The following is a 72089-nucleotide window of genomic DNA, read 5'->3' as shown; positions in this document are numbered from 1 at the left end:
TCTTCTCTGATCTGCAATGTTTACTTGTTGCTATTGATGCACAATCTTCATGTGAAAATAAAAACACAATTTCATCTCAAGTGTTCATTCTCCCAGAGCATTTTAAAGCAGACACAATTTTATATTCACAATACAAAAACCTGTTCCATTCAGTATCTCACTAGAGCATGTCATTTATTTTCAATCTCCCTCTGAGTAAAGAAAGGTACTACAATAATAAATGAAAACATAAATTTCCTTGAATTGCTCTTCTTCTCTTGCTTTTTATATTGCTGCTGAGATTTTTGCTAGCACTGGTTCCTCTTTCTGAGCACCTTTGGGTCTACTCAGTGAAATTTCTTAGTGTTGGCATTGAGAAGAGGTAAAAAAATCTGTCTAGCGTGCAAGTGGGATTAATGAGGCTCTGTATCAGAATTTTTTTCAACAATGGGTTTTCTTCAGACTCAGGATGGTGTTTCTGGCTAGAGATGTTAAGAGAAAGCAGTCATCTCTGCACTGCTAATTAATAATTCTTGCTCAGAATTCCCAGATGGAAAGATCTGCTGAATATAATGGGAGCAAGAACTTGAATGAAGCTGTATTGCAATTTCACTGGCTGGGTTTCTTCTTGGGGACACCAAATATTTAAATACGGGTATGGAGAAGGTGCCTAATTCAGTAGGTTTTTTGGTGTTCTATAGGACTGCATTCAGCTGCATTTGTTATCCTGAGCATTTTCCTTCTCTGAATCCCACAGTAGTTGCTTCTGGCTGTCTAGAGGAGTGTGTTGAGCTTGCATGTTGTGTCATGATTTTTCAGTGAAAGTTCTTGATACCCTCCTGTTTTATGGAACAGAACTAAATGCCAGAGCCTCAGCAGTTGTGATTAAATACAGTGCTTGTTTTCCACACGAGCCTGCCAGTGACATGGAAATGCTGGCAACACAAAGCAATTGTTGTGACACAGCTTGTCAGGAAAAGAGTTCCAGAACTTGAGCTTTCACTACTCTGGGCTTCTGCTGACAGGTGTCCAAGTAGCTGCTGCCTGACTGTTATGCTCGCTTCCACACACATCACTAATTCACAGAAAGAGGCTAAATATCCAGTGAGTAGGAATAATGAGATTACCACCAAACAAAGGACTTCCAGATATGATCAGGGGCCATTATGTCTCTTGTGGTTTTACCACTGCAGTTTCAGTGAGTAATTCTTTATTCTAGACAATGCAGATTATATTATAACTGTTAATGCTACTTTGAGAAGGAAGAACCAGCCTTAAATATTCTGTGCCTATGTCTCTCAGTGGGTAGTGCACAGTAATACAGAGAAGAGCCTTTGGTGGCCAACAATGGTATACATTGATATAATACACAGTACAGGAAGCAAGTGAGACAAAAGAGGCAGTGTCCATGAGGCAGGATGGAAATGCTGCACTTACTGACTGTTTTTCTTTTCAGGTACCTACGCTAAAAGCCATCAAATAATTCTTTAGAGAAATAACTGTCTTCTTGCCATTTGAACTGTGTAATGGATTGAATGGCCATGGATTGTCCTCATCTTGTAAAACTCAGTCAGTGGAAGAAGTGTGAGTCTTTGCAAGTCTTAGGATATGCATTAGGAATCTTTAGACCAAAAGGTCATGTTCTGAACTACAAGATGGAGCTGCGTGATCTTTATTTCTTGGCTAAAATTTCTGAAGTATTTTTCCCAGTGAATGACAATTTTCAATAGGTGCTGATATCTGGTAGGTTAACATAACTTGAGGAACAGCAAGAGGTCTCTATACCATATGCTATCTTGTGCAGTACTTTTTGTTAAGCGCTTAATTTCAGTTACCATTGATGTGTCTTAATCAAAAAGCTCCTCAAAGTGTTTATCTTTTTTTCTTTTGAAACTTACAGATGCCAGCAAGGTAGCTTTAGAATTTTTCACACCATACAATATTAGTTGAAGAAAAGCACTATCGTAAAAAAGGAGAGAGAGAGAGAGAGCAATGTATACACCAAAGACCAGGTTTAAGAGAGGAAGGTATCTATATGTCTTGTAGGCACATAAATTCTTCTCAAGGTCTGAGCCAAAATCCCTAAGTCTCTGTAAAAGGCACTGACTCCTTTAGGCCAGATTTTTAGCAGTATTTATAAGAGACTGTTGGGGGGACTATGAACTTAAGTGAATTCTGCATTAAGTACTTCAAGATACAGATATCTACCTAGTCAGATTTTCAGAGGATTTTCATAATATTAGATACTTAGGCATTTTTCATAATTATGCTACTGCCTGTATCTGCATCTTTAAGCCCTTTAATACTTCTGTAAGTCCAGACCTAACATCCTGAGGCTGCTTCTGAATGTTAAACTTTAGCATTAAATTTTTCCTGGTGAAACCAAATAAACATGCTACTTTTTGGAAATCAGCAGGAGATGGTCAGAACTTCTGAAGGTCAGGCTTTCATTAGTAATGTGCTTAGCTCTCAGAAGCATGCTGCTTCTAGTTTTTTGTAACTAAGTTTATCTTGAATAAGACTTGCCTGCTTTGACATGAAGAAATGGTAAGGCAGTTAATCCAACAGTTCTGATTTCTCCTTCTGAGTGGGCACTGCATGACATTGTTCAGAGGGCGTGCATTTTCTCAGAGCTGAGCAGGGATGGTGAATCTAGGTACCTACACTAAGGAAGGGATTTCTGCAAGCTTGCTGAGGGTGCACTTGATCCCACTGTCCATGTCACCTACAAAGATGTTAGCACTGGTCCCAGCACTGATCCCTGAGGAACACTGCCCAGTATCTGTCTCCACTTGGACACTGAGTCATTGACTGCAACTCTCTGAGTGTGACCATCCAGCTGGTTCCTTATCCAGAAAGTGGCCCATCCATCAAATCCATTTTTCTCCAGTTTGGCAATCAAGATGACATGCGAAACAGTGTCAGATGCTTTGCCCAAGTCCAGGTAGATGACGTCAGTTGCTCTTCCTTTATCAACTGATGCTGTGACTCCATCATAAAAGGTCACTAAGTTTGTCAGACGTGAGTTGCCCTTGCTGAAGCCATGTTGATTACTACCAATCACCTCATCTTTATTTTCCACGTGCTTTAGTAGGGCCTTCAGGAGAATCTGCTCCATGATGTTGTGTTCCTTTTTTCTTTTTTTTTTTTTTTTTTTTTTTTCCTTCTTTTTCTAAATAATTTATATACTTTTATTTTCTCCTAATTTGCTGTTCTGATCCACCTGAACAGGCACAAGGCCGCACTGCTATGGAGAGAAGAGACAAAGATGAGAATGGGTCCCTGGTGCTTAATAAGGAGATCAGCTTATACTGCTAGGCTTCAGAGATGGCTTCAGTGTGCAGAGTTACTGAATTGTGCTTGGGATATAGCACTGCATTGACTCCTCAGGTTGCTGTTGGGAAGGAAGTGCAGCAGACCGAAATCCCACATTGGGGATTTTGAGGGGAAGAAGACAATGGGGCAATCTGTTTGAGAAGTCTTTAGTCCCTGCTGAGGTGTCAGCTGAGGATGAGCACAAAAGTGAGAGGCATTTAAGTATTAGACTGGTAAGGGGCTGTAAGACTTAAGTGTACGTTAAACTTTTTGAGAAAAATTGTGACTTTTTTTCTTACAGATAGTGTGAGTGTGGTGATAAGCCCCATGGGGTCAGAGCATTTTTTGATAGCTGCATCCAAATTCCTCCTTCTGCTCTAGGGGCATTTCATTTCAGAGAAATATAAGTCCAGTAATAAAAGCTTCCTTCCCACCCTCTTCCCAAAGCAATTCCTCAGCGCATAGCTGCCTATCCAAAGCTACGTCAGTAATGCTCCAGTATTCAGCCCAATAAAAATTTTGTCAAGGAAACATAAAGTTCCTGTCAGATCTTTTCCATTAAAAATCATTTTTATTGCAGTGAGCTGTAACAAGCACACAGCTATGGATTGAAAGTGTGAAATGATGAGAAATTTGGACACTGTTATCATCCAATGGGGACTCAGTGGCAGACCACTTAGAATGCCTCCAGAGTATGGAGCGTGACAACCGAAATATTTTTCACAACAGACTGTAATGTAAGAAATTTATTACAGATCTCAAAGGGGAATAGCCCACACCACTGATTCTAGTCCTGCCTCCCAGATATACTACCCAGATAATATAGAGTCATAACTCTCTGTGAATTATTTATGAGCCTGTCCCACCTTAGATTAAAAAATATTTCTACTAGAGACTTCGGGGGTTAATATCTGTAGCTTTGTGTTTGATTTGCTGAAATGCACAGTTGTTTCTGTAGCCAGCAGGAGGTATGAAGCATTATCTTTTCGTGATACTAAACAGCTGTAGCAGGCTGTGAACTGATCAGAAGCGGGACATGAAACCACAAGTAGAACATGTAGATCTAATTGTACTAAGCTACTACATACAGCTCAAGTGGAATAAATTCTTTCAGTGAAAGAACGTGTGCCATGGTTGCTGACTAAAATAAATCTGATTTCATAGGCTGTTTAGTCCTTTGAGGATCAGTCATTGTAACATGAACTGAAATTGACATCCACCAGATTAATTTTTCATTTTCTATCAAAAAGCAAAGAATATTGGTAATATTCTGTAGTAGATGGTAATGTTTGTGTAATAGACAAAGTACATTAACTAACAGTTCTGATGATGAAAGTCAAGGTATTCAACAAGTTAAGAATAATGGAATCCGATAATCCTATCTGATCTGATCTATTGTTTCTTCTGTAAGCTACTTAAAAACAGTGTATTTCATTTATTAATCATAGATTAGGAGAAGGAAACCAGAATAACAAGGCAGACTGAGATCCGATTTATCAACATCCTTTCTTAGAGCCCTACTTTCTTCCTAATATGAGAGAGGAGCTCTAAAAGTTTGTCCCCTCCATTTTCCATGTAGCTTCATGGTTATACTGACTATGAGTTGTTCCAAACTTGAACTGTTCCTAGGTAGACTTGTTCCAAGAAGCATTGCTTTATATTGCATACCCTCATGTGCAGAAGCAGTGTGACAGTACCAGTGTGGTAGAGCTGAGCAATGGTTACATAACTTCTTACCATTTCTCCTGTGAAAGAATGTAACTGCTGTGAAAGATAGGCTAAAAGCAAAATGAATATATCAGGGCTTTCATCTGTAATTTGTAATATCATCAGTTTGAAAAGCTGATAGAAAATGATAAATTAAAGACCTATCCCAGAGTGAAAGTTCACAGTGAGGAACATCACTACAGTCCTGAATCACTGAATGTGCCTTCCAGGTGATTCAGTAGCTGGTGGGTGGCTAGACTCTTTTCACATCCAGTGGATTTATTTTCCCATGTCATCTCTGAAGCTATCCCTTTTTACGCTCTATCAGCCTATTGTTTGCTGTCATGTTTTGAGTTACAGGGCTTCAGGAGTCCCACTGTTATTGTGGTTCTGAAAGGCCCTCAAACAATACCTGAGCAAGGTGTGTGTTTCTGAGACAGGCACCTGGTGTTTGCTCGCAGGAGGGAACAGCATTCTGTGACCTCATTAGTGATAGATTTTTCCTGGGTTAAAAAGCAGTGCTGCCCAAAATTCTTCCTTTATATGACTTGAGAATATTTGTTATTGGGTTACAATAACAGTGAAATTAAAAGGAAAAGCGACAAAGCAATGTAAAGCAGATGACTGCACAGAATCTTAAGCTGAACAGTTGCAGTTTATTGTCTGGTTGGAGGACTTTAGCTTGTGTTGCAGAATGCTTAGGAGGAAGTGGTTTGAATTGTTCCCTTTGAGGAAGAGAGGGACTGTGTCTTACTAAAATCTGGTGTGACTGTATTGTCAATACTACATTGTGTCAAACAGTCTACATCAATAAACATAAAAGATGCAAAATATAGGCAATATCTGTAATATTTAATGGTGAAATAAGCCAATGAGTCGTGTAAGTAAAAGTTGTATTCTTTTTATTTTTATTTTTCTGATAGTCAAATCATTATTGTTTTTCTAGCAAACTATGGAATGCAGTGACAAGGTTAATTAAAAGGTACTTCTTTACCTGAGGAAAGGAAACCTTGCTCATTTTAAATAGAAAGAATGAACAGAGTATCCCATGATAAGAAAGGGATAAGATGAACGTAGGCTGTATCCCTAAAGCTGTCTTGATTTCTTAGGAAAGAGGAAAGATCAGGTAGGAAGGCTACAGTGCTCCTAGAAAGAGGGGGAAATTAGAGAAAGCTTTTGCTGGTTATTACTCACCATGAAATGTAGACATGTGAGGACGAATGTTTGCTAGGCCAGCTGGCTGGGCAGGACATTTGGCTGTTGAAAGAGAGAGAACTGTTGATCTAATCCTACAGTAAGGAGGTGGAGCGTGGTCATCGCTAATGCCTTCTACAGTTGTCTTGTTGATTTTAGTGCAGATAAACGGAGATACGGTTATCTGTTTGCAAGCACATAGTACTTTCACTTTTCACCTACAAAGGCCAGGTGGAATCAGGTCTGGGATTGAGAGGAGGCAAAAATGTCTCCCTAACATATTCTTAAATGTAGTGCAGTGCTTGCTTAAATATGCATGGCAAGGACATCAGATCATTCTGAACATTCAAGTCATGCTGTAGGACATAAGCATTCATCTGTGCTTTTCCTTAACTGTGTCAGTGCACTTATTGCCAGAAGTTGGGCAGAGGGCTCAGATAGGAATAAATTGCTTCTCTTACCCTCTTCCAAAATAGAGTTTGAACAAAAGATCTTATTTTTACTTTAAGTATTGCTGTTTGTTTTTCATTCTGACATACTGTCAATTTCGTCACTTGAACATTTTGATTTATTGATTTGATCTTAACCATGACCTTAATTTGATCATCACATCTTTAATTAGCTTAGTAAAATTGTAGTGTATTAGCTTAGTGATGTGCTAATTTAAGTGCCTCTTTGCTTGCTCATCCTCTTCAAGAAAATTCATTTTTCATCTATCAAATTTTGCAGCACGGACATTATATTCAGTGGGTGCAAATAACCTTTAGTAAAGTAGATTGCAAGTCAGTAGCTTTTGAGATCAGCTTAATACCCAGATCGCTTGGCCTGACCTATTAAGAGAAGAAACATCTCTGTACCAGAAACTGTATAGGAGAACATGGAAAATAAGCCATTCCTGAAAACAGTTTCACAAACTGAGCACCTGAGAAGTGCTCCCATTGGATGCCTTGTACATGTGCAGGGCCTTTCCTAGAGCCAAGGAAAACAAGAAACAGGACCATTTCAGTGAATAATTTACAAGAGTTCAGAAATCAAGACCTAATTCATTGTGCTCTTCCAGGCAATTTAAGTAGGATCTGACAAGTCCCAGAGGAGAACTTGTGGGGAACATTGCGTGGACCTACAAATTCCTTCTGTCTGAAACTGCTTGAATAAGCTGAGATGTTGCTACCATATCATGGCAGATGGGTCAGCTGTGGGTGGTGGGACAGGGACAGCTCCTCTCATCTTGGTGGTACTTGGGAAGATAGGAGAAAGGAAGGGAAAGAGAATGCTACTTGGCAGTTGGAGACAGAAGATGATGCTATTGAGAGGACAAAAGGTACATTAGGCTAAGATTATCCTCAAAACTGGATGCTTTCAGCTTGGCTGACAAGGTGCCTTTTGTCAGTAGACAGGTGTTTGCTTTGCATATATATGCAGTTAATTACTCAGATGCTGCCCAGATATCACTCTTGTTTTCTGGTACCTAGGATAATTCAGTTGTATCTAGCATAGAGATATGTCCCAAATAATTTTGGGGAGGAACCTTATGAAGCTATAAAATAATCATGTGATTGAATACACAGACTCACAAATACATAAGCAGAGCCATGCAGCTGCTTCACAATTATGCATATATAAACAATTTCAAACATACGAGAGATGTTGTTACAAGTATACCCTCAAAGTTCAGTTAGCAAGTAAGAGGTGAAAAACAGATCTTAGAGGAAATGCAGTTGAATTTGCTTCAAAGCTTGAGGTTCAACCAACAGCTTCTGCCTTGTGATTATGAGTACAGCATTTCATCTTGCAGCACTGCAATAGCAGTTGTGAAAAACACCTGGTTTTTTTGCTCCCTTGTTGAGTTTTCAGACATCCTTCCCTAATATATGCCTTAAAAACGGGGAAATGCAGGTACATAGGTGAAAGTAGTAACTTAGCTAGAAATGGGTACTGAAGTGCAAAACCCTATTTTGAACACTTAGAAGTGGTTTTCTTTGTATTTGCTAGCTCTCGGTATTAGTAGTACTGTCCACTGCAGGGATTTGTAGTTGTGTTCCACTCGTATTTATCTTTTCCTGTAAATTGGACTGAAACATTTGTATTCTTATTTCAGACCTCTTGAGCTGCCCATGGTTTTTGTTTATTTGTTTGTTTCAATTAGCTCATATATTGATATGTAAAAACATCTAAATTTTTGGATAATCACTTCAATTGCTCATAGTCTAGGAAATAAATATCTTTCAGGCTTTTGTACAAATATACAAGTTGAAGAAGTGTTCTCAGAGTGCCTTGCTGCTCCTATTTTCCATGTGAGTTTTCAACACTTGTTTTCTTCACGCCTTCTAGATAATTTATATTGATTACTACTTTCTTGAAGTATGGTACCTAAGAGTATATACAGGGCTAAGACTGGTGTGGAGAAGGGCAGAAGGATCAGGGGTTTTGGTCTTCTTTTTCTGTGTCTTAGACATTTACATTTGTGTGCTATCAATAGCATTTTGCTGTTGACACTTGATCAATATCTGGTCTAATCTGTGCTCTACCAGAAGATATTTGAAACATACATACAAAGCAGACAGAAGGTGGGAGAGCCTTTTGCAGTACTTAATATTTGAAGTTATTTATCCAAAACAGAGTTTGAATTCAGCAGCCGCACTCCAGTCCAGATTTTGAATCCATCACTCCAAACATAAATCGTGTATTCACAGGGGTGGAAAACTCAAATAGGTGCCTGCTGTCTAATGGAAAAAGTTTATCATTCTTGCTCTAAACAGCATTGTTTGTAGCCTTTCAGTGATTGGAGTGAAAAACCTCAAGTTCTATTAAAGCTTTAGCAGAATTTGAGTAACTCCAAGTGGGCTAGTTTTTTTGTTAAATGGCATTTGAATACTTATACATTTTTTTCCCCTGCTATATTAAATAGACCATTTAACTGGAATACAATCTGAAACCTCATTACTTGAAAGCTCTACCGCAATCCAGAAGTGTGTGTTTTCAAACAGTGATGAAGAAAAGAACGTTCTAGCTGGAGGCTGGTCTTCCCAAACTGAAAGATCAATAAATAGCTTCTTTTTCTTAAGACAAACCGGGAACGTCCGCTCTGTGTGCCCCGAGCTGTTTGTGGATAGTTCTCCTTTAAAGGGAAAATCAACTATTGTAGTAGATAGGATGCCAGCTTTCAATCTGCTATTGAAAACCTCATTTTGGGCAGGACAGGAAAATGAAGTTGGTTAATGGGTTAAACAAAAGCCACTCTCATGTGGGAATTGTTACCTCTCTGTCTCCTGCATGACAAGTTTATACTAATGTTGCTAGAGGCACTTGTTATGTCCCATTTTCCAAAACCTTCTTCTATTTTTTATTTATTTTTCTTCTGCCCTACATACTTAATGTGAAATTCAGTTAAAGCATAGTGGAAGTGGAATCAAAGTGAGGGAGGATCATTTTCATAACCAAATGGAGAACTGTGTAACAAGGAAACAAGTGAGCTGTCTGCTATTCAGAGCTGCAGGTGTGCTGCTTTCAGCCATCTTCTTTCTGTTTGAAGGCATCCAGTGGTGCCCATACTCAAGCTCTTAGGAGGAAATAGTGTTAATTAGGATGATGCCAGCAAGTAGATAATAATGCTACAAATCTAGAGTCTCAGTGGCTTAAAACTGCTATGAAGTTGCCCTTCAACAGCATGCAGGTATCTGAGAGAAGTCTTTGTAGAACTGATTGTGTTGAAAAGGATGAGTGCTGCAAAGCTCTTCCTTTTCTTTTACTGAAAAACTTGAGCTTTGTGTCCTGTTTTCAAAAGAATCAGTTACCTGTGTCTCCCTGAGTCTGTGTGACAGGACTGGAAGCTTCATGTAATTTGTGCTGGTGCATAGTTATGGTGAGAAAAAGCCTTGCCAAGGTGCTGCACCTGTGGTGTGTAGAGCATTGGTTTCTACCAAGGAGAGCAAGGGGTCTTCATGCTGCACTGAATTTGACTGACCACCATGTGAAACTAAAAACTTGTGGTACTCTGTTTTGCTTAGTAACAAGTTTCTTCTGAGCTTTCTCATGTTTAGGATAGGGTCATACTGAAAGTTGCAACATTCTGCCTTGAAAAGTAACTGTACAGCTTATGCCTCAGGCCCAACCTTCCATGTCCTCAGTACAGAATGGTTCTGCATCCTCGTTGTGCTGCAGATGAAGATGTGAGGGAGTGGTTGGCTGGTAAAGAGGGCTCTGAGCCTCCCTCTTGTGCCTCTGACTGGGTTGCAAGCAGGCAGAGTATGCAGCCCTGTTGTGCATCAACGTGTACAGCCTAAGGCAGTACAGAGAGGAACTGAGCTATACAGAATCAGAACAGAGCTGGGCATCTTCTGCTGACAGAATTCTGCCTCCTCCACAGAGCAGACTGAATGGTAGGCCTTTATATTTACTACAGAAGTGTGGCTCTAACTTTGTGTAGGTCATTAACAGAGTGCCATCTACCGGCACATGGTGCCTTTGTTGTCTGCATCCATAGGACACACCGAGTGCTGTAGCTCACGTGAAATGGCTTCTAGGTGAGCCTTGAGTGAAAGGTGCCCGTCTAACTGTAACTCTTCAGCAGGTCGGTGCTTCTTTTCCATGACAGTCCCAGCGTATTTTCCATGGCAGAGCTCATGGGCTGCACCTTTCTTCTGCTACTTAAATGGATCTCTGGGTTTCCTGGAGAAACTATGTATGACATTGAAGCAACCTGCTTAAGTGTTGTGGTATCTCACAGAAGGGTGTATATACCAGGCTTCTGCCAAAGGTATGCTGTTACTCTTCTGCATATCCTCAGGTAAGCTCTCTTGGGTCTTTAAATACCTGAGTAGAGAAGACAGGAAATTCAGTTGCAGATCCAAAGAAATGCAAATCAGGAGAGTTGAGGCTTTTTTGTTGTTTGTTTGTTTAATTAATTTTATAAACATATTTGATTAAACCAGAGCCATATCAATGTAATCAGCACCGGGAAGTTCTTCTTTTTTATTATTGTTGTTATTATTATTAAATTCAGCTTACTTCCTACTGCTCAGCTTTGTTTTTCATGCAGAGCAGATTTCTATGCAGTTTGGTAGGACGGGAAGGGTTGCCCTGCTTGTATAAAAGGCAGTCACTAACAGTTCTAGCACTTGGAAAAGGCAAGGTATGATTTCAGGGATTTGTCACCCAGAATTGCAGTATAAGGTGGCTGCATTTCTTTTTGTTCAGAAGGGAAGGGGAGGTAACTTGCATTTACTGTTGTCAAAGTCCTCTGACAGAACCCTGTGAGGAAAATTTCTCCTGCTGGTTTCCTTGATTAGGAGAAAGTAGATTTTCTGCCTTGCAAAAATGTTTGACATTTAAAAGCATGTATGAAAAAGTCCACTGTGCGGTAAGATAAAAACTAGAGCTTTAGCACGTTCTTCACCAAGAATAACAAGCACTGGAATAGACGGGGGGATTTGTCTAGCTGATGAAAGCCCTGGGTTCAAGCTATAATGAGAAGAAGGAGCTTGAACTCAAGCCTGGGCAGATGCCCAAACCACGTGTTGTTCCTAAGGTAGGTTGCCGTCCCTTCTGTCCATCCATGCTTGAATACCATTTTGACAGCAGCTCTCCACACAGAAGAATTTTACATTTTGCTGCTAGGGAGATGTATTTCCTAAAAGACTCACATATGTCTTGAACACACACTTTATTTAAACATACAAAATATTGAAATAAGAAGCTGCTCACAGAACAATTGCGTTATCATAAAACACACCCTGCTAAGAACATGATTTCTGTTTCCATTTTATGTGAGGCAGTGCTCCTCATTATTCTCTCTGCACACCGAGCTTCATCTAAATCAAATTGAACTGAAAAGGACAATAGTGCCATTGATTTCTAGTACTAAAAATAATGCATAATAACCTCACTGTACTGTCAAATCTGTTCAGTGAATGAAATTGCTATCACAGAAGATGTATCATTATTCATCAACTTTATTATCCTTACCAAGCAGGCTGGTATCTTCATCTAGGTCATTTCTATGGAATTTGTCTTGATCAAGAAATGGCAACATGATCTGTATTTCCCAGTTGTCTGTGTGTATCCAAGAGGTGTCCCGACATCTTCATTCACTTGATGAGAGCAGGGACATGCCTCCTGCTGAATGTGTAACTGCGGCTTTTAGGAATGGAAATTTGTAGTTGAGTTGAGAGTAGCACTAGGTGAGGGCATGCACTCGTTTCTTTGAATGTTTTAAATCTATCGGCAACAGTGCCAGGAGCAAAGTTTCCTGATTTAAAAATTACACAAGAAGATGATCTAAACCGCAAGTGATTTGCTATATTCTACCAACTAAGTTATGAGCTTTTTTTCTTCTTTCTGTTGTTTTTTTTAATTAATGCTGCAGAAGTAGTCCTATGGTACAGGGTACCAAGAGATTTATGTCTGGGGAGAGGGGAGTTACAGTTGTATTGGAGGTTCAGCTGCCATCGTCTGTCATGGGTTCACAGATGGCATCCTTCTTTGAAACGTGCTATGACGTGATCTGATGTATGTTGCTAGTGATGATTATTTTTGTATTATAACTAGCTAGTTCTGAAGGGGCTTTAAGGCAGTTTTGGTCGGAGCCCATAAGACTTAAGCAGTTCACAGCAGCAGTAACACAAAAATTGTGACAGTGGTGCAGAAGGGAAGTGCTGGTAGGCTCAGGCTAGGTTCTGGTCAAAGAGAACCACAAGTAAGTACTAACACCAACAGCAGATTTTATTTGATTTCATTTTTACTTCTTGCATGTCTTCTCCTCCCACATATACTCTTGGCTTTTTTTTTTTTTTTTTTTTTTTTTTTTTTTTTTTTTCCCCACTCTCTTTTTCTGAACAACTGAGCTGTTAGAATTTGGAGACATTTTCTCTCTGTGCATGTGTAAAGTGTCAAGCATTCACTATGAAGAGTACCATATCGTAAGTGCCACTACAGGCTGTGTTGCCACTTCCAGCTGAGATCCAATAGCGCTGTCCTCCTGCTTCATTTGATTTGTTGATGTCTGCATATGCAATTCCAGAGACTGGTAGGTACCTACTGCAGAAGAACAGAGGTGCCACGACTGGGACGCGTTTACCTGTTTTCCACATATGACTGCTAATGGGAAATGCTGGCACTCATTTATTCACATGGTCATCTCAAAGTACCTTGTAAATTCATGCTGCAAGATTGAAGGGGAGCATTTAAACAGGAGGGGGAAGGACTGTTAACATAGGTTGATAGTGGTAGAAGGGGGAATGGTTTTAAACTAAGACAGGGGAGATTAAGGTTAGATATTTGGAGGAAGTTTTTCACACTGAGGGTGGTGACACACTGAAACAGGTTGCCCAGAGAGGCTGTGGATGTCCCATCTCTGGAGGCATTGAGGCCAGGCTGAATGTGGCTCTGGGCAGCCTGGTCCAGTGGCTGGCAACCCTGCACATAGCAGGGGGTTGATGATCTTTGGGGTCCTTTTCAACCCAAGCCATTCTGTAATTCAGTGTGTGGGTGTTAGCTGCATCCAGCCTGCAAACTTTAAGCACACTGGAGAAATTTACACCATGTTGAAGCTCTGTTTCTGTGTGTAAGCATCTGAAGATGCAGAATAACGCTATTCCTTTTGTGTGAGTGATGCCCTACGGCTTTCCTGCTATACCTCATATTTCTGCTCTCTACCTCTAAGTATCTGCATGGTCCTGCTGAAATGGGGCTTTTCTAATAACATCACCCATTTCATTTACGCTCTTCTTGTCAGGCCTTCCTTTTCTCCATCCCCCTTGCACTTCATTGGGGAGGAAGAGCTTATTAGTGGGAGGAACTACAATAACCCACAGTGTGTGTGGTAAAGCTTAGCTGGTGACAGTGATGGGACTGGGGACCAGGGACCAAAAGATTTGCCAGTAGAGACAGTGAAAAATCCACCAACTTAGCAAGGCCTTTTGAAGCAGTGAAACTCTCTTGAATAGCACTGCAAAAAGGATAGGAGCTCTTGGGAAGACAGCAGATCTTTAGCTAAATGAAAGGTCTGGTTGGCACACAGCCCATTTAGAGCAGCACTCTCTAACAAAAAAATTTCTTTAGCTCTTGTGGCATGGAGTAATTCAGCACTGAGCTGGCAGTTTGCTTTGCGGGACCTATGTGACACCTGCTGTGGAAACGTGCTTCACACAGCAAGGCTATTAATAACCCAGCTCTTGTGAGCTCTTGGCCACAGTCTGAGGCCATATTTTTCTAATAACCCTAAAATATGTTTTGTTTTAATGTGATTGTGGATATTAGGTTGAACCTTTCCCACTGTCAGGGATTTCTGAAACCTTAATTGCTTTTCCAGCTTAATTGCCCCTGGAATGAGCTCGGGAATTAGCCTTTTGCTAATGGGGAAATATTTGAGAGCTGTTATGGCTCTGGAAGTATTATTTTTAGACCTAAATTAAGGTGGAGAAATGAGATGCAGATAGCAATCAAGGTTTCACTGTATATACTCTAGAATACACTAGGAATTACAGCATTAAATGGAGCCTTGAATGAGTCCAAGAAACTGTTCAAAATAGGTATTCTTGAGGTGAAAAGCCCAGCACATTCTCTGTACTACATGCAGTCTTAATGTTGTTGATGCTCATTTGAATGCAAAGGTCTTACTGATAGGTGTCATTCCACTAATAAATTAATGGGTTTTATAAGTTAAAAGAACTGGCTTTATTAGAATCATATGGGAAGATTTTAAGATTTGCATTTTTCTCCCATCTTAAACAAAAATTAAGAAATTGAATAATGACCTAATTGGTTTTAGCAGCTGCTCTGCCAGCATGTGGAAAATTCATGCAGTATGCCTTGTCACCAGGAGACCTTAACCATTTTTGAGCACTTTCAAGCTCTAGGAAGCAATACAGTAATATCTTGCAGTACTTCTGAGGCATATGCAAAATACAGGTTTCAGCAGACACAGCTTAAAGCACAGCAGTTGTGAGAGTGAAAACTTGCGCGTAGCAAATTAGCAGTTTTATTTTATACCCAAGTCATTACTCAAAGATGGAAAACGATGCTGGAAAAACACAGCATGTGATAAAAATGAACATTATTTTTATTCCTAGGAAGAAACTTTTGTGGAATGGTTATTAGTGTTGCAATTCTTATCACCTACTGGTTTGTTTAAAGGATGCTTCTCATTTCTGCTGGTCTCTTTGACAGGACAAACATTAAAACCACCCAAACAGATCCATCACTCAAAAAGGCTGAGGTTCAATCTAATCATTTCACTTGCTTAGGTCCCTTGATCATCTTTCTACCAAGACTTTTCAATTTGTGGGGCCTGTAAAAGCTAATATTTCAAGAACCTGTAGAAATGTAGCATATGGTTCTTTAATTAAAGGCTGTCAAAATGCATATGTGCAATGTGACCTAACTAAGATTGCGCTGGAGGAAAAAGACATTTTTAAAATGTGAATGTAAACAATTGTTTGCTTTGCTTTGGTGAAACAAATGGAAGAATTCCCACAAATCAGTCTCTAGTTCTTGCCTTGCTTGTCCCTCCACTGAATCCTTTTTTACCCATGAATGGGGCTTTTCCTTCTGGAGAACCCAGAAATCCTCCAAACGGTCTGGAGAAAGTATGAAAATATTCAGTTTAGAAATAGAGATGGGAGCATTAACTGGACAATTCTGGGCAACATGGGTGACCTTGGTGTCCTTCTCTCTGGAGAGAAAATAGGGAAAGGTTTGAAGGGACCCACTGTTTTATGGAGGAGATGCACTCTGAAGATGGTGTACAAGCTCAACAACACCTTGACTTTACCTGGAAATAGAAATATTCTGTCAAACTGGTTTTGCTTGTGAGAAAATCTGAGGGATTAGCCAACAAATGGAGTTGTTCATGCCTGACTGTGGGAAAGGCCATGGTTTGCATCACAACGTCTGTGAAAAAGCATGTTGGTCCAACTGATCCCTTCTTCAGGCATTTTCTCCATTTCAATAGGTAGTTTTGTGGCAGTGGCAGCCATTTGGCTAAGTAGGAACTTCCTGCAGTTATTCAGCCCTGCTTTACATGGGGCTGGGCAGAGCAGTCATGGGTCTGCTTTTCCTGTTCGCTGGGGTCAGCTATTACTGCTCCTTCTGCACAGCCAGTATTAACTGCTTCAGGCTCCATAATGAAATGCTGGTTGTACTGGCAGAGCTCAGCTTCATTCTCTAAAGGATAAGTAACAACATTCCTGGGAATACTGAGTGCTAAAGCATATCGGACTCTGACAGGGACAATCAGATTTGTATAATTTTCTGACAGACAGTGAAGCTTAAAGCTGTACAAACTGAAAATACGCTGTCAAACCAAGTTAATATTTTAGAATCCAAAGGTTTTAACAGGCAAGATGCTCAGACCTCTTCTCACAAAGATGCCTCTTTTTTTCTCCCATGTTTTCAGAAGTCTTTGGAAGTTGTGCTGCCATCAGTCAAGACACACATATTTAAATCTGATTCTTACTAAGAGTAATAAAAAGAGCATTATAATGAGGGACATGTTTGGACTATGCTATGATATTCAGGTTTCAGAATGTATGACAGAAGCAGCGATACTTCTCCTTTATTTGTAGTAGGAACAATAAATATGCTTTAAGCACATTAATGCAGAAGAGATGATATAAAGCACACTAATGCAGGAGAGATGATATAAAATGGCTTAAAAGCTGAAGCTGGGTCATGATTTTCCAGACAGTGCATTGCTGTAAAGGTGTCCAGAACTATTATGGCAGTTCCTTATTACAGTCTTTTTCTGTTCACCCTCAAATAATTTAGTAGTTGGTGTGATGTCTTAATCCTAAGGTTTAGCTAGTGCATGTTACAAGACCAGGAGGGACATGAAAGCCTGACCTCAGCCTGTTGTGAATAATTCTCACCTCCCTGTCTGTTTGCATCTTGTCAGGAGGGTGCATTACTTTTACTCTTGTTGGCTCTGTGTAGCAGGTAGCAAATTGTGATGGTGAAGTACATTTTTCAAAGATAAGACTGCTGAAAGTGAGATGAGGTTTGTGCTTGGGAACCCCTTTCAATATGTGGGTGCTGCTCTGTGTGCCATGATGTCATGCACTGGGTGATCTGACTGTGCCATAGAAATGACTGTGGACAGAAGCTCTAATATACGCCAGCATCTACAGAACTCTGGAATCCAAGCTGAAATGTTTTAAAGAAGTTTGGCTTTAAAATAGTCAGCATTTGACAAAAACAGCTTGTGAGATGATTTTTGTTACATCTCACAAAAGCAAAAGGATCTTTAGATGCAGTCTTAAAACTGCTGGTAACTGCTTCATAATTCGAAGAGTATCTAGATGGCTGAGTTTGTCACACAAGTGTTTGTATGGGAAACTGTTGATCACAGCCTGAACCTCTGATTAATCACTTGAGTCAGCTGGCGGAGCACAGGTGAAGGTAATTCAGCCGTGCTACCGGAGGGGGGGGAGCATGGCTCCACCTCTCTCAGATCTCATTTAAGGCCTGACTACCACTAAGGCAGGGTCTCTTTTTCTGGAGATTGCTCCTGCGTGGAGTTTACTGCAAACCTTCAACATTGGTGAGTACTTTCCATTTATCATAGTTTATCTTTCTATCACAATGATCTTTCATACAAAGCATCTGTTTAACCTCTGTTTACCTATTGACTGTATAATTGTATGGTTGTATTACTGTGCAGTATTAGAGCAGGATCACAATCAGCAGGCTTTTGGTACTCTGTTGTTGCAAGTTCAAGGGACATTCATACTTACCATTGGGTTTGTGTGTGGCATAGGATGAGAGCAAAAGCTCTATTAGGATGAAGAAGCAAATAATTAGTATGGTATTTAAAAACTAAAAGGCAAACAAACAAAAACAACTCAGAACTGTTGTGAGTAGCACAACTTGTGCTCCAACTATAATTCTGCAGCAAATTAAGCTATTTTAGGATCTTCTTGCTGGAGGTAGAGCTTAAATCTCATTTTCACTCTTGCTGTTATTAGAAAATAACTGTACCTGCTTTTTCTGTGTTCTCATCAATCTCCAGTGTAAGTATTTAACCTGGTATGATCCTTCAAATTTGTTCAGAGATGACAGACACTTTACCCTCTACAAACACACTCTACTGTCTTTTATAATGAAGTATTTCTGATACCTGAAAGCCTCCTTAATTATTTAATATCCTTCATTTACGTACTGAACTTCAGAAAAGAAATAATAAGCAGGAAATAAATAAAGGAGGTGGTACGAGGAGTACAGGAACAATGAGGAAGCACTAGATTGTTAGAAATGATTTGTTAAAAAACATTTTGTTTTCTGCAGTGGGTATTGCACATGAATAGTGCTAATTTCTCCTTCCACAAGGCACTCATCTTGAAGGTTTTATAGGTGCCTTCATGTAAGCTGTTGTATGCTGGGGTAGTGGGATAAGTATGTTATTCTAGTGAAAAAGGAAGTTTCCAGTATTTTGACGCTCTCCTAACTGGTTGTGTAGGAGAAGTAGTGAAAGGAAAAAAACAACATGAAAACCAACTCATCACCACCACCACCACAAAAGGCCCCAAACAAATTATGGGGGCAAGATGACTAAATAAATAAATAAATCTTAAATAGTCAAAAGAAGCCCTTCAGGAATTGTATTGTACAGCATAATTGAGTGTCTTGTTAAAATCCTCTTTCCTTTATTATCCTTGCTGTTAGTACAGCGGAGGCTTTGTTTGATGTTGGGATGATTTATGAGTGCTTCTGAAATGACAGAGAAAGCAGAATTTTGGTGAAAGGAGAGATGAATGATTGTCTTCATAAGACCACGGGTTTCATAACTGTGGCTGTGCTTGGCTATAATTTTCTAGGTTGTAGAAAACTAGTTTCTGTAGTCTTCCAGTATGATACAAATCTCTGGTTGTTAGTGCTGAATAGACTTATCTGGATAAGTTTTGCTTAGATTTGAGGTGTGTTACTAGTTTGTAGAGGTGCAGGAGTTGACTTGGTGGTGGCACAGAAGTACATTTGAAAGATGCTTAGGAGCATTTAAAATGTTAGTGAACCTTAAGATAGTTAGCAAAAATTGATGGGAATTTATGAAATACTCCAGTGTAATTAAAGAAGCATTTCTCTCATCCTTTCCTTGTCCTTCCACCCAAATGTTATTTGAAACTTCAGCAGTGCTGGTGATGATTTCTTGAAAACCTGAAAGCAGGCCATCAGCTGCCATGATTGACTCTATCTCAGTAAAATGAGTGGCTCAGCTTTCTGTATTTGTGGAGTAAATCCAATAATTGGTGGCATGCTGGTGATGTGAGCATGTTATGTGGTGAAGATGAAGTTAGATAACATTTGTGAGGAATGTATCTTATGGTTCTTTACAAGTAATTCACAACACCCTTCCCTTTGGTTACTGGGCATTTTTACCTCTAATGTACAAACAGTCCATGTGGATTTCACCAGAAATTGCGTGTGATTGAAATGCTTAAATATAACCCTCTTGTTAGCAAGGGATGGACATCTGTGTTTAGAAACAATCAGAGTTTCCACTTGTATCTGTTTTGTTGCTATTAATTGCAAGTCTGGTTTAGGCTCCCCAGATCTAAGTCCAGATGTTAATGAAGCACTTTGGTCTATTCCTAAAACTGTGAGTGTTGCACCACAGTAACAGAAGCCCTTTAATTATCACTTGATGTGATTTCCCCCTGTGAACCTGGCATCAGTGTATTTAACACTTCCCATTTCTAATTACCGATTCTGTAACATTTCAAAAATAGACCAGAAACTTTGGCCCTGTGTGTCCTATAGCGTGTTAAGCCTTGTTTAGTCTTACTGCAATGCCGTAAGTTCCTGTAGCCTTGAGGGAATTTTCTTCCATTTCTTAATTTAATTAAACATTTCCCATTAAGTGTAATTGTATGTTAAGACAGAGAATTCCTCCTGACCCTACAACAAGAAGGGTTTACAAACCATAGTACTGTTCTCACAGAATTTCTTTCAGGGACATCATCTTGTTTGATAGAGCGAATAATTGAACAGATTTTAATATTCTGACTTCTTGTGAAGCCTATTTCTGTTTATCTCTATTCAGTTCACTGGAAGCAAGATTGTGAGGTGCGTCACCATGATGGGCTCATTATTATTGTTATTATTAGGAAGTGAGGATCACATCTAAACTGTCTGCCTTAATTTGGTGGCTGTTATTTTATTATTATTTTTATTTTTTGGTTCAGAGCTCACCTAAAAGCTCAACACTTCATGGATCTTGTCCTTTTTTTTTGTTTTGAGGCAATCGGACCATAGTATGTTCCTGCCCTGTATTTGTGTAGTGTCAGCACTGGACACTGTGTGACTGCTAGGAATGTTATGCGCTATATAATGTAAATAAGTGTGCAGGTAGCTATGCTTATCTTAATTAAAATGCTGCAGCATCATGTGAAGGCTCCTTTGGTGTCTTGAGAGAGTATTGTTGCAGTTATGCCTCCACTAACTGAGGTACTTCTACTCAGTGGGAGAGTGGCTGATATTCCTGATTACTCATTGATCCATTCAGCAGTGGCTGTCCCATTCTCCTCTTCAAAGTTTTGCATCCCTTGAGCTGTTATGTGTGTTACAGTTTGCTATTTAAAGAAAGGAGGAAAAAAAAAAAAGAATGTGACACAAGAACTGTACATCCCACGTGCTAAACACAAGTCCACCTAAGGAATCACTTGAAAGCTATTTCTGTAGTCTCCCAGCTGCCTCATGATAGCATAAGATAAAGATACAGAAAGAGCAGAGTTCCATCAATATTATGTATTTCTAAATCACTTTCTTTTTAGCTTCCTTGCTGATGTTCACAAGCATGAAAGAAGGGAAGGCTCACACTTCTGTCTAATATGCCATGCATTGTATGGTGTAAAAAATTTTCTGTAACTGTTTTACTCAAATACATTATTCTGGCATGATAGGGATGTAAACACTAATTTTAGCATTTATATGAACAGTTTTTCACACTAAAAAGTGTTTGATTTATGGTATTCATATGCACAGAAACACCTGCTTTGAAAGAGAAGCTCCTGGCAGTGTTAATTTCAGTGGGTTTCAGTGTAAATTGTCTTTATAAAGCAAAGAGGCTTGGAGCCATCTCACTTTTCTTTCTTTCCCTGGACAAGCTGCTCACAACAGGAAGAAGGTATTCAAGGATCTTTGGCAATTTGCAGGGAGATATTGTTTCTTCTTTAGCAGTATGGTTTTAGTGGATATGGTGGTTGGACTGGATAATCTTTGTGTTCTTGTCCAACCTTGAAGATTCTATGATTCTGTTATTCTCTGTAGTCGGCAGGACCTATGGCCTAGACTGCTGTTGTAGGTGTTGCATTATAGTTAAAGGCTGAGCTTGGACCCAGTTGCCTCTGCAGTGTCAACAATGGGAAATGTTGCATGTGAGAAATACTGGATGTCTTTTACATAGGAAGTTTTTGTAGTTCATAGATTGATTTTCATAGTCTACATCCAAGGGATCAGGCTTGCTTGCAAAGCTTTGAGAGTAGACTGTGCTTTGAATGGTGACTTGCTTGGTGTCGTGTTTGTGTATTGCTTTCAGAGTGAGCAGATTAGAGCCTCATTGAGTCTACGCTACCCTGAGCACCCATCTCTTGCAAATTTATATAAATATATGTATTTTTTGTAAGTAGTTTTTCCCTTGATTTTGTTTCTGAGTTCAGTTGACTAAATTGGTAGCACCAAAAGAGGTACCTGGAAATCACTTTACGTCAAGCATAGGTTTTTAAACAAACAAAACTAAAACAAACCCACAAAGAGTCAGACAAAGGACTTGTCTTTCTTTCTTTTCCCATCTTCATTAAAATCTCTTGGTTTTTGAAGCCAGTCTGCTAGTTCTACAGTCTAACTTGCAATTTTGGAATTGTTAGAGCTGGCAGCATAGGAGTTGATAGAAAATTCAAAGGATTCGTGTCATTCCAAGAGAGAATAGACTCAAGTTCAGTCCTGGGGATCTGTGCCAATAGTTGTCAGAAGGTGCTTGTGAAAAGCCCATTTTTCATAAGAAAATGAGCAGATGTGTGTGAATAAACACGGCACGCTAGTCTGCTGAATAAGAAGGTGCTGATTTTATGCAATCATTTTTCAAGACAAATCTTTCTTTAAGATGCTTGTGTGGGTCATTGCTGCCTTTAGCTCCTGTGCTTGGTAAGGATAAGCACTGATCCACATCTGTTGGTGTTTGGATTTGTAGTTGGCGAAGGTCTGATAATGAGACCCTTCCTCTCATTAGTACAAGAGTAAGTGTTCTATTAATTTACAAGCTGTACGTCTTTCAAAAAATACTAAAGACAATTTTTTTTTTTTCCCTTTAAGTTAGATAGTTACTAGAAGCGTGACATTATTGCTAGTTTTTCAAAAGTCAAATCATGTTGGTTTCATATTTTGCTTGAAAAAAAGAGAAAATTTTGTCTGAAAGTGAAATATTGCTGGAGAGGTGGCGTTTTCTTGATATTTAAAAAGATAAGAAAAAGAACAACAAGAGAAAACAGAAAGATGACAATGGACATACAAGTTCTTGTTTTAATGGAGCTTGATCCATGATGTTTGTTACCACTTTTTGACTTGAAATACATGTGGCGTTGGTGATCCACTTGCAATTTTAATTATTCTTTTGTATTGACACTTAAAGGTTTTAACATTCTGGGTCTTTCCAAATGTGCTGTGAGTGCAGGTGTACATTGTTGTGGAACTAGGAATATTTACTTGCCACTGTGATTGTACCATAAATCCCAACAGCAGGGCGTATTGTGGAGGAAGAGGAGGGATAACTTAGGGCAGGCTGAGCATGTCTGAGAGCAAGTTTCTGGGAGAACACAGGCAGAGTCAGTGGATGGGCAGGGTGAACATTGTGGGGACAGTGTGCAGCTGGAAGGGCCCACTGTTTTTACTCCTATCCATGTTTTTCCAATCAGCTACAGACCTGAAGCTCAGCCAGTGAGGGTTGAGATCCAGAAAGGATGCACAGCGTTAATCAGAGCAGAACCATCCCTTCAGTGTTCTGAGTTCAGTAGCAAAGACTGAGAACATGGAAAAGACAATTGGTAATGAAGTTTTCATCCAGCTGCGTTCCCGGAGTGCCTTCTCCCAATATCACAAGCTGTTTTCTTATTGCTGACTCTGTGAAGGGTGCTAGTGACTACTCTGCCCTATCCTTATATGAGCAGAAAGATGGGAAGGTTCACATTGTACTATGTCTGAAAGAGCAAGCAGACAGTACACTACCCAGGAAAAGATTGTTGTCTCTCTTGTTTAAAAACTAAGGAGGTGCTTTGCTAATTGTTTGAGACAGAGGAGTTGAACATTAGTCTGCTGATTCCTTGTTTTTTCTCTTTCTGCACTCAGTGTTCTTCCTCTCTGCTGTTTGTTAAATTATTTTGAGCTGTTAGTTGTAATCTTAAAACTCATGATGCAGCTTTTCTGAGAAGAGAGTATTGGAAGTCATTTGAAAATTGTTATTGCAAAACTATTTGACCAGTAATTGGAGGGATATCGTGAAAGTGGTAAAATCAAATTAACAACTCAATTTGCCTAGGATTTTTGAGTGGAGAAAAAAATGACTCTCCCTTTTGTCTGTGATCACTGCCTTGAAGATAAATGACTTTGCTCCTTGCTGCAGCCTCGTATACATAGCCTTAGACACTACACAACAGTTTTTTTTTGTTTTGTAATTGATTTTTTAATCAGAAATTTTCAGAACAATTTCAAACCCAACTATTTTCCTTCTGCCCTTTTATTTTTTACTTGCTCTCTGGCTGATTTGTCTGTCAGTATAGTGCGCTGACAAATAAATCATAGTCAATGCTCAGTTCCCCAGTGCACAAGTCATGAGCCCCAAATCTACCCTGCAGTGATGCTAAGATCCTTGTTTTCCAGAATTATTGAAGCTTGCTGACTTTGCAGCATCTTATGAAATACCATGAAAGGTGGTATCTTATGTACCCAAGACTTGGCTAGGTGTTGTACAAGCGCAACGTAAATACACTTAACACAGGCAATGTGTCTGTTTTTGCCAGGCTCACAGCCCAGCTCATTCAGCACTGCGGTATGTGTGGCTGACTAATGGATTACAGTGCTCTGTGGGACCTAGAACAAGCCAAACTATGTATTCATAGTGCAGTTTCCATTTCTGTTTTACTGCGTGCTTGCTATACACTTTGAGTGAAGACTCTAGTTCCAAGCTTTCCTGTCTGATTTCACATGTATAATGCTAATAAGTTGTACTGGAAAAAGCCTTACTTTCTGATGGTACTGGGGCTTGGCATTTGCCCTCAGAGCAATAGAAGAATACAGCACTGCATCACAAAACTTTACTGACGGTCTTTAGAGACTTTGCTTGAAGTTCAGAAGATACTAGATAAATTCCAAGTGTTTTGACTTTGTTTCTATTCAGAAAGATTGAAATGTCTCACCTTGCAGTTGGCAGAGGAAAGCTTAAAATACAAACATGTTTAATGAAAGTCCCAAAAGTCAGCAAAACTTGAACTTCAGCTCATCATAAGGTGCAAAAGCAAATGAGTATTTGGGAAATATGTTTGATGCTCTTCCAGCTTAGGTATGGGTGTCCAACCTTTGGCTTGCCTGAGCTACACTAAGTAAAGAGGAGTTGCCGTGGGCCACGTGCACAAGATTACTCCAAAAGTAATGCCTCCTATTTATTTCCATGGAAATTACAATTGATGCAAAGAGCACAAAACTATTTAATAGAGAAAAATTTCAGCTACCAAATGCTGTTTTTCAGCACAATCATCACCCTTAGCTATGCATTTTCACTAACAATGAACAAGAGCCTGTGAGCTGTGCTTGTACAAATCTGCACCAGACCTTCTTTTGCTGTCACCACTGCTGAAATGTACCACCCACTCCCTCACTATGCTTACATCCACTAGTGTTGATGAATGTCTGGGTGCCGCTTCTTCGGCACAGAGGAATTCAGTAACATACCTTTGCTTCATGCATACTGCCATGTCAGATGGCCCCTCTGCTGTCATCTGTCACACAGCAATAATGTATAACAGAATATTGGTGGGAAGGTTCAACCTTTACTGCTGTGCTAACATCTGCCTCTGAAACTGTGGGCCAGTATAATAAAATAGCAGGCATTACTTTTGGAGCAGTCCTCATAAAATATATAGTTTGTGTATATAAGTAACAAAACTTATTTGAATCTTCCATATTTTTTCTTTAAAAAAGAACAAGAGCATAACAAAAACACAGAATGATTGGGATATTTGACCCTGTTCATGTGAATGAATTAATCAGTCTGGTTGGATGGCAGTGGCTGCAATTCTTAGGGGGAGATTTTGATGACATTTTCCTCCTGTGGTACTTCATCCTTAAAAGTAATTGTTCATGAATGTACGTACTGCCAAAAAGTGATGACATGAATAAGATGTGACTGTGAAGTGAGAGATGTTTTTCTCTGGTAAGTGAGGACTTAGTTAAGACACATGGTCACATTTTTGAGTTGAATTTCTGATTGCAACTCAGTACACTCTATTTGAAAGTTCCCAGGTAATGTATTTATGTCAACTGAAAATGGAGTTGCAAATAGACCCCGAAAATGATGATCTTTTTGGCAATCTTGAAATCTCTTCTCAAATTCCTTTATCAAAATGGAAGGTGAGGCTGTGTATTTTTTGCTGTTCACTGTTTTCAGCCAATGAATCAAAGCACATGCAATTACTTGCTATAACTTCAGCTGATAGTGCACTGCACTTTCCCTGTGCCTGGTTTTGTCTTGGACACTGTTAATAGCATACAGAGCTGTAGGAGATGGTGCAATGTTACTGTATTACTAGTATAAATGCAGAAAGATAATCAAAATAAAGCAAGAGGGGGTAGAAAGACTACAAAGAACTGGAAAGATGATCAACATACATCAGGTACCACATTTTCATTGTTAAAAATGAGGAAAACATTCTTTATCCACAAGTTATCGGTCACTGAGGATTTAAGTAATGAATTACCTATGTGGTCAAAATTTCCTTTCTCTTGGAGAGTAGTTCTTTTTTAAAAAGGCATTGCTGTAAGTAGTGTTTTACTATTGGAAAGAAAGTAAAAACAAGATGGAATTTATTACTTTCTATGACTTTGTGGATTGGATTTGTTTTGGTATTTCATATTAGTCAATGTTCAACCTCTGCCATGCAGCACCACAGACACCATCATATTTGCAAACTGGGTGGCAGCATGAATTGGAGTGAAACTAAAATCTTCTAATCCAAGTCATTGGTTATGTTTAGGAAACACTTCTTTACAGAAAGGGTAGTCAAGTACTGGAATAGGCTCCCCAGGGAGGTAGTTGAGTTGCTGTCCCTGGATGTGTTTAAGAGCCATTTGGATGTGGTGCTCAGGGATATGATTTAGCAGAGGGTTGTTAGAGTTAGGGTACTATGGTTAGGCTTCGGTTGGACTTGATGATCTTCAAGGTCTTTTCCAACCTGGGTAATTCTGTGATTCTGTGTTGAAATCAGTGGGGTCGCAACTGGTGTAAAGATGTCAGTAGTGTGATCAGCAAAATAGGTCAATGGTGTAGGAGGTGATCATGTTTCTGTACGTTGTCTGAATGCGGTACCCCAAAAGACAGATGTTGGATGAGTGTTGCGTCTCTACTACATGGTGCCTTTCTCATCATGTGTGCTAAGGAATATGCATCTTGGCTCCATTGCTGCCTGACACACAGGTGTCTCTCTGGGGAGTGCTAGTGTTTCTTAGAAGTAGAGCACTTTTGCAACCACTGAAGGTTGCTAGAAGAGCTGTGCGAAGAATTGGGGTTGTAGGATGGCAGCATTCCTGTCAAACTTGATGAAAGAAAAGTGCCACAAATGTGCAACAGAATGTGGCTGGGGAACACGAATCCCACATTGCTGGTGGCACTGCTTTTGTTCTGCATTTTGGAAGTCTTGCCTAGAGCTACATAATTAGATACTTCAGAAGAGATTTTAGTAGTCTGACCTTAGGTCCTGTAATGGACATTTTTTTGCTTATGGGCACTTAAGGAAAGTATGTCTTGGGATGCATTTCCTTTTAGTATGACTGCCTGTTTGTGACCTTACTTATGGTTCTCATCCTTTCCAATATTGTGCACGTATCCTTTGCTTCCCTTTAGGGAGAGAGAGAGATGTGCAGACATGTAAATGATCCTTCTGTAAGTCTTGCACGGGATTTCATAGTCTGTCACAGAGGAGCAATCATCTATCACGTTAATATGGCTCTTATTACAGTATTTATGTCAAAACCCCTGTCTTTCATCATTTTCATTAGCATGAAAAGTAAGGTTTTAACAACTATGGTAATAGGTAATAATGTAGCATTAGAACATAAATCTAGTGACAATACAGATACCTATGCAGTGACAGGGAGATGTTAAAATTTGCTTCCAGCACTTATTTTGGGGACAGATTTGTGTAGGTGGCTTAATTTTTAGCAAGTATTCACTATAATTATCAGAGCTAACAGGAACTCTTGGCAAAGAGGTGAAAGAAATCCTTGCATTGTAATTAAAGATGAGAGCTAGCAGTTACACTTACAAATGACCTGCTTTTGGGTGGTGCTCAATGCATGTTCCCTTCCCAATTTTGACCAATGTGTCCCTTAATATTTTAGTAACAGGAGGATTTACTGCTGGAATCTGCAACTTAGGTAAAGGAAGAATATTTTAGAATGTGAATGTTCTCAAGTATGCATAGGCAAAATTGGAACTGTAGTAAACAGGTGTTTGATTTAATTATTTCAGCTGTTGCTGAAATGCCTTATTACTGTCAGAATTGTGAAGTAGTTTGTAAAGTTGGGGAAGCTGCTTTTAAACAACTATAGGATGATTGGTCAGCCCTGAAAATATAGCTTAATAGCTAAGGTGAGGAAGATCATTGTCATCATATGACTGTTCAGTGGAACTCTGTAAGGTAGAAAAAATAAAGGAGAATTTTCCTACATAGAAGGAAAGCAAGAGGAATTTAGTTATACAAAGCAGTACTTGGAAACAACTTTACAGTTAATTTGCAGTGTAATGGAGTGTTTCATGGCTTTCCTTGGTCAGGAAGTTGGTTTTAGAGAGAGTGTGGGTAACAGTTTTAAAGGCATTTGAGTGATGTATAGCATTTGTACGCTGCAGACTGATGTAGTGCTGAGAGCCTCAAGCAAGCATTGTCTGCTGTGGTGCCAGAGCTGAATGCAAAGCTGGGGTGTGCTGGCAGTACTACTGCAGATCTAGAAAGACCTGACCCCCTCCATTCTGTGCATGCAGACAGGCTCAGAGCTGTCTCAGAGGCTGTAAGTGGCCCTGCATTGCTCTCACAAGAACAGCCCTTTTGCATTGAGGACTGAGATTACTTTTACCCTGTAGCACTGTCATCTCTGGCTGAGCTCTAGGATCAGACACTTGTAGCTGTACATCCTTGTAGCTGGTGATGTACATCCAGTCTGGCTGTATGCCCATGCTCACTTGTGCATGAACGAACATGGTCAGGCAGTGCTTCATTTTGAGGCTTGAGCTCTAGTTATGGCATCCATCCAGCATGGGTGATGATGGCATTTTGCTTTTGCTGCTGACCTCATGCTTCCAGAAGACCATTCAGCCTTCCCACATGGCTGCAGAAAGTCTGATGGGATTTTGTTTTCCACAGCGTGGGAGCAGGCAGTTCTGTACATCCATTTATCACTGTTCTCTGCATCACAGATTTTTCTTGGCTTTGGCCTCTCACATACCAGTAAGTTGCACCTCCTTGATTTAAAAAAAAAAAAAAAAGGGGGGTGGGGGGGAAGAGGGGAAGGCAAGGACACAACACAAGGCTTGTCTTCATGAGGATCAGGGATTCACAGAACATCCTGAGTTGGAAGGGACCCTAAAGATCCAGCTCCTGGCTCCAGAAAGTAACACCCAAAATTCAGAAAAATGGTAAATCCCAGTAAAGTAGAATGTGAATTTACAGTTCACAAACATATGAACTGTTTTTTTTTTTCCTATGCAAATCCCTGCACCAGGAGCATCAAACAGGCTGTTTGCCACCAAGGGCATCTGGCCACTAGGTTCAGCAGCTGCCCTGTGAGTTTAGGCTCTGACTCGGTGGACTGAACTATTCAATCAGGTTTGTGGTTAGTGACAAAGTGCAAGTCAACTACAGCCCTTCTTTTCCTGCTTTTGAGTTAATTAGTCATCGTCGCCTGTGTAAGTAAGCAGATTGTTACCAGTGTTGATTTATTATAGGAACTTTTTGTCTGTAAACAACAGAGTGTTCTGCAAATGAAGGTGAATGCTCTCATCCCCGTTTAATTGGTGGGAGAACAGCGATGAAAAGCAACTTCTGAAAAGTAGCAGAGCCAGTAGCTGGCCATTGGGGTTGAAAAAAAAATCCTGTCTCTTACTATTCCTGCAAAGGCTTCATAAATTTCAAGTGCGCATAATGTGCGGTATGAGACATGTTTTGATATATATCTTTTTGATAGACAAATCATAGCCTATCTTTGTGTTTCCAGATAGGATGAGCCTGGTTCTTAAAATGAGATTTCCTGTGTGAATATTCATGTTCACAAAACTGAATTTGATTCAAGTATTCTGCAGTATTAATAGATTTAAGCACATATTCTTGCCTGGTAGCTCGCTCACTAGTGCACTCACAAAAAGAATCTGCAAACTGGAATTGGATACAGTCAAAGTAAATTTATTTGAATTATACAAATAATTGTCTTTGCAGCGGTTAGCATCACTTTGTCTTCAAAATGGGAATTCACTTCCACATGAATAATGATCCATCTTTTGTTATCCACATCATTTTTATCTCAATACAAGTTGATAACTCACGAGCATGGGTAGCACTCAAAACTGGGGCTGTTGGCAGGTGCCAGTTGTTTGTGTCCTGGGAGAAATCTGGCTATAAGCCTGTGAGTCTCCTTCAGGATCCTCTGCTCTTTGAAGCACCCTTACAACAAAAGGGATGGCAGTGTTGTGTGGGATGAGGAAGATGGCTGGTCAGCTATCAAGCTGAATACTGTGTACAGGCAACAACTTTTCCAAAGTCCATTTTGAAATGAATTGGCAGTTTTGAATTAGTGTAATGGATTTAGGCTATATGCCTTTGGATGTTAAAGCTGCCACGCTCTAATTATGCTAGATCTTCCATCAACTGACTCTTCATGAGTGAGAAAACTCCTACTTGCATACATTAACTTATGCTTATTTCAGCACTCAGTCACTCTTGCCACTCTAACAATACTCTTTGGATGGTGCAAGCTTGCGTGCACAGGTGTGCAGACATGCCAATATTTATCCTTCATTGCCAGATGTATCTGCAGAGTGACATCTATCTGCCAGTGGTGAGCAACAAGCAGGAATAAATGCTGCAGGCTTTCTTAGGAAGGAAGCTGGTGCCTTTATATTTACATAGCATTGCTGTCTGATTATTCAGAAGCTCTGAGGCTTATCCCAAGATGATGATTTTTACATCAAAAGTAGATTAATGGAAGTCGACAGCCTCGTGTCCATCCAAACGCAGTATGAAGTGATAATAAGTATAGAATTGCTAGTCAGTAGGGTCCCATGTCACATACTCAGACTAGATAAATGATGAATATGTAATGAAATTACATAGAATTGAGACAGATGGCTCCAGCTTTTGATAAATGCATATATCTTCACAATCAGATAATAATGCCAATGTGTGGAAGATCAATTGGGATATAACAACTTTGAAAACGAAAATCATTTTTCTGCTTTCACTTTAAGATGCGCATTTAAATCAGAATCAATCTTAATTTAATTATAATTTTTTTTCATCATGAAATTAAACAAGAAGAAGAAGAGAAACCCTGGAAAAAAAATACAGGAACATTTTCATCTTATTTTGCTTTGAACTCTAGTTATTTATCCTACTGCATATAATGAAATGCCATCACCAAAAAGAAAAGACAATTATTTTCTGTCCTATAGACATTAAGATAGATTGATGGTCCCACTATAAAAAGGGCTAAATGAAATTCTTGACACCTTTTTAGGAAGATGTCGTTGGTTCCTAAAAACTCCAGCTATGAGGAAGCTTATAATACGGTCTACCTGTTACTGATAGGGATGTTTAATATTTTACTGACTATTTAAGGTGCAAAAGCCCTTGAGATAAATCAACCTCTCCTTCTCTCTCTTGACTTTAGCATTTTACCTTAGGTACATCTTTCAGAGAATTGACATGATCGACTAGGGGCATGGTATAGAAATTACCATTTGAGATAATGTCATTACTGAAAAGTAAGGATTTTGGAGAACAAAATAATTATGAAGCTTATTAAATTCACAGTTTCTGGATATTGCAGATTAGTAAAAGAGTAATGGCAGCAACTCAGCACATAATTTTTGCACAGTGGTTGTGTATTATCTGAATCGCTCACTTTGAATTTAAAGTCCTTGCTTGTGCAGATAAACAAATATATCTGTCCCTGATTTGCATGGGATTTAGGATCTCCTCAGGTGATGCGGAAATAGCTTTTGGTTTTCTGCAGTCAATCAGCTAAATTCTGAGTGCTGCATAACAGAAGGAAAGAAAGGTAGCCAGCTGAGATCTGACATGTTACATGCTGTATCAAAAAATGTATTCCAAGTGTGAAGAGTTTAGTCTCTTTGTCTTTAAATGGTAGCAAGGTGAGAGGAGGAAACGGGGTACTGAAGGAAAAAGCTTGTCTCAATTGGATAAGGAAGTGATTCTAAGTGGGAACCCAACAGTAATCTGTGCTTCATAGCTTTCTGTGATGCTCCCATAGGAAAACTTATAGGTGAAGTGGTACCTTGTGCAGCTGCAGGGACCCTGAATCAGGAATTGGTGCAAGAGAATGTAAATCTAGTCTGCAGTAGTTGGAGGCTCAGCACATAAATTGCCTTAATGTCTTCAGGAGAGTGAGAGTGGAGGGATTACACATGAGTTAATGCGCTGGCCTTGCATGAGGACCATGCAACTTATATAGCACTGAGGATCATTCAAATTAGGTTCTTAAATTTTTAGTCCTCAGTCATCTTATAGCTGAAGTATCTTTTTGTCTATGAATTGGAAGAAACATGTAGGATCTCTTTAGCACTTACCACTATTTAGGCTTGAGATAGGTGCTTTCTCAACTTCGTGTGCTTTTCTGAAGTCTGGCTGTTTGTACTCAGCCATGGTGATGACCGACCTCAAGTACTGTGCTCAGTTTTGGGCCCCTCACTATAAGATAAATACTGAGACCCTGGAGTGTGTCCAGAGAAGGACAACAGAGCTGTGAGGGCTACAGAGGTCAAGTCTTATGGGGAGCGCTGAGGGAACAGGGATTTTTCAGTCTAGAGAAGAGACTCAGGGGAGACCTTACAGCTCTTTATGACTGCCTTGAGAGGAGGTTGTGGCATGGTGGGTGTCAGCCTCTTCTCAGGGTAAGGTGATAGGATGAAAGGAAATGGCTCCAACTTGTGGCAAGGGAGCTTCATGTTGGGTATTAGGAAAAAATTATTCTCAGAAAGAGAGGTGATGCACTGGCAAAGACTGCTCAGGAAGGTGATGCAGTCACTGTCCCTGAAGGTGTTCAAGAAATGTGGAGGCACTGAGGGGCATGACATGGTTAGTGAGCACAATGGCAATGGGTTGGTGGTTGGGCATGACAGTCTTTGAGGTCTTTGCCAGCCTTAACGAGTCTATGATAAAAGAAGAGAAACCATCATTTAATTTCAGCAGTCTTTGCAGGCAGTGTGAGTACTGCTGTGTGCTGACTTGCAATGGAAGTTGAGAAAAAGTCTTGCCTACTGTAAAGCAGTTGGGCAGTGACTTTCTAAGAGAAACTCCCAGCTGGTGTAGAACAAATTTCTGCCTCTGTCTGCTGATTTCAGAGCCAGCACCATGGAAGTACATCATACCTTAGGTTTGACTCCTCCTTGCTGTTTCCTGCAACATTCTCAAGCTGAGTATGTAAAGCTGAAGGTTCTGTAATAAGTGTAAGCACTGAACTGGAATTCTTTGTATTTACCTTTCAGGTAGAAGAATCACTAAGTGTCTAAGGCATTTCTAGTAGTCTCAATATTTTTCGCCTTCAGTCTGCATTCATATGGACTCATGGGCAATCTAGGATAAGATCTTAAAAGAGCCTATCACTTTGTGATATGGCCTTAGGAGAAAAATTTTCTGTGCATCTGTGATAGCTTATTGATCAGAACAACCCGACTCTCAAAGGAGAAGATAAGGCCATACATTTCACTTACAGTATTTGTGCAGCTGCTGAACAACTGTACCACACTGAGCAAGCTCCTTGGCAGTGGCCAGTGGGGAGTGCTCTGTTCTCTTACATGTCAGATCTTTCACTTTTTATTGATACGTTTTAGAAACAAAACTTCATTTTCCCTCTATCTTATAAGCCAACAAGGATGAAAAATTTGTGGTGCCTGCAATCGAGTTTCATGGGGCCTGCAACCCTATATTTTTTCACACTGCAACCAGCTAACACTGCTGGGATCATTGAAATTGGCCCGAGGTGTTAAAAAGAATCCTTGGCTACTATTTAGGAAAAAAAGCCATTTTTGTGGTATAAATAGAAGTGGAAATTTAGTAACTGTTTGTTAACAGAAGGCAGGCTGTTGCTGTTCTCTTTCATGGATCTACTTGAGAATAAACTTGCAGAGTCTTATAGGTATGTATTGGAGTTCACGAATCTGCATTGTATCATACAAGTTCCTGCATCTCTTTGCAATAGAAAATGAATGTGTTTTCTTCCTCCATGTTCTACCCCCCTCCTGGTCCAGCTTTAAAGCTGTTTAAGTAAAATTCAAATAGAGGAGTATGCTAGAATTGGAAAGATAATTATAAGGCCCAAATCCCTCACACGCCACTGGATTCTTTTCCTCCTGATGCGGCCTCTGGATTTGCTTGTGAAAGCAAAGAAAAGCTTTCTTTGGTGCATGGTCATTAAAACAGTTAGAGTCTACAAATCCTGCAAAGTCAAGACAACAGTAGGATTATGTTTGAATTATAAGAATGAGCAATGTGTTCTGCTTAATTACTGAAGTTACAGACGGGAAGGATTTACAGTCCACCTTGTCCATCTCCCCTCTGGTGCAGGATTGTTCACTCTGAAGTGCCACTTAAAGTCTTTTTCCATAGTGTTGCACATGCCACATGATGGAGCATCCACTGTTTTACTGGGGTACTTGCTCCAGTTCTTAATGGTTTCAGAGGTGTAGCCCAGTAGTTTTATTATAATATTGGTTGCAGTGTGGGCAAGTTACTTACCTTAACTTGTGCTAATTTGGGACAAAGATAGATAAAAAGGTGGGTAGGTGTCTTATGTCGCTATCAAGATGTATCCCTGGGAGTTTGGCTTTAGGGTCAGTTTTCATAGCTTCACTGAAGATTTCTTCCTCATTACTTGCTTCTGAGAATTAAAATTAGTTCCTCCCCATTACTTGTGATCATACCCCTTGATTTTTCACTCTTTCCTTACTGTTTTGGTAATGTGGACTCTACTTGTAAAATAGTGCTGCTCTTTGATCACTCCAGCTTGAAGGAAATTTCCTGTTGAAATATTGTTTCAAAAAGCAAAGCGATGGAAGCTTTGGAAGTCTTTTAAAAAACAGCCCTCCCCCAAAAGGTATATTTTTCAGTAAGCCATAAGCTCTTTTTCTCTCATTTGGAGCTTTGGGCTTTATGCACAGATGTTGGTGACTTTTTAAATCCAAACTTTTTTTTTTCTTAAGATACAAAAGGCTTTTCACTCTTTCTATAACTAATAGCCTGCGCAGATTTCTGAGCAGTTGAATGCTTTATCTCAGATGTCAGCAAGTTAGATATAAACCCTTATTAAGGTAACCTAACTCTTAACTCCTCTTTGTTACTTCGCTGAGAACCATGTAAGAAATCTGGCCAGTACTTTATCCCACAGAAACAATTTTGTATAAATCTAGACTCTCGCCATCCAAGACCTGATTCAATATTGTTTCTTTTAAGATTCTAATCTCTACAGAGGATGCAAACATTTGATGATTGTTCCCCAGACACCTTCTTCATGAAATTGGTCAGCAGTTTTCTAACAGTGGTATTTTACTGCCTTTTTTTTTTCCCCTTGAAACGCAAATTTTAGTGAAAATGTATTAAGTTGTGAAATGGTTCTTCCTTGCAAGTCTTTCCTGTTCCCAGTTTTTCCAAAAGCTTTGAAGTGTTTCAGATTCTGCATAAACCAGAATGAAGAAAACTCCCAATTTAATGAAACCAGAATGAATCTTCCTCCCTGAAAACCCTGACATGGGTGGAAAACATCCCAGCGTTTTATATATCCCAGGAATGATATTTGGCATTTTCTGAACAATCCCTGCTTTGCTCCAAGTGGCTCAGATTTGGATCTCGTATCTTTATACTCCCTTCTCTCCCTGTAAAGATGAGTCAATTGTATTTTTGCTCCCTGACATTCAGTGCCCCTGACATTCACATTGAATACTATCTGTAAAATGTTATTAGCAGGATGCTTATTCTATTTGAAGTTCTTCCTGTCATCCAAAACCCACCTATATCACTCCAAATGTAGGAATAAGAACATTTGCAATTTTGCTCCTTGAAAGCAAGCTTCTTAAAACTGAAGACTAAAACAAAGAAGGTAAAAAACTGTTATCCCTATAGAACAGATGAAACAAAATGATTGAAGAGCAATTATAGCTAACATACAGCTGATGTCTACCTCTAGAAATGATACTACTTAAAATAAAAAAAGAAAGGCCTTTTTGAAAATCCATTGCTATAAAAGCACACCAGCAACATTGCTAGCAACTCTCAGTGCTTCACAGAGATCCTTAGACTGCTCAGGATCTGGCAATGAAGTAGATGCTATGCTAGCATGTAGCTTGTCAGAGAAGTGCGTTTGCCAACATCTAAGCTGCTGAGCAGATCTACAAAGGTATTTAGTGTTTCAAAAGCAGATAAGTTTTATCAAGGATTAAGCATTTTATCTCCTGCAACTTAGGTGTGTTAATTATCTTGCTTTTAATTGGCTTTATGTGCCTGTGGGGTGTGTTTCTGGAAATACTCAGGGCCTCGTTAAGCACATAAAGAACCACTGCAGCTCTGGTTCAGTTCTCACCTTTGCCTCCTTCTTCTAAGGAATGCCATGGCTTGGCCAAGCTGAGTGTTGGCTTGAAAAGCCATCTGAATTGAAAGGTCAAGATCCATGTAACGTAAGAGTAACTGTCTGTGGTATCTATTTTGTCTAATTCTCTGGTCTCAAGGAGAGGAAAAAAAAAAAAAAAAAAAAAAAAAAGAAAAGGGAAAAAAAAGCTCTTCCAGAAGGCTGTTCATCACAGCCTAGAACTGGATAAAATGTTTGTGTCTCTGCTCTCCATTGTAAATGTAAGTAGTTTATATAGGAGCTAAAATAATGGTGGTCATTTTGTCCCTACGTTGCAGCTTCTGAACTGACTCCCAGGAGTTCCTTGTGCTCAGACTGGTGCTTGCGGCATGTAGAGTGATTTGAGGTAGCGTTATGATGAAAACAAGAAAAGCCACAGACATCCTAAAAGAAATATGTTTTTGTTTTTTCTCTGGATTCTTAATGTAAAACAGTGCTGCTCTGGTTCTTCTTGGAAGGTTGAATAGATACCAAGCTTAAGGATATCTTTCTAAATAGTTGTTCTTTAGACTGACTGGGAAGGTAGAAGATTGAAGTAATGTTGAGGTGGTATTTTAATGTCAGCATGTTATTGTCTCCCCATAAGATCCCCTTGACACTTGGGAGTGATGTCTCTTCCTGTGAGAGTTAGGTAGAAATGAAATTTGTCTCCTTTGATCAGCATGGATTTGGCATCTTCTGCAGCATCTGTTGTATTTGATTGTGTAGGAAAGATCTTTATTAGAAGGTAAGTGCTCAGGCTCTGTTTTTGCATCCTCATGAAGAGATGTTGTTCTTTCTTGGTCAGCTCTTCCTTTGGCTCACTTAAGTTCATTTTTGAGTGAGAAACTATTTGAAAGACAGCGCTGCGAAGTAAGCGTAATCCATTCCTCAGTTAGCTGATACTCTCAATAAGCTGTCAGCATTGCTATAACTTGTAGATCTCAAGAATGTGTAGGAAGGCTGAAGATGAAGTTACTACTAGTGGCAGATATTGTAAGTGATTTTATTTAGTTAGTATAAAAATGATACCTTTTGAAAGCAACCTCTGTGTGTCATGACAAACAGGAAAGCAGGCACGCTCCCTTTTTTGGTGATCTGTCACACATTTTGATGGCTTTTGTCACCTGTTTGCAAATTCAAAGATTGAAAAGTAGGGCAGCAGATAAATCATATGGACTGTGTTTCTTGAGAGCACCCATTGCCTTCCATCTCATTTAAAACGTGGGCACTTTGACTGTTTTATGAATGACTGTTCATTATATACCGTGAATAGTGAGCACCTTCAGTGATGTGAGTTGATCCAGTACTGCTTTAGTCCTATTGCAAGCAGCCTAAGGGCAGAATGGTCATTTTTGAGTCGGAGACATTCATCTAAATCAGTGACAACACACAGCTTAAATTTTCTTATAATCCCAGTATGATCCAAGGAGCTTCTGCCAGCTTTTTAAAAGTCATTCTTACATTTTACATTCAGATAATTCAGATCAGCTTGTTTCATTTTAGTGGATTTTCTTCTTCCAAGTTAAAACCATAGAAAATACTGAAGATAGTGCAAACAGCCCACCAGAAAAGCATTTTCTCAATTCATCAGAATTCTCAATAATCAGAGCCCTGGGTCTTCAGCAGAGAATATAATTTATCAGTCATAGGTTGGATTAAGTAGGATACATACAGCAGCTGTGTTCCTTAAAACCAAAGTGAACTAAAAAAAGATATAAATACAACAACAAAAAAGAAAGATGCCATGATGCTTCAAATCTGTTATATGACAGGTCTGTGGTTACAGAAATGAGAGTTCTGCACTTTCGGGAAGCCACGCTCCTCCAGTGGCAGCCTTCCCAGCATGAGGTGCTCTTATCTTGTAAAAGAAGCTTTGAAAGGAACAAATGCTATTTTATCGCCATCCTGAAAAACTCTTGTGAGTGGCATTTTGTGTACACTTTAAATAACAAAGAGAAATTATGTTTTAAGATGGCCTTGTGATCAAAGGGCACAGTCAACTGTCATCTTTGTAGCATTGCCTTGCCTGTGTCTGTCTAGTTGCCAGAATTTTTATATGATGCTGTGGCACAGAATTTCCCCACAGGCAAAATGCTGTCCATCTTTTATTCCACACCATAGACAGGACAAAGAGAATTTGTTCCAAGTTGTGCCGTCCCTTTCTTTAGGCGTCTTTCAAAAATAAGGCCAGAAGAGATGAGCCTCCTGCAGATGGTGCATGTGTTTATTCTGAAGGGCTGACGGCCAGTTTGCTGCCATTCAGTGATAACATTCATGTGGTAACATGGAGTTTTGTTGTTCTACTATGTTTTCAAAGAAAATGGTTTAAGAAAAATAAAGCAAAAAACAACACTGTTGCTATTATAAGTTCTAACGTCTACTCGGTACTTTTAAAACCTTTGTCTCTGCAACATGATTGTGTTTTGGCTTTACGGCTAGTGAAGGGGCTGTGTCCCAGCTAACTGTTAGCTGGTGCCTTATAATGTACTGGCAGATTGCTTCTGCAAAGGGCAATTTCCATTCCACATGCTGCCTCCTTCTCATCTAGATTCAAAAATGAGATGGAAATTGCAGTCTTATTTATTTCCTGAAAGGAAAGTTCTCTGCTATTGGAGTAAGTGGTATTTGGAGGTCCTCTTCGTTATCTGATGCATCTGTGTACAGCTACTGTATGCTGCTTATTCTCTGTTTACTAATAGTTTCTGATTTTTTGTTATCTTTTGAATGTAAAGGATTACCAGAACAGGCCTACCTTGGAAAAATTACAACAGAATTTCAGTGACTGTTGTTAAACTGTCTCTTTTGCACTCCCCTGTATTAATATTTAACCATTTTCAGGTAGTGGTATGCTCTCTATAGAGCTCCAAACCATTGTACATAAGAAGTAACAGTAAAAAATAATATTGAGATGGTTGGTCCTTCATCATCAGAGAATCTTAGCCTTAGGGAAGCAAGTCAGTAGAATTTTTAGAATGCCTTCTTGTTTAGAAGCTGAGGTTTAATCCTTTCTGTGGCCACACAAAGATGACGGGGCTCCAATGGAAGGGAGTGTGCTACTGAGAGGAAACTTTGTAGGGTCTATGTGAACATCTCTGCAAGTGTACAACACCAGTATCATTGGGGAGCAGGAGTTTAAGCAAGTGTTGGAAGGTGACTCAAATACTCCAGTAATATCATGTTCCCAAGTAGATGCACCTATAAACACTGACCTGATAGGAGAAATAATTGTTGGGTTTTTTTTTGTTGTTGTTTTTGTTGTTGTTTTAACTAGAGACAAAGTATATGTCTTAATTTAATGTTAGTATGAGGAGACTTATTTGTCACTTGCCTAGAAAAGTTTGAGTGCTATTGATGGTTGCACTGCAGCTGTGTGACCTGGAGAGGTGTGGATGGAGCTTGAGGGCTGCTTGAGCTTCTTACTGCCATAGCGGGATTTTACCTCAAGCGTTGAATGATTTCCCATTCCTCATGCTAGACCATCTCAAACTGTTATGTCCTTCAGACCTCTCTGCACCTCCCATTGTTGATTTTCAAGCATTAAGGAGCTTGTACCTTTATGTAGGTGATTCATTCTTTCCCTATCATTTCTCTCCTGACATTTGAAATTGGATTTTGCAGAGGTACCATTTTCGTCTAACTGATAAGAAAGGTTTGTTTCTGGCAAGATGGATTTTCTGTCTCACTTTTCTCCTTTCTTTCTTTATCCGCCCACTTTTGCATTGTTCTTTCTGTTCTTTGTATTCATTTTAGTCTTCTTTCTTTCTTTCTTCAAGTCCTACCTCCCCATATTCTTGTCTCCGTTTTCTTTCTCCTCCATTCTTCACATATCCCTTATACAGACATTACAGCTCTAGTCTTTGTGTGTCCCTTTTAGCTACAAGTCTCTGTTCCAGAAACATTGGTTCCATTGGCCTGTTCATTTTGGTTTGCTCATATCTTTTTAATCAAAAAAATGGTGTGACTGGTTGGAAGCAGTACATGCAGTTTAAGAGATCTTAGTTGAAGCTGTTGCATTCCCAGTTTCCAGAGGGAAATTAGACCTTACTCATTTCTTGTTGGAATTTCATGTTCTATAAACAATTAAATATTAGTTGAGGCCAAACCAACTCTTGGCTAGGCAAATTGCAGGTTCACCTGGAAAAGGGAAACCACTGGGTCATTAGTGAATTAGCCACTGGGCTAGCTGCCACTGTATAGTCTTTCATTTGGAATACAGAGTAGTAAATCTCTTTGCTGTTCTGCCCTTTCTTCAGAGGGTTGATGAGGTTATGGTTCCAGCGCAGATCATGAGATAGGGTAGGACAGTGTGAAATAAAGCAAATGAAATAGATGAATAGAAATGGAGCAGAGCTGAAAGATGGGGAAGAGGGAAGACATGGGGGGATGGATTTGCTTAGGTGACTCAGGTGGACAGCTGAGGAGATCCAGCAGGGCTCTAAGAGTCTGGAGGCTGGATCAGAGGACTGGAGGTGGAGGTACATCGTCGTGGGCCATCAGGTGGCAAAGATGGAGTCCCATCATGGCAGAGATAGCTGAGGAAAGGCTGAAGCCTGAAGCTGCACCTGGTAACTCTTGGGAACACTTCAGGCACTGCCTCTGTGTGGCTTGGTGTGATTTTCTAGCCAGTGCATTTCAGGGCTTACAGGATGTGCTGAGGGAGGGGGAGAAAGGCTGAAAGGAAGCCCACTGAGATCCCTGCAGTCTCTTCTGCAGTAAACTGGTTGCTGCCCAACATTTGCGGCATCCTGCCTGCCTTTGCTGGATGAGCTTTTTGAGCTAATGCCAGCATGTTCCAGAGCTAAACAAGATCTGAACTGCATGGATTCTTTGTTTAATAGGAATCATGGAGACAAAACCAAGAGCAACAATACTGAAAAGCAATCTCCCATCACTTTCCTCTTTAATATCATCTTTTGTGTATGTGTGTGTACACGCGCTCTTGACTGTGTCAAAGGATAATTCATTAAAAAACTTTCTTAGAAAATGCAGCAACATGAAGTGAGTTACAGTCTCGCTACTTTTCCTGTTCTCTTCATCCAGGATGAGACTTTTTTCATCTTTAATTTATCTCAAAGCTTTATTCCATCATTGCTCTATTTCCAATTTCATTTTTATAATAACAAGGCTTTCTTTTGTTTACATTGGTGAAGACTTGAATTCATAAAGTGTTGGAGTGATTTTAATGTAAAATAAGGTTTTACCACTACATATAAATATATTTAGCCTGAGATTCATTCTGAGTAACCTTTTGTGGGCTTAGAATAAATGTAGCATTTTTATGTGTACATAACATTAGATTTAAAACTAGATATATGACAATGATTACCATTTTTTGGGGGGGAGGAAGGGGGAGAGGATATGGGGAGTAGTTTCCCAGTGTCGAAGGCTGCATCGCTTTGAAATAATAAACCATTATTTCTGACTTCAAAGTAATTCTATAGATAAAGAACACTGAGAGCTTGTCTGTAGCTTCTGTAAGTTTTATAGAAGCCAGAGAAAAGGACACTTTAGAGAACGGCTTTTATTCATTATTATTTGTATTAAAATTGTAACCTGTGGACCATGACCAGCATCAGAGTCTCACTGCGTGCTCTGTGCTGAGCATTGTTAGGAAGGGCACTGTTGTGACAGAGAAGGTACAGTTAGATATTCCAGGCAGAAATTGTTTTCTCATTCTTCCTTCCTGTTTTGGAAGCAGGATATTGTCAGTCACAGGTATGCAGTCTCCAAGTTCTGTGTCTCACTACCAATGGAGAAGAAGGGTTTCTGAGAGAGCTTAGCCAAGGTCATGAAGTCAAATTAAGCACAGAGACGGGAACTGGACGCGGGTTCTCAGTATGTGCAAGGTACCTGCTTTAGTAGTGTGATTGTGGTGCTGAGTTATGTTTCTGACATGTACACTGACTTGGCAAAAACTTCCTTGAGCATCTTGCCTGCTGCTGGATTTTTCCTTCGGCTTGTTTGATTTTTATTGGCAAACTTATTTGATCCCCTCCTCAAGCAGATATTGCTGATGCAACCCTTTCTCTTGGAAAAGTTTGGAGAAGTTGTGTCTGGTGCTGTTTGCTCTGCAGGAAGCATTCCAATCAATCCATCAATTGTGCTGTAAAATGAACTGTGCAACTGCTGTATTTTTATTAGAGAAGTGACACAGACAAATTTTGTCACAAGATTTGCTCAATAGCTGTTTTGCCAGGAACTAGGAGTGCCTTTCAAGAGGGAGCGTCTCTCAGTTATGGATATCCTTGTCTCCTTTTTAGTTTTCTTGTCACAGAAAATATATTGTAACTACCATCTTATGAAATTGGTAGTGGCTTCTGACCTGAATGGGAGATGTACAGAAAGAGCTGAGGATGGTTTAGTGAGCCTATACCCCTAAGTTCTGTTGAAGGGAAAGGTGGAAATTAGCACTGTTGATCTGACTATGTGAGTACAGGAGTGATTGCACTTACTGTCTGCATCTTAAATACTGTTAAATATTCTCAGGGTTCAGTCTGAGGTCTCCATCTCCTCTGTGAGCTGTGCCTGAGTTGTAAAGGCCTGAAAACAAACAAACAAACAAAAACGCGCCAGAAAGAAGAGTGCATTATATTGATAGATTAAAGTGTCAGGGACTTGCTGCTTCTCTGGAAAATGTCTTGTGGTGTATAGATTGGAGAATATTGGACAACTCTGCACGTGTACACAAGTGTCATTTTTGCAGGCAGACTATAAAGGTGTGAGCTGTATTTCCTATGTGTGCTACATGTGCATGAGTGGATGTTTTTATTTTATACATCTTCATGTTTCTGTGCTTTTTGTGTACAGCATGTGTAGCAGGCAGGGCAGATGGTTTATGTACATGCCATGTATGCTGGAACATGTGTGTTCTATAGACAGTACTTGAAATATTGAATCTAAAAAGAGTTGAATACATCTTCATCCCTATAGAGGCAGAATTCCTGGGGAGTCTATTAGTGAGCTCTCAGAGCGAGACTCTGTCAGGATAGATATCAGTGGTGCTCCTCCAAAGTCAATGTACTGACACTGATTTGAGGTATGACCTCTTCTTGCCTATATTCTTTTGTGGAAGTGTTTCTGTCACTAACATACTGCAGTAGCTGCCTGCCAGACATATTGGAATAGGTTATCAGCAAGCTTATTTCATGGCTACTTTTAGAAAATACATTCCTCAGACTATTTTTGATTACCTTTGTTCTCTGATTTCTGACAGATTGTGCTTTTGATGTGTTTGTAATCATGTATAATTCCTTAAAGGAAGCGTTTGGAGTCTTCTTTTAAGGCAAGCTGTCAGCTCTAGGGCTGTTATCAGCTCGGCACTCTTGCTTTGCATAACTTTAATTTAAAGGGCAATTGCTTTTATCCTTCCTAGTGTTTTTGTTGTTCTTGTTGCTGTTTTTCTTTTTGGTTGTCCTTCCTTCCTGTTACCAGGAGCTTTGTTCTCTGATTAGTGTACTGATTGGCAGATAATGGAATTGAACCACAGTCCCTTAAGTGCAAGAGCTTGCTCATTACCCATTGCATCTGGCTGTATTTCATAGTATTATAAAGAGATTTTATTTTGCCTGGGTAAAAAAATAAAAAAGCCAGTAATTGAATTCATGCTAAAATATTTATTTTCCTCTCCATCCTATCCAACACTAGCAGATGGCTGATGGGCGCGTGGTGCTTAAAACTTTGAATGAGATTTGTAATGTTATTAAAAAAGAAAAAAAAAAATCTGGATGGCTTTTGATTCAGCCTTGATACAAAGTGGAAGATTTCTGAGTATTATTTAGTTTGGATTCAAAATTAACTGGAACAAGTTTCGATGAGAACAAAGAACTGGAAGGGTTTATTTCTTTATCTTTTTCATTTTCTTTCTTTTCTGGGTACCAGAAAGAGTTGGGAGTGTTTTGGTAATCTTGTCAGGTCACCTGAACATCACAGTTTCATGCAGAGATTTCTCTGTCAAAGCATCTTTGGCATTTGATTTGGCGTGACTATGAGTCTTGCTTCAGGCCACCTGGTCAACGTTGATGCTTGGGCACATACAAGCAGTGGATTTCAGTGGATTCATGATATCAGTAACTAAAACCACCAGCATAAAGATGTCTAGCACTACTCCTCTGCAAATCATGTCCTTAAAGCTGAACTGGGAAGATTTTTTTACAATGAAAAGCACTGAAGTTGTGTGTAAGGAGCTGAGATGCATACCTAGCATTTAGGTGCCCCAGCATTGGCAGACTGTTGTCAGTGCTGGGAACCAGCTGCAGAACAAAGCTTTTTCAGTCATCTGAGGATGTAATAGAAGAGTACTGAAGAGCTGGTTCAGATCCCTCCAAAAGCCTGACTCATCCATTAGGGCCCAGAGTTTAACAAATATACCACATTTCAAATGACCTGTGCTTTAGACAGTTTTCTTGCTTCTGGATCACGTATTGCAACTGGGCTTCTATACGTAGTACCTGAGAGAGCTAAGCTCCTGGAATCTAGTGAATCCAGTTTAACCTGTTTATTTTTCAGCTTCTGTAACATCTCACTGAATTGCAAGTGCCAGTTATGCACTATGTTGAAGAGCACCCCTTGTTTCTTTTAAGCATGCTGCACCACCATTTCCCTGGATACTTCAATCTCACTGATAGGAAAAGCAGCAAACAATAGTTTCATATTCATCTTCTCCACTCACAACCCTACAGATCTCTGTCAAAATAATCTCTCTGCTGCCTCCCTTCCAAGTCCATCTGTCTGTTTCCATAAAGTCTCTGCTTAAAGCAGCGCCTTGATGTTTTTGACACCCCTCTTTTGTATTCTATATCCTTATTGAGATGGGATGGTGAACACTGTGCTTGAAGCCCTGATGCCAGCACACTGTAAGCACAGATGGAAATCCAATAAGGGCACTACATGAGAGGGCACCCTTAATCATTTTTCAAAGAATGAACATATATATACGTTAGCTACAGTAATCCCTGTTTTAAAAACAAGTCCTCCCCATGGCTACTTACAGAGTTGAAAATACATCTTGAGAGATTTAAAATGGTATAGTTTTCTTGCATTGTAGGCAAAGAAATATTAGCTGTACAAAATGAAGGATGTTCTGAACTGCCTTTGCATTACCCCTACTCAGGATAGGCAGACTAAAAACTATTAAATACTTGAGTCACTTATTAGGGACAGCATCTTTCTCTGCCACATCTTGATTTAAACTGAATACATCTACATCATATGATATTAAGTGAAATGTGAGTTGTCTTGAAAGACAGCATAACTCATAAATAGTGTAGCTGTAATCCAGTTGATGTCTTACTTATAACCAGGCAAATCTAATATCCTGCTTAGCTGTAGGGTATGTGATTTTTGTATATACTCAACAGTCCCGTAATTGTTTGTTTTAGAGGATGGTGGATTTGCCAGTTGCTGTGAGCTCATTTCTTGCCTTAATGCCTTAATATAGATGAATATATTTTTAAGGATTCTTTGAAATGTCTCTCATATTTTAGCGGTTTCTGAATATGATTTTCTCATGGCAGAGAGAATCTGTAGAGAAAATTACTACAGGCCAGAATTTTTATTGAATTGTGGACTATTTATCACAGAGTTTATTTAATAAAATCCATATGAGACTTCACTTATTTTGGTTGGTCTCAAAGATATATAACTAATATGAAATTTCTTGTAAAGTAAACTGTATCATAACAAATGGCTTTATTGAAATCTATCCAGTTGGATGTAAAGGAATAAATCCAGGAAAAATTATATTCTAACCCTGCTCAGGCTTCTCAGCACGAAGAGGAGAAGAAAAGCACATTTCAGTAGTGAAAAGGATTAATATGAAAAATAGCATGACATCTATGTGTGTATATACACGTATTTAATCTGAAATGCCTGTTCATTCAAGAAATCAAAGAATACCTGCAATTTCTAGTTATTTGACGTGCATCTAAAGAAAGCACTGGACATTACTGAAATAATTCCATGAAATAAAAATAATAGTAATATTGTAGGTTTTGATACATCAGCGTAGGAAAACTGAAAATATTCTGATCAGTTCATCAGCCTTTCATATGGAATAGCACTATCTGTCATTAGAAACTGTTTCGTGGTTTATTACCAGGGCAGGTTTTATAAATGCCATTAGGAATAAATCACTAAAACCATTTACTTGTCCTGAAAGCAGCAGAAAGGAATAATTGATAATAAAATAGGAAGGTGTACTTTAGGCAGCTAAATGATGTTGCAGGGCATGCCTTTACTGTTAAAAAGCCATAGGAATTTCAAAGTTCTGATACCAACTACTGTCAGTGTTGGTTGTTTGGTTGTTTTTTAATTATTTTTAAAAGGAACATATTTGCAGTTGAACATAGTGCACAAGTAGACATAAATAGGAAGCATTAAAATATGGACAAGGATTCTGTCTTCTAGAGATTGCTTAGCTTTCAGCTTTGCTCCTGGGTACACCATGGTCCATTATGTTAATGAGACCATGTATAGGCACCTTCCAGGTAAGTGTAAATTCCTGGCTGTATACACTGTCCCTATCCAGATGTAACTCCTACAAGTCAATTACACATATCAGTGGTGTAAAAAACCATACTATAGTATAGCTCATTTTGGTGGTAGAGAAAGAAAACCTGGCAAGCCTAGGGCTGAGAATTAGAACAGGAACACACAGTAGGTATCTCCTTTCTCTTGCCCTTCTTACAACAGAGCAGCTCCAAATAAAACAGGAGGCTGCCCTGTCTGAGAATGGCCATTCCTCATGTAGAACAACCTTGCTCCTTGATTAATGGTACATTTCTCTTTGATTTATAACCCTGCCTCGATTCAGGTGGCATCAGAATAGTGAGGAAAAAATTGAGATTGCAGTTTATTAATAGGGAAATTTTATTACACTGCCCTGCTTTGTCTCTGTGGTTTGCTCAAGTCTGAGCCCTGTCCTTCTGGTTATTTCTTGGTCTTGTGTCTCCCCTGGTGGGGAAAGGAGAAGGACTGATGGCTGCATGGAGTGCAAATCCCTTCCCTCTGTTCTCACAGCTTTAGCTGCAGCCTTGGGCTGTGTATACAGTCCTACAGGCAGCTTAGAGATAGAAGCTCTTAATACAGGACTCTTTTTTTTTTTTTTTTTAGTAGAAATTAAAGAAAGCCCCTCAAAAGAAAAAAACAACAGTGGGAAAGGGGTAAGTTTTGCCTCAGAAAGAAGGAACTGCTTCAAACAGTATTCTGTTGAATTTTTTTGCCTGGGCTTGTCTGATCCCTCTCAGACTGCCTGATGGCTTCTTTATTGAGGAGGCCTGTGCTTTATTAAAAAAAAAAAAAAAAAAAGTCTAAGTCTTTCATGTATCTATTTAACCTGTTGGTGTAATAAGTTAACTAGAACACATTATAAATCTGTTACGATGACATGAGCAGCTGGCTTTGTGCAGTTGAACTGTCTGCCTTCCTAAAGTTATTGCAGCAAGCGTGGCAGAGGACACATGAAGCAGACAAAGCTGACAGTGATGCCTGCAGTTGAAAACGTTGCCTGTGCTGCTCTGCAGCTGATTTCCAGCAGAGACCAGTATCGGCAATTGCATCTGGGCACAAGTGTCATTTGTAGTGACAGCTCTGGCATTTTGCTTTGCGTGCACTTAGCTGTGTCCCTCATAGTTCTTGGTCACTTAATACACATGTACAGGTGTTTCAGGGGCTTTTCAGACATGGCTTTAACAAGACATCAACACGCTTCTACTGGCTGTTCAAACTGCCACTTAGACATAAATGCAATTTTCCTAAGGGCTTGGGTGGCAGCCACCTTTGATGCAGAGTGCCTGGGTGACCTGCTTGCCTGGTCAGCCTGCTCTGCAGAGCTTTGTCTTGTGGAAAGAGAAAAACCAGCATCCAGCTTCAAATGGAAGCTGGGGACTGAACTTGTTTTAAAATGCAGCAAGGTATCTGGTAGCATCCTTAAGTAAGAGGAAGTCTGGAAATGTGTCAGAACAGGTATAATGGACCACATCTCGTTTCATTCACCCAACACAAGGATGTGGGACTGTCCTCCATAAAGCATCTCCTGTTGAGTGCCCAAGCTCATACAGGCCAAGGTATAAGGTAGTCTTCAGGACACCATTCAAGAGAGTGTATTTGTCATTTCCCTTCTATGGGAAACATGTTCTGTGCTTGTCACTACTGTCCTCATTAGCAGTACAAAAAGAAGAAAAGCCTGGAAACAGGTCTTGGGTTGCCTTGGGGAGTGCCTGTACTTAGCTATCCATAGGCAGGCCTGATACCATAGAATGGTTTTAAAGTGGTTTTAGGTTTTTTTTACTTCACCTAGAAAGGCCATTTGCATGGTGCTTATGGGATGGCTATTTTGCCCTGGCACTGGGGTCCTAGCTTTGCAGAGACTTTACAAGTATAGTATTAAGTGGAATGTAGTATATAGTATTATGTGGGAATTACAGACTTGAAAAATCTAAAACTAATCTTTTTGGGATCAGATCTCGATTTGGCATATTTTAGCTGAAAGGAATTTAACTGCCTATAATTTTCTTGGCTTGTGAAGGTGTGCTTCCCTTCATGTTCCAGGCTTCTTCCTTCAGCCTTGTTGGTGTGCCCAAGGTCTTGCTCATACAGCAAGGTGCAAAAGACCTTGGCCTTAGCTTGGGAATGGCAACAATCAAGGTGTCACCTGAGACAGATAATGACCAGAATGCATCTCAGACTGGATGTTCAAAGAACTGACATAATAAGCACAGAATAAGTAGAATAGGGTTTGGTTTTTTGCTGTCATTAGTGTCATTTTTCATGGTCTCAGTTATGGTAGGTAGTGTTTTGATGCTCCAGAGGTAAATGCAATACAGTAACCACTCTGATCTGTGTTTCTTCCTGTATGGACTCTACCCAGACCCTCAGAGTAATTTTGACATCTCTTTTATTGTCTGTGAATTAATTGTATGAAGAGTATTTAGATGCAACTGTGTGCCGCCTTTATGATCTTAACATTTTGCTCCAGTGCATTTACTGTTGATATTTTTCTTTGCAAAAGAACAAAGTAAGACACATGCCAGAAGTTTGCCTTCAGTGCCTCTTTAGCTGGCAGTATTTCGGCCGTTATTCAAGTAGCTGGCCTGGTCAACAGAGTTCAAGCATGCTTCTTTTGTGCTGCTTACACTGAGTCTGGCATGAAGGAATATCAGTCTACAAATTATTAAGCACTTGGCAGTGCCTTCCAGTTGTGTTCGGTTGTAACTGCATCAGTTGCACAGTTAAGAGGAAGTGGCAGGTAAACAAAACAAGAACACAAGACTCATGCTGTTAGAAGCAAATGTCACTGTGTCATACATACTAATGTGTATATCAATACTTCCTTTAAATGCATTCACCAGAAAAAGAGGTAATGAGAATGAGGGGGGGGGGGGAAGAATATCTGTTTGTGTGTCAGTGTGTGTTTCTGTGTCTATGTGCTAGTTGAGTTATATACATCTACGCTTGCTTGTTGTATGTGCAGGGAGTAAGAGTATGATGGAGATGAAGCCTTCACATGGCCCATTGGTTTGTCTGCTGTTTTCTATATAGGCATGTTGTTTGTTTTTTTTGTTTGTTTGTTTTTTGTTTGTTTGTTTTTTCCCAGTGAAATGGGTTTTGGAATGTTATTTATAAAATTTCTGTAAGTTCTGTTTCTCTTTTCTTTCAACCTTTTGTGGATCCAGTAAGGTTACATTCCTTACTTCCAGTACTCCTAGAAGTATCAACTCAATCAGGAGTAGAAATCATTGCAATTATTTTATATTGTTTTGTAATGCTGCTTCTTAAAAGTTAAAAGTTCTGCAACTGAAAGATCTTCATGAATGTCTAGCAAGTGTGATGCTTAATTTTATAGATGTTGCTTCGTAACAACATGAAGATGCCTTAAGTTGGCAAAACTGCCTGTTTCTGATAAGAATCAAGGGGCTATTTGACTAGGGTTGCAACTTGGAATGAATGTGAGAGACAGAAGCTTGACAATCCCTTTTTGGGCATGTGGTGACAGGTGAGATTGTATAAGAGCCTGCACCCTGACTGACCAAATAAAGTGTCTCCCCCTTTTGCTGATCATGGCTGGTGAGAGTAGCGTGCTCCTCATCTGTTGTTTCTGAATTTCCTGGGCCAAGCTCTCAAAAATACCCACTTGGCTGAAAGCTAAAAGACGCACCATATTTAGAGTTGTAGAAGGCAGAAGGTTTCTTGGAGACCTCATCGTTACCTTGCTTGGTGAGACTTGAGCTGGATGTACAGCCAGACAAACTGGTGCTCTTTATTTCGTGCTTGTGTCTTTCCTCCTGGGTTCGGGGTTTATAATTAACCAGGAGAACTGTAATAAAGCCTGGGTTCAAGCCCTTGAGTTACCTGTATATCCATGTCAGTTTAGTTTGAAGTAACATCATTTGGGAAATAGAGGTAGAGTTCAATTTGTATTTAAAAAGTATCTGCAGATATGTATTTGCAAACATATTTGCAGACATATATATATAGTGTATGAATGAAAGTGAAAATGTGAAGAAGTAGAGATTGCAAATTGAGCACTTAAAGTGAGTGTCCAAAAGATACGATGACCTAAGCAACATTAATTCCCCTATCCGTTTCTAACCAGTGCTGTCATGCACTGTTAATGGTCATATTCACAGAAGGAGTGGACTTTAATACTTGGGATTCATGAGACACTCATAAATCCTAAAGAGGAGTGCGATTTTGCATCCTTGAGATGCCCAAGTTAAGTAAATTCAGAAAATATATTGACTATTTGGAGCCTGTCTCATCCTATTTCCACAGGCATGGAAATGAAAATGCCATTCAGCTTCCTTGCTACTATATATAAAGTTAAATCTATATATATTGTTCACTCATAGGCCCTCTGGAGGGAGGTTTTCTGTGTTGGTAACAGCAGTCAAAAGCTTTATGCTACTGCTAGATAGAGAATCTTTATTTCTATATGTTTCTAGTAAGAAACCCACAAAAAGACACAGCTAACACCTCTCATTTTGCAAGTACTTAATGTCCCACCAGTGGTTGCACACAGGGCTGTTGGTTTTATTTTACTTAAAATAAATAAATAAGTAAAAACACAAAAAGAAAAGCCTTCTTACAACTTTGCTTTTTGAGATTTCCAATTATGTGACCAAAATGTCAAGACTGATGAAAACTCAAGTGGACAAGGAGAAAATTCTTCACTAATTTCACTAAGAAAGAGATGACAAATATTTGTGTAAGCACACCTGTTTAAGGATTGGTTGACAGTAGCTTGACTACCTGACACTGAGGTACCTGAACTGATCAGCTGAGCTGTCAGGAATACATTTCTGACTGCAGCTGCAGTAGGTGTCTGAGCTAGTATTCCACCCAGGTGTTGCACTCTGATATTCCGTATCTTGGGATGCTTTATTAATGAATATTGTACAAGCTATGTGTATATTTTCTTCTACAAAGCACACCTGTAAAAGTCAAATATTTATGCCTGGGGTATTGTGTAAATAGCGTTGCTAATCCTGCTCTGAAACAACTTTCTGTGAAGCCATTTTCTGCTATGTTTCTTGGAGAAAAACAAATATATAACAGAACTCTGAAACTCCTCTCCAATATTTCATCTGCTGGCTTTCAAGCATCATCCTGGGAGCAATGAGACAAGAAAAGAGTCTTTTCTTCCTTCAAGGTCTGCAGTGAACAGTGTAAAACTACGCACAATAGATTAGGAAGAAGTTTTATGTATTATGACAAGTGAGTGTATCTCCAGGGTGCTCTGCTGTTGTGGAATGTAGTTATAAGCCAAATCATCCATTAAGTTACTGAACGTGGTAAAATTTCTCAGGTTCCTAGGGATGGGAAAGCACATGAAGAGACACCTATGAGTCAGTTTTTATGAATGCAATGAAGTAAGGTTATCAGCCTAAGTTGTCACTATTAATCAACAGTGTAACCCTGCAATGATAGCCACTGTGAATCTGTAGATGTTTTGGACTGTGTTGGTTGGAAGGCATCTGACAATGGTAGGATCATGTACTCAATCTGAGTCTCAAACTGCTCCAACTGAAAAGAGGAGAAAAAAGCATATGCACTCTTTGTCTTTGCTCTTGGGGAGGTGTTCAGTTAGGTAGGAAGTGCATGATTATTGTTTCTGTATGGATAGAGAACTGTTTTAGTCTTACTTCATTTTTCTCCTGATTTTCATCCTCTGTTGTCTTAGAATTTCTCTTCTTTAAGTCCCAACATTCAGCCTTTCAGAAATTGCCTTGCCAACTAAGGGAATATTGGTATTATTTGTATTGTGGCAACAGTGATTTAGCTTTGGTATACCTGCAGTGATATACACCCACATGTTCAGACATCTATGCTTTCACCTTAACTTCCAATAGACTGATAAAAGATACATAAAAAGAGAAGTAGCTGCCTTCTTACTGAAAGTCAGGGACCACTACTGCTATTGCTATCTTATTTACAATGCTTGCCATCCAAGGGATAGTAAATATTTTATTTAATCATTTTATTTAATTAGCTCTCCACGTTTGTGTACTTATCTGGATACTTGTCATACCTGCAATCTACTGCTTAGATTGTCTTTGACTTCAAAAGTTGTGTTTTGCTAATTAACTTTCATAGGGAAGGGAGAAATTTCATAAAAAACAAAAACAAAAAAAAAAAAATTGCAAAGTTAATTAAGGATGAGAAACAAAATAAAAAGCAAGTGCAACAACCTGCCTAAGAAAACAGTAATAACATGCAGTACAAAAACAGTATCGAATGATTTAAATGTCTCATCATTAAAGCATGTCTGTGAATAATGTTTAAGTAGCCAGGATGCTTAAAAAAGGTGGAAAAAAATTACTTGTATACCAGAGAAATCTTAATTCAAGGTAAGAAATATTTTCCATGTGCATTTACATACGGTGTCTTTTAAGAAGGATTCATGAATTCCTGTCCTGGCAAAACCTGCTATCTGATTTTGGATAGTCTTAGAGAGAGGGTGAAAAAGATAACAAAACAATTAAGCATTCTGGAAATGTTAACACCAGAAAATGGATGGCTGCTAAGCTCTATGCCCAAACTTTCAAGTTGGTGAAAGGTGATACTTGGAGAATAGAGCCTCCAAAACCAGCAAGCTCTCTTATGCTTACTTCTAGTTCATATATTAAATAGTCAGCACTGGGAGCTGGGACAGCAGAAAAGCATGCAAGGAGGGGGCTGTAAGTAAATCCCAGTGTGTCTGTTCTGACATTGCTGCAAGACACTATCTCCAGTAGTAAAATGGCCTGCAGATGCCATAACTTGCTTCTGCACATGACATCCAATTTTGCAAGGTCTAATGACAGGCGTGGAATTAACTTGGCCTGCTGCTGCTGGCATGCCTTGCAGCTGCTTACGAGTTCTAGCAGCGTGTCAAGATGTTTGCTCCATCTTTTTAAAAAAGGAAATAGCCATCAGCATTGGAATTTGAAAGAGCATCAATATATTCAGGTAGAAACTGAACAGCTATTTCAGTTATTTCTCTTATGTCAGGGTTAAATGAACTCTTAAAGTTCAGGGTTATTTAATTGCTAGGGTGCCCCTCTGCTGCTGTCACAACAATGGCATGCAATGGAATGTTGGTGGGAAGGTTCAACCTTTACTTCTGTACCACCAACATAATAAAATAGGAGGCATTAATTTCAGAGCCGCCCTTATGTAATTTTCTCATGTGATCTGACTTTTTATTTTGATTTTTTAAATAGTCAAGACTCTTATCCTAAAGAATAGTGCAAGGTAATCCAAAAGAAGATCTCAAAATACTTTTTGCATTTACTGTAATGAATCCTGATTAGGAACCTGTGCAATGATATTATCCTGATTGGAGGGAAATTGGTGAAGGAAATTACCAATTTTCAATCAACATAATTGTTTGCTCAGGAGGTTTGAAATCTAGAGAAATGACTTTGCATCTTCTGCAGAAGTGTTAAAAGATTCACCTGGAATAGTGTAAAAAATGCACAAGGGAAAGGCAACTGTTGTCATCTACCTGGTCTTGTGTAAAGCCTTTCACGTGGTCATATTCTTAACTCTAAACTGGGGATATATGGACTATTTGGTGGATAAGGAATTGGTTGGATGGTTGTAGTTAGATGGCTCTGGTAACTGCTCTGTGTCCAGGTGGAGGTCAGTCATGAATGGTATCCCCCAACAGTCCTTTTTAAACTAAGAGGGAAGATTCAGGTTAAATATTAGGAGTGAAAATTTTATTATTATTCAGTGTGATGAGGCCCTGCACAGGCTGCCCATAGAAGTTGTGGATGCCCCACCATTAGAGGTGTTCAAGGCCAGGCTGAACGGTGCTCTGGGCAGCCTGATGTGGTGGGGGCAGTACTTTCTATGGCAGGGGGTTGGAACTGGATGATCTTTAATGTCTCTTCTAACCCAAGCCATTCTGATACTAGACACATCAGTCTGAACCAATTTTGCTGAAGATTTTTCTTTCCTGCTTTTCCTCTTCTACAAATTGAAGAGAGGCTAAAGCTACCTCCTTGAATTAGCTAGCAACTTTACAGCAATATAGTTGAGCAGCATAACTATTTATCCTAGCCATATAATAATGGGGCAAATTTGCTACTTCCCTACCTCTGAATTGTTAAATTGCAATTTGTATGTGCCTGTCCCAGAGGAAAATCTTGCTGGATATACATGGCTGTATGCACATATCCTTGCACATTCTTGCACTTTAGATTTGCCTCCCTTAAATCAGCCAAGACACAAAATGGCCAAGCCGTACCTGGACATAAAACATTTTTGCTTTGCTGAGTATTCCTTATCACCTTGAGCTGTCCATTCAAATGTAAAGAGAAGTTTCACTGTCCACCTTGTAAAATTATAGTTCCCATCTACTAAGAAATAGGGGCTCAGAATTGGATAAGTAGCACAGAATGCTTTGATTCATATCTGTGTGCTGGAAGTTTAATTCATCAAGTAAAATACCACAAATACATCATTACTTTGACAGCTTTGAGAAAAAGAAGGCAAGAGAATCACATTGTGTGAGTTTAATTTCTGCAGTTTTACAGCTTTGTGTTTTGCAAAAGAATCCAATTGTGCCACAAGTGAGTGTGGAGCAGGTGGTAAACAGAAGGGCAAAGTGGAAACACTACATAAACGTCTGTCAAATCTTGTCCTTGGAGTGCAAGCCCACACAAAGGGTTCCCTACCCAGAGCCTTGTGTGTCTCACACCTTCTCAGCACTTGCCTTTCTTTAGGCTCAGTACTTCCCCAGCTGCAACAGGAGGAGGGACTAGATAGGCAAAAGAACATTTCCCACCAAGACTATTACAGGCAAAAGCAAACAGCCACTCTTCACCCATCTGACAACAGTGGGATTTCAACCATCATTATGCCACCTGATGTGGGTATTTAATTGGCCAGCATATAGATAAAATGAAAATCTGTCTGTAGGTGCCAGAATCATATAGAACAGAAATCAATTCCTTGTGATAAGCAGCAAGAGTTTGATGGGGTTTTGAGAAGAAAATGCAGTGATAAAAAGCTGAAGTCCTGAAGACACATAGGAAAGCTCTCAGTTTTCCATATTGATGGCATCACTGTAGGAAATGTTATCTAGCATAAAGTGAAATTTAACTCTATAATGCAGTAGGGCCAGGATCCTGTGGACAAGAAGCAGCATCCCACATACAACGAAGTAGTTTGTGTTAATAAGGGGCTGGGGCAGTGTGTGTAGGTAAGAGTCCTTTGCTTCTCTGAGCAATACTACCTTCCCTTGTTTTTAGTCCCTGTGATTGGTAAGCCTTCTCACCCAAACACATTTGTGCAAACTGCTTTTAGAAAATCTTAAATTTTAAAGAATGTTTAATATTCTTTTTATTTCCATTTGAGTCATTGGATTTCTCTTTATGATTACAGAATGAAAAATATGCTTTTCTAGGGTCATTTTATAGAGTTAATAGGTATGTGCAAGTGGTTTGTTAGGGTTGTTAACATAACATTCACCTTTTGCTATGGTTGCCTGACCTTTACTTCGAAGTATTTCTGTATTCACAAGTAGTTATATTTAAGGTATTTACCTGTGTTTCACTGGTGGTATTTTATTATTTTTACTCCCATTCCAGCAGAACATAAAAAAATGTATTGACAATAAAAAATCCGTGCAATTGATTTTTAGCAAAAACTAAAACTGAACTGAAATTTAGTCAAAGCTCAGAAAACTTCATTATAAAGTTCCCATTTTATGGGCTTGTTATTTTTTGCAAGTCCCGTACAAATTTCTTCTTTCCTGTCACATCTCAGGACCTTTCGGTGAAGAATCATAGTCTCTTTTCTCCCTAATTTAAATTCTGCTCTATCTCTTTGGAATATTAGGTATGGCTTAGCAGTGAAATAATTTTAATGATGTGGCTGAGTGCTCGTATATATTCAGGCAAGCAAACATAAAATGCTCGTTCTTTATATTAAGAATCCATCTATAGTTTAGAAAAGGTGATAAATGATAGATTGAAGGCATGGATGGCTTCAGTAGCGGCTGGCGTGTATTACAGAGGTTATTTGCTCATCAGCTGAAGGTACTGTAGATGGCTGCAAGCCAAGCGTACACACAACCTGTGCAGTGAGTGGACTCTATAATAATTGATTAACTGTGTATTAACACTCAAATTAACTCTTCATCAGCTCTTCGTGAAATATATATGAATGGCAACCAAATAGCAAGCATGACCTTAAAAAGAGACACTAAATTGACTTCAGAAAAGTAGTTTATATGCTCTTCTTTTTATTTAAACACGGAATGTTATTTGCAAGGGTGCCTGTGACATCAGAAACCAAAATCTATTTTAGAAGTGACGTCTTGCAGTGTTTGCCTCAATTCCCATCAAAACTAAGCCTCTAAATCACTTGCACGGTCTTGAATATGTTGTTGCACTTCTCGATCTAAATTATTTTTAGGCAGTTTTAATCTTAAGCCCACACCTTTTCAGAAGGTATGTGGAAAGGGAAGGGAAGCCCTACTGCTGGCATGGAGCATTCTGTTCGATGTATGGGGCTCTCGCTGAAAGGAAGATTGCAGCTTATGTAGGTCTATGTAATCCATTCTGTTTATTTTCTGGGTGGAGCTGTATGTGCCTCAGTTGCTCCTAGGAAAGAGCCTAATAGCTGTTTTGAATGTGAGACTACAGCTTCTTCTTGTAGTGCAGTCCAATACTTTATTGCTAACAAGGTATTTTTGCCTTTGGAATGTGAGCATTTCTTGTTGTAACTTAAGCATTCTTTTTTCCTATGCACCCTGTAAGTGGTGAACAGATTGTTTGCTTTCTTTTTTTCTACAGCTCTTTATGTATTTGATTACTGTCATTATACACCCCTTTAGTCTTCTGTCTACTTTTTTAGTAGTTGTCCTTGTTTCATGGCTTCATCTTTTCTAACAGGTAAATTCTATTACATAAACCAGCTTTGGATCCAGCTCTTTTAGAGCAGCAGCTAGTTGCTAAATAAAGCTCTGTATTGAAAACATCATTTTGCTTAAATATTCAGATGTTGTGTATTGAGATGGCAAATGTGTTTTACTTAAAATCATTCTTAATGTGCAGAATTGTCACTTGCAATAAAGAAAGTTATACCCAGGCTGCTTACAAGCATGATTTCTCTTTAGCTGCTCAGCCCTACTTTCTCTATCAGTGTACCACTATTTGTGGCTCTTTAGCAACCAAGTCTGTAACCCTTTCTTAAATCTTTCTACTGGTTGAGGACAACAGATTCAGAAAGCTACAGTGTTAAATCTTTTTTGGTTTATTTTTTTGGTGGATTGTTTTTCTGTTGGTTTTGTTTGTTTTGTTAATTCTCAGTTGTTTATCATCAGAGATTTCCAATAATTGCTCTAGAAATTTATTATTTTATTATTTAATAATTTATTTATTATTTTTCTGCCTTCACATAAATATGTAAACTTAGTTTCTTAGAGAATGAGAGTAAAGCCAAGGTATGAAGTGGTCACTTAGACCCTGGGTAGTTTTACTGATTTCTTTTGCCTTGTGTTTTCTCTTGCACCTTAGCTAAACCTAGATTTAGAAGAAGAAAAAAAAAACAAAAACCAAACCAGAATAAATAGAAAACAATCTGATTTATTCCTTTCTTTTGCTAATTTCTTTATGGAAGAGAGGAATGGGAATAAAATCATGATTGTGTAAATCTTGGCCAAGAGGGGAGAGAACTCTAGCTGGTGAGCGTGGTCTACTGGGAGAGGCTGCCAGCAAGCAGAAAGAGCATAGGGCAGTAGAGACAAAGAGGTCCAAGGAAAGCAAAAGGGCTTGTATTTTTCTGTGGCAAGAAATGTTTTAAAGTTGTTGATATGGAACTATGTAGACTAAAATTCATGACTCCTGTGGCCAGTTTCCAGATTGATATGTTCAATTTTTCTTTTATTACAAATGTACTGCATTTTTGTAGGGGACATCAGTAACCTATGTATTATTTTGAGTGAACACGTGTAGGTATTTTCTGAACAAAACTGCTGCTTTCATTCATGAAGGATGGAAAGCTTACTCCTAGTAGGCAGTTTTTAGGCCTGGAGAGTTCAGGAGAAGGTGAGTTTATCAGACCAAGCTGGGCATAGTTGGATGATGCAGAGGCAGCAGGGAAAGAGGATTCTGTAAACTGACGTCAAAGTCAAGTTATATTTATATCTATCTATCTATATATTAATATGTGCTTACTTAGTTTGAATCTGTGGTTGTACTGTGAGAAGAACTTAGCAATTCTCATTCCCGTCATCTTTTGTGCTGAAAGGAAATCAGTATCTTCAGAACCAGGCTAAAGTTGCCTTGAATGAACACTTGGAAGAGAGTTTGTTAATCCCCTTCTGTCAGAGTTAGTGTTTTTGCTTGTGTGTGTTTTGTTGTTGTTTGTTTTTGTGGTTGTTGTTTTTTAGAAATTCTTATGAGCATTCATCTCTGAAAAGGTTTTACATTAAATGGGTTGTTAACCCATGGCTATAAAGTAGGTCTTCTTCAAAGCACCTTATGAGTGAAGGGTTTGATAGATACATTAGTGATACCTCTGATCTACTTGCATTGTGATTCAGAAGATGGAGACATGTTTGGCTTCTTCTGGTAGTAATGGTGGGTTGCATGAAATCAGTGATGCACAGATGATAAGCAAGGGAGGTCTCAGGTATGAACTGAGCAATCTGTAAATGCAGATAATGTGTAGAGGACAGGGCAGAGGCACAGTGTAGCTTCTCGTGCTGTGCTGAGGGAAGGCAGGCCTGAATAGGTTTGCTCTGGTCTTCAAACCACTATAACAAGATGCTGCAGATTAAGGGCAGAATATGCAACAGTGCTCAGTCACCGTCATAGTGAAGAATTTTTTCTCATGTGCGGATGGAAACTCCTGTGTTTCAGCCCTAGGCTTATAGAGAAGAGCACAGCCTCTCTCAGTGCACCAGGCTCACTTCCTACCAGGGCTGGAGTCACAGCTCAACCCCCTTTGGGGGCTGGCTGAGGGCAACCGGGGAAAGCAATATTGCCCTTTCTTAAACACAGAAGTTGTAATTGTGTCTGTCAGGAAACAGTCCTGCTGGTCTCCTGGATGCAGACCTAAGTACTAGGCAGGATCTGTCCCTAAACAAACCAATCTTTACCTGGCTGTTTGCAGCTCTCGTGGTTTATTTAATGAAACTTCCTAGTAAAATAGAGCAGCTGTTCATACGCCCCTGACAACAAACAGTCACAAAAATTGCCTTTGAATATCTCTAATTTGTCTGTAAGAGTCAGAACAATGGCAGAATAATGACAGAAATTGCTGCAGACAAAATATAACCCATTTGAAAACTAATAATCCAGCCTCTATCACCAGGAAAAAAACAGAGTGGGGGGAGTAGGGGGGCAAAAAGCAGAGCCCTCTGGTTAGAGAACTTGCGCTCTCAAATTCCTTCTGTCAGTGTAATGAGAGACTTCACCTTGCTCTTTTCTCAAGCACTGTTATTTACACAAAATCAAAGCATTTAGTATCAGCGTAGACAAGCTGTCTGCAGCAGTACCTCACCTGGAAAAACCACAGGAAAGCTGTTTTCTTCCCATCTGCTTCATGCCAATGCAAAACTATCCTTTTCCGGAAGCTAAGCATATTGGAAATAAGTACAAAGAAAAATCACCCCAGCACAAACTGCTTTATGGAGAGGACTTAAACTCCTTCCTCTGGCTTGCTCAGACATAGAAAAAGCTGAGGTGCTCAATAAGTGTTTTGCCTCAGTCTTCACGGTGGTCAGGCTCCCCATGTCTGCCAGGACCCTAAAACTCTAGGTGTGGGTGAGAGCAGCAGATTCCATCCCACTGTAACAATGGAACGAGTTCAAGACCTCCTCATGAAACTGCAAGTGTATAAGTCCATGGGGCTGGATGATATGCATCTCAGGGTTTTGAGAGAGGTGACTGATGTGGTTGCAGATCCACCTTCTATCATATTTGAAAAATCATGGCTGTTGGGTGAATTCACTGTTGACTGGAAAAAGGGAAACATTACTCCCATTTTTAAGAAAGGGAGAAAGGATGACCCAGGGAACTACAGGCCAGCAAGCCTCACCTCTGTGCCTGGGACAATCATGGAACAGATCTTCCTAGAAACTATGTTAAGGCACTTATGAGACAAAGAAGTGATCAGAGACAGCCAGCATGGCTTCAACAAGGACAGATCTTTCCTGACCAATCTGGTGGCCTTCGGTGATGGAGTGATGGCATTGGTAGACAGGGGAATAGTGATGGATGTCATTTTACCTAGACTTCTGCAGAGCCTTCCGCATCCTTCTCTCTAAATTGGAGAGGTATGGATTTGAAAGATGGATTAAGAACTGGTTGGCTGGTTGTAGCCAAAGGGTTGTGATCAATGGTTCTGTGTCTGCATGGACGTTGGTCAAAATTGCTGTCCCCCAAGGGTCAGTCTTGGGACCAGTGCTCTTCAATATCTTCATCAATGACACAGACAATGGAATCAAGTGCATCCTCAGCAAGTTTCCACATGACACCAATCTGAACAGTGCTGTCAATGATGTGTTGGAGGGAAGGGAAGCCATCCAGAAGGACCTGGACAGTCTGGAGAAGTGGAACCATGTGAACTTAATGAGGTTCAATAAGGCCTACTGCACGGTGTTGCATTTGGGCCAGGGCAGTCCCAGGTATTTATATGGACTAGGGGAAGATCTCCTTGAGAGCAGCCCTACAGAGAAGGACTTGGAGGTCTTGGTGGATGAGAAGCTGGACATGAGCCAGCAGTGTGTGCCTGCAGCCTGGAAAGCCAACTGTGTTTTTGCATTAAGAAAAGGGATGTACAGCAGGGAGAGAGAGGTGATTGTCCCCCTCTACTTGGCTCTTGTGAGGCCCCATCTGGAGTACTGCGTCCAGGCCTGCGACCCCCAGCATGAGAGAGCCACAGAGCTCTTGGAATGGGTCCAGAGGAGGGCCACTAAGATGATCAGAGGGCTGGTACAGCACTGCTGTGAAGAAAGGTTGAGGGAATTGGGCTTATTTAGCTTAGAGAAGGCTCCTGGAAGACCCTATTGTGGCCTTCCAGTGCTTGAAGAGAATGTATAAATGGGAGGGGGAAATGGCTGTTTACGTGGATTGATAGTAACAGGACATGGGGCAATGATTTTAAACTAAGACGGGAGATTTAGGTTAGATATTAGGAGAAAGTTTTTTATACAAAGGGTGGTGACTCACTGGAACAGGCTGCTCAGAGAGGCTGTGGATGCCCCATCCCTGGAGGCCTTCAAGGCAGGGCTGGATGTGGCTCTGGGCAACCTGGTCTGCTGGTTGGCGACCTTGCCTGTGTCAGGAGGTTGAAAACTAGATGATCTTTGAGGTCCTTTTCTACTCAGGCCATTCTATAATCCTATGATTCCTGGGCCTGAGCTGGGTTTCTGGTAAGACTAGAAGGCAGAAGAGTACAACTGGCTACTAGTGACCCATAACCTTTAATAAGTTTTGTATTCCTTAGGCTAAAATCTAGAGCCGGGTCTTAAAGAATTTGGGTGCCTAGAGGAGTGTCTGTAGAGTCCTGGGGTTTCCCGATGGCTGATTTTACAGGTGGGAAAAAGCAAGGAGCTGCTGTCAACCCTTGACTGTATAGAAAGCCCCAAAGCAGTGCCAGAAGCAGATAGAACTTGGACTTCTGTGTGCCTAACTTCCTTGTAAAAGTAAGAATTGAGTTCCTGAATCAGTTAAACACTGCAGCACTAGGCAAAGTGATGCTTAAGTACTTGTAAAACTTGTGCCTTGGAAACTAGATGGCATTGTAAGAGCCCATGCTTAACACAAACCGCAAGCTTTTGTCCTAGTCAATTCAATAAGGCTTTGTCCGGTATTGCTGAACGTGGGGGTAACTGTCCTCTCAGTACAAATGAAATGTATTTGGCTCTCCCTCCATTTTATAAGGAGATAACGGAAGAAAGGATTGCTGCAATTTGAGGGCATGAACCCTCATTTTCTCTCCAGTCCACCTAAATAGGAAAGAATTTCTTGTTGGCCTATGATCTTCCCTTCTGCAAGTCAAAGCCTTTTGAGTTCCTGCTGCAAGTAATGACAGTTTACTCACAATTTTTCAGCTGCATATGATACCCAAAATTGGCCCTCCTGTTGTAATGAAAAGCAGCCTGCCAATACCGAGGTCCTGTAAAAAAGAAAAAGCCAGGCTTTTGTAAGAGAAGAGTGTGTGTCTGTGGTAATGCTCCTGCATTGCTGTTTCCCTTCATGCCTCACCACAGGAGCAAACCAAGGCAATGTAGACTATTGTAAAGTGTTTACAGAGTGTTGCTTTTTCACAAAAAAGATTGTCAAGCAGTGACTGCATCAGTTTTTTTGGGTGGAAATAGTGGTATAGAAGGATTTTTTTTGTTAGTTTTTTATAGACAGCTGACGGTCTTAATTGCTCTGAAGCAAAAAGATAAAGAACAAAAAAAACAGCCACCAGAAAACATAAAAGCCTGAAATATCTGATATTTGGTGATGTAAATCATGGTGTTGTAATTCTGTGCCTCACTGCTTTATTTTTCCTTATCAAAATAAGTGTGCCTGAAACAACTTCTTAGTTGTGTTGCTGTAGACAACGAGAATATCCAGTAAATATCTCTGTTAGGCATTGATTTAATGTGAGTAGAATTTAACCTATACTTAGTATCCAGTACCTTAAGTTCTTTTCCTAGGTAAGGTAAGCCTGGAATAGTGAAAAGTCAGTTTGATCAATGTTACTCAAGGGAAGCTGAGAATCCATATTCATAGGAATTTTCCCTGCTGTTTACCTTTATACTCTGTTTTGTTGTTTTTTTTTCTTCAGGCTGTAGACCAAATGCTGTTTTGCTGTCTGAAGAGATCGCAGCAAAGGGACAGTAGTTAAAGAGGAACGATTACATGGTAAAAAGTCATAACCTTCCAGGATTCAGATTCTCAGGGGGTAAGTTTATCAATTTAATTGAATTAAAATATTCCAAGCTGTTTCTTCCTCTGCCACAGAGCTGCAATTCCCTGTGAAGGAGTGTCATGCATTGGTGATGTTGCAAATATGCGTGCATTTATAATGTCATCACTGAATAAGAAATGCTTATCCTAAACACAGACCATAGAAGGAAAAGCTTTCTAATTGGATTTTTCATGTTTATAGTCTCAGCTCCCTTTTATGTGTTGAATTTAAGCCAGCCTGTTGGAGGAAGCAGGAATCAATAGTCCTAACCAGGAGCAGCCCTGGGCACAGCCTGTGATGAGGCTGGTTTTTTTGTTACATTTCACACAGCTGTACTGCTCCTCTGGGGACAAATCCTCACCTCAGACATTATCATTTGGTCTCCTAAGATGCAATTTCCCAGTATCTACCAATTAACACAGAGACATTCTTCTTTATTCTGCTTGAAGACCTGAAATCATTCTCTGCTATACTTTCAGAGCAGCCCTTGTATTTGCCACGTGATGGTAAAGACTCCTAGAGAATGTTTAATGATTTTAAGCACTTTTTGTAGATCCAAATAAGTACCTTTATAAACACTTTACAGCAGTTTAAGGCTGTTGTGGGAATATTGCTATTTTCCCCATGCTTATTTCAGCTTGCTCAAGCCGTTATTTTGGATCTTTTCACTGTTTTTGTTTCATGGGTGATTTTTACGATGGCTAATAATTTCCTTAAGTATGTTGACACAGGTGATATGGCAAAACAAGTGGGCTCATCAAATCACTGACAAAACAGGCTTGTTTTTTGTGTGACTCCTTTAGATATGTGGAAAAGCAGAAGAGATGAAGGTGTACTGCTCCAAGCAAATGTTTTTTGGTCTTTATCTTCTACTGCCTCCTCTATACTCTGGAACATCCTTCTAGAGTCATCGGAGCAAAATGTGTTGAAATTAAGTAGAATTGTTTAGTGGAGGAAAATCTCAAAGATTGCTTTATTTTATTTATTTATTTTACCTTTGCTAATTTTCTTGCAAATTTAAGACAGACATTGTTTTCTCTCTTGTATTTTTTAATTCGATCAGCGATGGCTTCACTGTGAAGTCACATACATGAGATCACTAGACTTTGATCTCATGCATTGATGGTAATGGTTTTGTCAAGTACCTTGGCTCCTGGTTGATCCAGAGGTTTTAAAACAGACTTCTAAGCCATAGGTATGTTTCCTATGAAGCTGTTCAGTGAAAGCCTTTCCATGAAGTGTGAGTGCATAGATAAAGCAATAAGTGCTAAGGGGTTCTGGCTGCTATAATACGCTTTTTGTTTTACATGGGTAGAAGGCAAAGCAATGGCAGCTTAGACACAAGAGTAGGATATTTTTAGTTTCGGGAAGAGCAGTGTGGAGTGTAACTGCTGATGAAACAAAGGATGACAGCTTGAAATCTGTAAGAGGATATAATGTATGAACCTGTAGAAGGAACAGGATAAGAATCAGATATAATATTCCTGATAGCAGTGTTGAATTTAGAGTCTGCTTTTCGCACAAGAATAAGCTGTTGTGGACACCTTGCAAATTCCTATCATATTCATATGAAAATTCCTATAAAAGAAAGTAACAAGTATTTTACAGTGAATAAGCGCAGTATTGATGCAAATGTCCCTTCATATTTCCCTATACTAATGGATTCAGCAGGCTCTACAAAACTGCAGCACAACGTGGGGTTACTATTTCCTCTTCACCTCAACCGCTAGGAGTTACAGCTCCTGACCTTTAAAGATTAGGAACAATAAAATGCATTATTAAGAAGTAGTAAATTAACAAATAAATGCCCCCCTGATAAATCCAAAAAATAATGTTTTGAAATACTGCCACCTTCTGATAAGTTTGGGGCAGATAACTGAGTTGTAAGTAATTTGTCTTTTTTTTTAATCAACAGTAATTACTTATTTCCTGATTTAATAATGTTAGAACAATGTTGCACCATCTGTTGCAGTGCCAACTTTCACTATATGTGAGACTACGTGTATAGCAGTATAAAAGCAATGAAGAAAACGTACGATTTCTTACACGTGGTGGGAGAGACAGCCAGAAATGTGTATGAAGTTAGGAAAAGCATTTCACTGCTTCATGTTTGAGTTTAAGAATTTAAAACCATAATGCTTATGTTTTAAGTTAAACATACATTAAATCCATTGCGGAATTGTGGCTAAAATATTGGGATGACCTGCAGAATAAGCTTGGCCATCCTGTGTGAGGTGTGTGTATGGTGCATCTTAGCAAATCGGACTTCCCTCCTCCTAAGTAATTCCTGCCTCTGACATGAATGTGTATGCAAAGGGTAAATTCTTCACATTTTTACTTTTTAGCCTTCAGACATTTGTCCCCATAGCACCTTTGTGTATATTTCAGTTGTCCAGATGGCGCTTTATGTGTCCAGCCTCATACCATTACTATATTACTTAAACTTGGCAGTGATGCTTGAAAATAGCTTTTCCCAAGCTGTCTTTTCTTTGCAGAGTTCATCCAATTTCAACTCTTTGAATGTCCTTTGTGCTGTGACAATATATGCTTTGTACCTAAACGGCTACTACATCATTTAAATTCTCTTGATAGGAAAGTCTGCTTGGCAAAGACAGTAAGCCTTCAAAAGTATCAGAAATTAATACAGAATTTAAGCTAATGTGGCCTTAAAGTGTCTCAGAATGTGAACAGTCCAAAAACTGCATTTCTTTTGATTCACTTCAATTTCCTTAGAGTCTATGTTAGGCTCCTGTGAGATGAGGATGGCTGTGCTGTTCTCCCACCAGTAGAGTTGTTACAATTATGGCTGATTCCAAAATCAGCACATTTTTTCCATAGAGCGCAAAAATGGTGCACTTTTGTTGTAGTCCCAGTGCTTTTGTCCTTGGCAAAATGGGTATTTTGAGATGGTGGCTGAGAAAACAAGACTTTTCCTTGAAGGTTAGCATGGTGAGAGGACTTCCAGTAGCAAAGGGAGAGAGAAAAGATCCTCACTTTGAAGTTACAGCCTTGCTTTCTTATAACTTTATTCTATATCATAACTGATCCTACTCAGAGCCTCTGTGACTGGGTACCATGTATGGCAACTGGGGGACACGCAGTAGGAGTATGCAGACACAAACATGTGCATTGCTAAGTCAGAGAGGGCAGTGCTTGGGCAGGGAAAGCACATCAGCTGTCAGTGAGGATTTAGACCCTTCTTGCAGTCAGTGTATGTGTGTATACATTTTATTTACTTTCTCTTATTAATGTGCTTCTCTCACTATGCATGGCCTTGTTTCTGGCTTAATTTTATTTTTATTATTACTATTTGCTTTCAGTTCTCCACCTTGGTAATATTTGAACTGGTTACCTGTTCTCAGCCTACTTTTGGGTGTGAGAAATCAGGTTTGTGCTGCATTTCCACGATTTTTTCAAAAACACATAATCAACCTAAAGGGTTCAGACCCATATCAGTGGGGTCTCTTTCACTAAATGCAATGGCTGAAAATTGAACTCAACTATTTAATGGTACGTCAGGGAACCCATTTGCATGTACTGAAGGAAAGTATTCTGAAATCGGGCTTCAAAATCTCTTCTGCTTGTGGAATGACTTGTGCTTTGGCTTTGAAGACTCCCAAGTGGGTAAAATGGCTTGTGTTCAGAGAAAGGAACCAAGTCCTGCAGCAGAACTTGTGCTGCAGTCCTGCTGATATTTAGCAGGTAGATATCAAGCACTGCAAGGTACAGAGGAAGTGCCTTGAGTCCTGTTATCACCAGAAATGTTCCACTGGGAGAGGTGGGGGGGAAGGATTTGTTTGTGCCTGACTCACAGGTAGTTGTATTTTGTGAACTCCTGTTCTGCTTAAACCTAGATTTTTTTCCGTGTGAAAATGATAAATTGAGGATAACCAAGCATCTAACCTTTGGGAGTTTGTTGCCAGGTCCTAGAGATCTATTGCAAAGCTTTAGATCAACTGGAGTGTCATTACAAGCTGAAAATAAGAACTGTTTTCTCATAAGAGAGAGGAGCATGCTTGACTCCTAAACATCTGCTTAATGCAGAACGTGGAGCAGTGCTGCCTTCTATCATCCCAAAGAGTGTATCTTCCTGACTTGTGTCTAAACGTGGGCTGCTTCTTTCCAGTTTAATACAGAAAAATCTCTTCTGTTGAACAGTAAAATTTCATCTCTTGGGTTTCAAATATTGGACTATCCCAAATCTGACTCTCAGGGCTTCACAGACTCAGATGTGACACAAGCTTTGCAGCCAGATTTGATAGCAAGCTCCAAGTGTCTTTAAAACAGATCTCAACCATATGCATGATGTGACACTTCTGCTGTAGTATATTGAGCTCTGGAGAAGGCGAGTAACGTGATTGCCTTCAGCAAAATTGTCAAACAAGGAAATCTTTTAAAACTACATAGAAGGGGGAATGTAATAAGAGCCCTGGAAGGCAGAGGCTAAGAGAAGAAAAATTGGCAGGGAACATTAACATATACTTTTAACAAGCCTTTTCACAGAAAGAAGAATGACCCAGAGATTTGACTGTTGTAGTTCTTATTTCAGTGAATGGATTTTGTATGTGCTGCAGTGTAGGAAAGAAATGCCTGTTCCATGTTATTTTATGTTTCAGCTTGGAACAGCAAGACGAAGCTTCATTTAGACTATTGAGTCCAACCTCAGAATAATACAGTGTGTTGAGCTTCCAGGAAGTGAAAGGCATGCAGAGCTCACATTTCAGATAGTTTTAAGGATAACTCCTTGCCTGTTATTACTGTATGTCATACTAGACATAAGTTATTAGAAATGATTTGCTACAGTCTGCATTTGTATTACCTCCCAGGGACCTTTCAGACTGGATTTATGGAGAGAGATGCTTCCTTAACCTTTTTTTTTTTCCCAAAGAATATTACAGACTGTGGGACAAATCAAGGTTTGATACAATAAGGACTCCAAATTTGAAGTGCTAGCTGATAGAATAGTAAGAGTGTACCCTCCAGGGACAATTAGGGATAGCAATCCACAGGGATTGTTGTGTCTTGCAGCAATTCTTGCTGGTATTGGAGGGATTATAATTTGCTTTATGATAGAGGCTCTTGCCAGTGAGTCACTTAGCTGATCCCTTGCTGCTGGGAGTTTTGTGGAGACATGGCACAGGTGTGTGTTAAGAGCCCTTCTCGGTGAGCTGCAAGATGTGGATCAAAATCATAGAATTGCTCAGGTAGGAAAAGACCTTAAAGATCATCAAGTCCAACTGCAACCTAACCATACCACCCGAACTCCAACAAACCTCTGCTAAATCATGTCCCTGAGCACCACATTCAAACGGTTTTTAGACACATTCTCAGGGATAATGACTCAATCACTTCCATGGGGAGCATATTTCAGTCCATCATTTCTAGCTAAGAGTGGGCAGTGGTTTCCTGGGCTGTAACGGTTTAATATAAACCTGTAAATGTAAGCCTTCAGTTTTTTTTTATAAACCTGTGAAATAAAAACAAGTTGTATATTATTTGTGATGATTTTAGTTGTATGCATGGAGGCTCTGTGCTACACCATAGCTGTTTTTGGCTGTCATGTACAGTTTCTGGAAAGTGTTCTTTATCTTTCATCTTCCACTGCAACCTTTGTCTGCTTCCACATCAAGTATCTCTCAGATCATATATAATAGAAAACCTTTGCCCCAGAGATCTCCTGTGGGTGGCTTGCTCTGAACACTGTAGTTTTTTAGCATTGCTTTTTCTTTCTTTTCAGGGTTTTCCTTGCCTTTTGAGAAACATCTTGCCTGATTCAGGTTAAGTCACCCATCCTATGTCTTCTTGCTCAGATCTTACCTATCCCAGATGAGCATTGGTCAACAGCCTGGATCCCATGTATCTCAGGATCATGGGAAGTTGTATGACAGGTAACCCTCCTCTTGCAGGGAGGGAAAGAAAGTGATGAGCAGGGATTTAGCCTTGGATACACCTGGATAAGGTAGCTGCCTAGCTTATTGTAGAAACCTATTGCACTCTGGTTTGTGCTTCTTTGTGTATTACAATAACACGGACCTGGGTGGATGGATGAGAAAAGCTTTTCTTATGGAGATGTGAATAGACAAGTGCCATAATTAACAGCAATGACCATCAGCAGTGACCTTCCTTTGTGAAAAGCCCTGGGGCAGAGCCTGAGGCCATTAAGATAGCAAGCTTAATAGCTAGGCTATTTGACCTACAGTTCATTCCTAACATGAGCAGTGAGGATGTGAAAGACCCGTGCAAAATGTTCATAAGGGCAGTAGGGTTTGCAGCAACTGTTTAAGCAGATGCAGAACTGCAAGCATCACTTGTCCCTTCCAGAGAGAAAGCAACAGAAGTCTTTTGTACCTCTGAAGATATAAGCAATTGTAGGGGCATTTTAGTAGCCCCTAAATATTCAGGCAAGCAAAAGCCAATGCTTTGTTTTCAAAGCACTGACTAAAACACTCCGTTGTGCTGAACTTTGAGTAGAGGTTGCTCTTAAAGCTCATTTTTGATTACCAGCTCACAACAGAATCAGTTATTGCCCACTTTTAATGCCAACTATCAAAGCCATTTGTTTCCACACATTGCCAAGTGAATAGCTACAGATGTTTATTGCGCTGAACACAGCGAGACACTAACAAATCTGCTGTAACAAGAAGCAACCCACTGTAGTAGGAGAAGACTCTGAAACAAAGATCTTTAGACATCAGTCTGAAATACAGCCTTTTGTCATGTTTTCTGCGCAGCTGGCAATTTTACTGTATGACACAACAAATCTCTGTGTGAAATAGCTTCTTTTATTCTCTACAGGGAAAAAGACATGCTGCAGTAGAGTGTATTGGAGCAAAGGAGTGGACATTTACCTGCAGACAGAGCTTTTGATACTGTCTTATTCTTCAGACTTATAAAGCTAAGCCACACCTTTAATACCATATGTATGCTGCTCTGAAACATATGTTCTCAAGGAACAACTGGATGTTGTGTTGAGAGACACAGTTTAGTAGGAGCTATTGGTAGGTGAACAGTTGGACTTAGATGATCTTATAGGTCTTTTCCAACCTTGGTGATTCTATGATTCTCACCTGGTATGATTAAGTGCAATGCCAGGCATGACATTTTAAGTAGCCCTTTGCTGTCAGAAGGATACTTGGAATTCATATTAGATCCTTTCTAAATGCTGGGGCCCCGTCCAGCTAGCCCTGTCTAGCTGTGTTCTTCCAACTCACCACAGCATCTTATTGAGTGCCTGCTTAGTTTTCTCTGTAGATTCTCCTATCCCATTTCCACTGTTGATATTTAGCATATTGCTGAAATTCTGGTGGATTTTTCTGCTTCACGCACAGGATATTTCTGGCACCAATGCCATTTCAGTACAAAGAACACAAAGTTCTGGCTTCTACCATAAGCAGAGCTACAACTGATTAAAGAAAGCAGAGAATGGCTAAGTCACTGTTTTTGTTTGTTCAAAAAATGTAAAGCTAATGAAATATCTGTCTGTCCCTTCTATACTCCCTCACCCACCTCTCTGATATTTTCTGGGCGTGCTGGCTAATTTAACCAGGAATAGACATATAGACAGAGATCTTGTAGGTAATGCAAAAATCATAACAACATCTTTGCTTATCTGGTTATCTATTAGAAACAAAGATTACTGTGCAAACCTGCCAGTTACCACACATTAGAGAACTCTCAGGAAGGAGATGTAGTCCCCATCTCAGAAAAAACTTTTCAAATTAGACAGCAGAGATTCCAAAAGAAAGTAAACAAACAAACAAAAAAACCAAAAAACATGGCAAGGTCAGAGTAGGTGACCTTCTCACTGTTAGTTGTTCCTGTGTGGGCCAAATAACATCCTTTTTTTCTCCTCCTACAGGCTTTTTTTTTAGTAATGATTGTTTTGAGGCAAATATTTGATGTACCATAATACAGGTCAAGTGTTGCAACAATGGCAGTGTTTTTTTTAACTACTGAAAGCAAAGTCTCATTGAAGGCTAGGAAACTTTATTTGATGGTATCCTTGGAGGTTGGCTAATCTTTAGGTTGATAGATGTCAGTCTCCATAACTGCACGGACTCTGCAGCAATGTGGCTGGAGTCTCTGCAGCTTCTGAGTTAGGCTGCTGGAGGAGCAATGGGAACCACCACTCTGATAAGAAGGAGGTGCTGAAAAGAGCTCATGTTTTTTTTATAGGTTTTTCACATTCTGCTATTAAAAAAGTGAGGTTTCTTTTTTACAGTGATTGCAAGTGCACTTTTTAGTGCTTGGCCTCATCTCAAAGGCATGGTGCCATCCTCTTTTCAATTCTGTATCTTCTTTCACCTATGTGGCTTTCACTGTGCCTCTATTTGTGATCCTGTCTTAGCTCTGAACCTCTCCAGGGAAACCCTGCATACTAAGCAGTAACACTGGTTTGTTTCTGCAAAGTGAAT

The 72089-nt window shown here is 39.6% G+C and overlaps 1 long non-coding RNA gene across 1 annotated transcript; it reads left to right on the top strand.

The window, feature by feature from the left end:
• The first annotated feature begins 17687 nt into the window (after window positions 1-17687).
• Window positions 17688-70528, top strand: LOC140252315 (uncharacterized). Its single transcript, XR_011903604.1, has 3 exons — window positions 17688-17731; window positions 63553-63669; window positions 70471-70528. It is a non-coding gene; the product is annotated as an uncharacterized lncRNA (long non-coding RNA).
• Window positions 70529-72089: the final 1561 nt, after the last annotated feature.

The sequence above is a fragment of the Excalfactoria chinensis genome, chromosome 4, assembly GCF_039878825.1.
Source record: "Excalfactoria chinensis isolate bCotChi1 chromosome 4, bCotChi1.hap2, whole genome shotgun sequence".
Classification (NCBI taxonomy): domain Eukaryota; kingdom Metazoa; phylum Chordata; class Aves; order Galliformes; family Phasianidae; genus Excalfactoria; species Excalfactoria chinensis.
The sequence above is the reverse complement of the archived record's forward strand: the minus strand, read 5'-3'. Positions and strand labels throughout refer to the sequence as shown.